The 53,970-nt window shown below is 39.7% G+C and overlaps 3 protein-coding genes across 3 annotated transcripts; 1 reads left to right on the plus strand and 2 right to left on the minus strand.

Annotated features, from left to right (window-relative positions):
- The first annotated feature begins 14,620 nt into the window (after nucleotides 1-14,620).
- Nucleotides 14,621-17,155, plus strand: SMIM35 (small integral membrane protein 35). The gene is made up of 3 exons (XM_053452658.1): nucleotides 14,621-14,730; nucleotides 15,984-16,017; nucleotides 16,964-17,155. The coding sequence occupies exons 1-3, from the start codon at nucleotides 14,622-14,624 to the stop codon at nucleotides 17,079-17,081; spliced, it is 261 nt and encodes an 86-aa protein (XP_053308633.1). The 5' UTR covers nucleotide 14,621; the 3' UTR covers nucleotides 17,082-17,155.
- Nucleotides 17,156-22,021: 4,866 nt separating this feature from the next.
- Nucleotides 22,022-30,608, minus strand: IL10RA (interleukin 10 receptor subunit alpha). Its single transcript, XM_053452659.1, has 7 exons — nucleotides 30,527-30,608; nucleotides 26,431-26,551; nucleotides 25,826-26,001; nucleotides 25,434-25,603; nucleotides 25,134-25,281; nucleotides 24,135-24,259; nucleotides 22,022-23,187 (listed from the first exon to the last, which is right to left on the minus strand). The coding sequence occupies exons 1-7, from the start codon at nucleotides 30,603-30,605 to the stop codon at nucleotides 22,444-22,446; spliced, it is 1,563 nt and encodes a 520-aa protein (XP_053308634.1). The 5' UTR covers nucleotides 30,606-30,608; the 3' UTR covers nucleotides 22,022-22,443.
- A 14,118-nt stretch (nucleotides 30,609-44,726) lies between these two features.
- BEND6 (BEN domain containing 6) lies at nucleotides 44,727-52,741 on the minus strand. Its single transcript, XM_053451492.1, has 6 exons — nucleotides 52,702-52,741; nucleotides 51,398-51,558; nucleotides 50,673-50,853; nucleotides 50,305-50,462; nucleotides 46,360-46,576; nucleotides 44,727-44,867 (listed from the first exon to the last, which is right to left on the minus strand). Exons 1-6 carry the CDS (start codon nucleotides 52,739-52,741, stop codon nucleotides 44,743-44,745), a joined length of 882 nt encoding a protein of 293 aa, XP_053307467.1. The 3' UTR covers nucleotides 44,727-44,742.
- Between the last annotated feature and the right edge of the window lie 1,229 nt (nucleotides 52,742-53,970).

Consider the following 53,970-nt stretch of genomic DNA (forward strand, 5'->3'; position numbering starts at 1 on the left):
GGCAAACATTAATGGTGGTACAGCATAACTGTTGTCATTACATACCGAGGCAGACATTGATGTTGGTACCGCATAACTGCTAACATTATATATTGAGGCAAACATTGACGGTGTTATAGGATAACTGTTATCATTATATACTGAGGCAAACATTGACGGTTGTACAGCATAACTGTTATCATTATATTCCGAGGCACGCACTGACGGCAGTACAGCATAACTATATGCTATATACCAAGGCAAACATTGACGTGGTTACAGCATAACACTTATCACTATATACTGAGGCACGCACTGATGGTGGTACAGCATAACACCTATCACTATATACTGAGGCAAACATTGACGGGGGTACAGCATAACACCTATCACTATATACTGAGGCAAACATTGACGGGGGTACACCATAATCCCTATCACTATACATTGAGCCAGACATTGACAATAATGCAGCATAAGCCCTATCACTATATACTTAGCTAAAATCACACAACTATCATGCCCAGGCAGCCAGTACATGCTGGAACCTGGGCATGATAGGAATGTGATTTATGGTAATTGTTGTGCTATTTCGGGTATCTTTGAGCCCGGCCAATGCAATTTACCCCATCAAACCATATATTTTTGAAGACTAGACACTCCAGGGTATTTCAAATGCTAGTATTTTAACTCTTTCCGTGCACCGATTCTACCAGCAGTCTTTGTCAAACTTTGTGGTAGTCATAGTTACTTAGTTACATAGTTAAATAGAAAAAGACAAGCATCCATCAAGTTCAGCCTTTTCCATATCTGTTTATTTCTTGCTGTTGATCCAAAAGAAGGCAAAAAAAAAACCCCAGTTGTGAGCCAATTTTGCACAAACTAGGGGAAAAAAATAATTTCTTGACACCAGAATTCCAGTTAGATCTCCCCTTTGGATCAAGAAGCTATTTCCCCATAATTTAAAAATTATATCCCTGAATATTATGTTCTTGCAAGTATACATCAAATTGTTGTTTAAATGTCTGTACAGACTCTGATAAAACGACCTCAGCAGGCAGAAAATTCTACACCCTTATTGTCCTAACTGTAAAAAACCCTTTCCTTTGCCTTAGACTAGATCTCCTTTCTTCCAGTCTAAATGCGTGACCCACGTGTCATTTCATAGTCCTGTTTACAAATAGGTTTCCAGACAATGGTTTGTATTGGCCCCCGAATATATTTATATAATACTATCATATCCCCTCTTAAGTGCCTTTTTCTAAACTAAACAGATTTAAATTAATTAACCTTTCTTCAAAGTGTTCCATCCCTTTTATTAATTTTTATAGCACTTTTTCCAGTGCTATAATATCCTTCTTTAGAATAGGCACCCAAAATTGCACAGCATATTCAAGGTGTGGTCTTACTATTGATTTATAAAGGGGCAAAATTATATTTTTATCCCGCGAATTGATGCCCCCTATACATGACAATACACATTGTTTATGTTTTTTTCACATATATTTTACATCATGTATGAATTAACAGGTCCTGGTATATGTCACTGTCACACAACACCCAATATGTGTTCAGTAACATCTCCTGGGTACAGTGATACCACCCATGCATGGGGTTGCCTGACTGTTTTGGGGCTTGCACATTTTTCAACTTTATTTGGTGAGCCACTGCCCATGCCTTCTTTGGTACATCTTTGAGCCCTGCCAATTCAGTGTGCCCAATAAAACCATATATTTTTTGAAAACTAGACACTCTTTCCATGCCCCTGCGTTTGCTTTCACGTGATGTGCTTGGACTGTCAGTTGTCATCAAGTGGTTAAAATCTGCACAGGGGCAGAATCTAATGGTGCTGTACCCTAAAGCTGTACAGGTTGTGGCACATATTGAGTTCTCTTGGACATAAATGTTTTCATAGAGGAAGCAAATTTTGTTTCCAGCCATGACAATAAAAATTCCTGTGAAGGATTAAGATCCTCAGCCATAGGCATTGAAGAAATATGGGTTTAACCTATACACTTATATAGAGAAATTCAGATATGACAACTGCCAATAAAGGCAAAGAAAAGAGGGCCAATCAGTAACAGCAACAAATATTCATTAGCACCAATAAATATACAGGGGCTCATCCTGAATAACAAACAGAAATAATTTAGTGAATATAAAACAATCACAGGCTCACAGTGATAATAACTAGAAGAAAAAAACGGAGAAATCCACAATTAAGTAGAAGAAATGAAAGCTGCGAATTGTAGAAACAAATCACACCATTCCTCACAATAGAATAGTTACAATAGAACTCTCGCAAGGATTCCGCCGTCAAAAACCTAAAACAGTAAACCAGGGCTACAAAGACAGCCGTCTCAAACTAACACAGGACTACAAAGATGTCCAACGCGAACTGACACTAAAGAGCGGAGCCACCAAGATGGCTGCCACAAAGAAGAGAAGCAGAAAGAAGGAGCAGCGCAGCAAGGAAAACAAGGCTCAAAAGCCAGAAGAACAAAGCTCCAAGCCAAGGTAAGACTATAACCAAAGCAGGATATTAAATAAAGAGACTAAACCAACGAAAAAACAGTCATAGGAATAAAACGCAAGTGGGAAGAAATATATATATATATATATATATATATATATATATATATATATAAAATGGAAAATATATATATATATCAAATATATTGCACCAAACAAAGTAAATAAGAAATAAAGACATGTATGAAACCAAATATACAATCTGAAATTGAAATGATGATTGAAATTATGGATAGAAAAAATAGAATAAGAAATGAAAGAAGAAGATGGAGCTACTGTCAGCTATTGTTTTATCTGTATTGTGATTGGTTCACTGTTGTTTCTATTTTTATCCTTTGCTGCTAAGGTAATAAGTAAAGAAAGAGTTAAGGAAATATGAGCCTCCGGTCTTGCCATAAAATTTAAGTTTATATCTCAGACAAAACAAGTTTCTTTCTGATTACACTTTGTTTACCACAAGGACATTTGCGTTCATTCCACTATAGACAGTGTGTAGTATACTTCCTGCTTCTTTTGAAAAAAACTGGTTGGAACAATAATAATCCTTGGATTTGAATTAACAAATGTAGTTACTTAACAAATGTAATTTTAGTTTTCACCTTTTTCCAGATTAAAGTTTCAAACAAATCTTGTCTGGCATAAAACATCATCAGTCCTGACACCTGAGCCCTCATCTTAGTCTTTTATTTATTATGGCACTTGGTTAGTCTGATGGGTTCCTGAAGTCAGTACTAAAGGAAACCTAATTATCTTTTTTCCACTGCTACCTAGTAGTGATTAGTTTTAAATTTGGATCTGTCATTTAGACCTTATAGCATACAATGGGAGGGTAAATGGGTGTAGCTCATGCCCAGTATTACAGCATTATTCATACAGCTCAGCGGGGCATAAGTATGTGATAGTAGTTTAACCAGCCCCTACTGTCAAACAGGTTCTATTGAGACTACGTCAAGTGGTGGCTTTATTGGGCTTATTTTAGGGCCCTGTGAGGTGTCCTTTTTGAACTAAATATGAATCTTCACTGAAGATTCAGATTTGATTCATCCTACAGTATTTTTGCAGATTTTGCTGGCTGACAGAGAACAGCCTGTCACCTTTCCACAATGATGTCCAGGGCACTCACACCCACTTTTGCCCCTTATACCACAAAGCAGCTGCAGTCAGCTAAAAACATTTTTGAATTGCCCATGAAAAGGTTATTGTGTAGGAAGTAACTCTGTGTAATCTCTCAGTGAGTTATGCTTCAGTGGAAATGTCTACCTTCACCAAGACATTGAATTGTGAAAGCTGCCTGCACATGACCTATGGAAAAAAAAATGATCACAATGTCACAGGGCTGTGTTTTCAAAAACCACACCACCATTTCCTATATTTTTGTATAGACTCAAATGTACATGGTGGTGGAAGGTGAGAAAGAAATAGGCAAGGTATGACAATAAATACCGAAAAGTCTCCCTTACATCAATGAATAGATTACAGGATTATTTGATCAGATTAAATTATTTTGGACAAGGTCTAGCTATTGGCTCATATTTTTTAAACAATTTTGAATATATTTTTTTTAACAAAGGTAAAATGTATTTTTTTCTTTTTCTTGTAAAGAGCACAGATATAAACATCACTAAACAGCAGGATGTGATGTAATAATATGCAGGAAAGATATATATATATGCAGTTCTGCACAAATCCAGATATATGATCTAATGCAACTGGGTATAGGTGAGTGTAGTTTATGGAGAGAGGAAAGAGATGGACATAGGGCCATCAAAAATAGATTTTGCCTGTACGAAAAGATCAAACAAAAGAGAGAATGCCACCACAATTACTGGAATTCCTGGTTGATTGGACTCTGGAGATTGATGAATCCTTCTTGGCCCTAGAAAGTATTTGCATTACAGTCATTGCCTGCAAGATACTACTGAGCCTTAATAAGAAAATTCACATTGTTCTAATAAGGCCATACCCACTTTTTGTTTTATGTTGCAGAACAAGAGGTCTAGCAATAACATTTCCTCAAAATGACATATTTTGCTTCATTGTCACCAAAGCCAGTTGTTCTAAACCAACAACTTTTCTAGACAGGAAATGCAGTGACATTCAGAGAATGAGGCTTAGATAGAAGCTAAGGTTCCAAAGAAGTATTATGCACTACCTCAGCAACATCCTTAGGATGTCACCTGTACAGGAAATGTGTTCTTTAGAACTTTCGTAATGAACGATTACTATACAGTGCCACCTAGAGCTCAGGGTTGTGTATGTAAAATATGATGAAACATTGTAGAAGCCTTTATCTGTAGTGATTAATTTTAGTGGCCTAGTATGTTCATAATGAGGATGCCATGTATCCCAAGTTTTCAACACTTTGGTGATTTCCTCTTCATATATAATAGAATGCCTCCCAAGGTTAAAAATTCTCAACGAGAACACTTGTTTTAGGGCTGTGGTTAAAGATATGGCTTTATCAGTCATTTGTATGCGACAATGTTAATAGATATTAATGTGATTCACTAAGGTGTTTGTGTAGTTTGTCTACATATTTTGTAGAATATACTGTGTACAAGTTATTGCAATTTTTCCCTACAAATCGCAATAACTTGTAGGCAGTATATTTTTTCAGGAAGTGTGCTGGGCACCATGATTTACTACATGACCAAAAGTATGTGGACAAATTCACACCTATATGAGCTAGCTGGACATCCTATCGCAAAAGCATGGACATTAATATGGAGTTGTTTGTTCCTTTGAGGGTACAACAGCCTCCACTCTACTGGAAAAGTTTTCCACAGAATATTGGAGTGTTTCTGGCATTCAAATGCATCCCAAAGGTGCTCAATGGGATTGGGGTCGGGGCTGTATGCAGGACAATGGAGTTCCTCCACACAAAACTCATGAAACCATGTCTTTACGGAACTTGGTTTGTGCACAAAATGCCTTCCTCACACTGGTACCACAAAATTTGAAGCATTTAATTGTCTAAAATGCATATATATGCTGTAGCATTAACATTACCCTTTATTGGAACTAAGTCGTTTAAACCCTGAAAACCAGCACCAGGTGGCATCCTATGACAACCCATTTTAATGCCAATATTTGACTATTAAGATGGCTGTTTGATTCATACACCTGTTAGTAATGAGTGCGACTTGAAGACCTAAACTCAATAATTAGGAAACATGTCCACAACATACTTTTTTGTCATATAGTGTATTTAGGGGATGGATACTTTGACATCTGTAAAGGTGGAGTCATATGTATTACCAGCTTTAAATATGCCATTTAAGAGAAAACTAGAGTTATTCTGCAACACAATAGAGAGCACACAGTACTCAAAACTTCCAGTCAACATTTCCCTACTATAACATATAACAATTGTGCCGTACATTCATTCACTTACCTCTTGTAAACAGGTTAATTGTGGAACAGTGTGTCAGACGTGATATGCAAGTCGACTGGTATGTCATATTTCTTCGTTTACTGTACCTCCAAACAAAACACTCCCCCACCACCTCAACCCAACCAAAGGGAAAAAGACCCAAAGAAAGAAGGGCAAGAAAACAAATTGGAGATACATTGACGGGTGTTGCTCTGATGAGCAAGTTACCTCATAGCAGGTCAGCCCTTCCAGAAGTTCGATCTACATATCTGGAGGTCATCTATGGGGTCAACATCTTTCTGTATGTGTCGGTAGTGTTGTGCATGTAGGCCGTGAGTTTCTCCATATGTACAATATGCCAGATCTGTGATTGCGAGGGAACCATTTCTTAGCAATACATAGGCGTGTAGCTGCGCATATTCCGTCTATGAGTTTATTCACTGGGAAGAGAGCAGCAGGGTTAGAATGGTTTCTATTGAGCAAGGCAGTGTAGGGGTCATGGACCTCGAGCCCGCTACACCCGAGGTCAGAACTTACCTGGCACGTCCATGTTGTCACCTTGCGTCGGAGGGTCCGCTTCGGGAGGTCCGCTGCCGCCCGGGGTCCATCAGGTGCCTCGGGTTGGGGGGTCCTCAGTGATGGCCACCGTCGGGTCTTCCCGCACTGCTTCTCGTCGAGGGTCTCGCTCTTCGCCGTCCTCGGTCGTTGTGGCATCGGTAGTTCCCGCTGGGAGTCTGCTGCGGGGGTTCTGGGGGGCTCTTGTCCTGCCCCTTGTGCTGCTGGTCTGCCGGACATACGCGCAGGAGCACGCTGTCATGGTGGCTGGAAGTCCAGGACACACAGAGACTGTGACATCACACTAAGGGGCGGATCCTCATTCAAATACCTGATTAGCAGCTTCAGCTGTTTGGCACCGAATTTAAACCCTCTGTTCACTCTATTCTGAGCCCTTGTGTGGTACATACGTTATCACCGTCTCAGTGTATTATATTCTGATTTACTGGTTTCCTGACTCTTGCTTTGTTCCTGACTACTCTATCTGATCACTGCCTGGATTGACTTCGGATTGCTTTTTGGACTTTGCCTGTTTTGCTGCCTGCATCGACCTCGGACTGTGACCTGTTTATTCTATTGGAACTTTCCTTCTGTGCTTCTACTATACGTCCCACGGCTACCCGTCCTGGAAGCTCACTATTCTGCATAGGGGACCCGTCTCTCGTCGGATTGTTACACATGTCCCACGCAGGAGCCCTCTCTTCAATGCCTCCAGGCCGGATAGTCTCCACACTGAGCCCTGAAGCAGCAGACACATGTGATACGCCATCCAAGATGGCCGACCTGTGCGTTCCACCACACAAAATGACGGACGCATGCGTTCCACAAGCAAAAGCCACCATCCAATATGGCGGACACAAATACACAATTAAGGAAAATAGAAACACCTGAGTAAGATACAATCCCTCTGACAATACAGTGTCCAGGAATCTCTTTCTCCTGGCAACGGAGGCGTGACAGGGAGACGAGGAAGCATAAAAACCCACAACACTATGCCTTCATGCGAAAGATATACCCAGAGTTCATATTCCTGTTTTTGTCCCGGTTCCTGTGCCTGTTCCTGCTCCCTCCATCTTCTACCAGACCTCCCAGTTACCAGACCTCAGCTCTCTTTTGGACCACGTTACCTACTGCCTGCCTCGACCTCAGATCTGTTCCTGGCTACGGCTTGCCTAATTCTTCTGTTCAGACGTACCGGACCTTCTGTACTTTTATCTGGTCCTTGCCATTGGGTTCCATATCTAAACACCACGAGGTACTACCTCCAATCGTGACTAAACAGTAAATTAAGAATTTCACTTAGAAGGTGAAAAACCCATGTCCACACCCTTCTAATAATGGTGCAATTCCACCACATGTGTAGGTAGGCCCCCTATCGCCATACCATCTTGTACATCTATCACTCGCACCAGGGTAGATCTTCCTCAGGCGGGAGGGGTGTAGATACCACCTGCCCAGGACTACTTCAATTAGTGTATTAGCCGTTAATCTAAAAATGTAAATTTCCATCCATTGTTCTAGGAACAATTTGCCACCTAGGTCCCTTTCCTAAGCCTCTCTGTGTGGAGGAATATGAAAGAAGGTGTACTCAATTAGATGAGGGTACATAACTGAAATAGTACCCACCGGTTTGGAACGAGCCAAACACAAGCGCTCCAAGTGTGTCAACTGTGATATGGTGAGAGTATAATGTTGCCGGGACAAAAAGGATTTAAGTTGTAATTAGCGGAAGTTCTCTGAGAGGGGCATCCATAAGTGTGTAAGCGACCCATAGTGTCCAACCTTAGTCATGTTTTGTGATCACTAACACTGAAATGATGTAGGTGTTACTCCAGCTGGGAACTCTGGGTTGCAGAACAGTGTCTTAAGGACGGAGGGCTGGTTATGTAATTTACACCTCAATCTCAGCTGCTCCCAAAGTGTGGGTGAGAAAGATAACGTTGGGCTATTCCTACAAGACAGGTGTGCGTTCCTATCCAACCAACAAATATCTGTTATGTCACATAGCTCTTTCTCTAGAGTCACCCATCTTGGAGCAGTCAGGCCTAGGGGTATCTGTGTCAATTGAGCCAACTGAGCCACATGCAAGTACGTGAGTAAGTGTGGCATACCTAAACCTCCTAAAGATTGTTTGCTAATGTAATTGGTGGTGTTTCCACCAGGGTTTCAGAATAATCTAAAAACACCCTCCTGAAGCTTCCTTAGCTTTTGTGGGATTAAAGGAATATGGAGAGACCTGAAGAGATAGAGTATCTTCGGCAAAAGAGTAATTTTAACACTATAAAGTCTGCCAGCATTGCGATTCTATAGGTCATCCATCCGTCCAGGCCTCCCCTCAGTTTTTGAATCATGGGGCGATAATTAGCCTGGTATAGGTCCAACAACCTGGGGGTGATGTATACCCCCAGGTATTGGATCTTAGAAGCCTCCCATTTCAAATCAAAGTTAAGTGCAATCAATGTTACCATCTGAGGAGGTAGGGAGATATTCAAAGCTTCACATTTAGAACTATTGATTTTAAAGCCTGAAATCGCGGAAAAATATGATAAAAGAGAGTATAAATTTGGTCAGGGGGGCCATAAGGGACAAAAGAATGTCATCCGCGAACAGACTTGCTTTATAATGGGAGCCCTTCACCTCCACTCCTCTTATGTCAGGTTTAAGCCTTATGCTAGCTGCCAACTGTTCAATGGACAGTGCAAATAGCAGTGGTGAAAGGGGACACCACTGTCTCGTGACATTCTAAATGGGGAATGGCCGATATACCGCCCCCTTAGTGTCTACAACTGACTGGGGGTCCGAGTACAGCCATCATATAGCTGTCAATATTGTACCCGGGAAACCAAAAGCCCTGAGCGATGGCCAATTATAGTCCCAATCGACCCCGTCAACCGCCTTCTCAACGTCCAAGGAAAGCAAAAGAGTCGGAGGCCAGGCCGACCGAGGCACATGAACAACGCCTAGAATTCGCCTAATGTGGTCAGGGGCTTCCCTACCGGGCACAAACCCAACCTAATCGGAGTGAATCAACAGCGACAGATGGGGAGCCATTCTCATTGATAAAATTTTGGCCTAGAGCTTAATGTCTGTATTGATGAGGGAGACTGGCCGATAGTTGGATCAATAGGATCTATCCTTGGGTTTGGGGTGCCCTGTAGGAAAGTATTAAATAGTGCAGTCAAATGTGGGATAAAGGTGCTTTTAAATTGCTTATAATAGGGCTTTGGAGCATTTCCGGGACTTAATATCCAAGTCAATCTCTTCTTGGGTAATTGCAGCGGCCAGATTCATGCCTGAATCAGGAGGGAGAGTGGGCAAAGCATAGTCTTGTAAGAATGTGTGTGTGCTTTAGTTTGAGAGGAGTGAAGGGTTTTGTGGCCATCATAACGTTTTTTATAGTAAGATACAAATTATTCACGAATTACGTCTGGATGTGATGATGTATGTCCATGTGAGGTATGAATCTGATGGATGTAATGGCATTTCGTCACTTGTTTAAGGCGTCTCGTCTACATCGTATCTGACTTATTGCCCTTCTCAAAAACTTTTGGTTAGTCAAGAAAACCTCCTCAGATAGCAGATTGAGCTCACCCTTTTTATTAATTAACTCACGTAAAACTGTTTGATCCCCAGTGGCCTGTGTTGTATATATGTGTTCTAGTCTAAAAACCTCACATCTCAATGTCTTCTCTTTACTATGCCCATCCCTCTTTTGGAAAGCTAAACGAATCAGAGTGCCTCATATGACCACTTTATGTGCCTGCCACAGTGTCTCAACCACCACCTCAGGGGTAGAATTAATACGAAAGTATTCCTCCAGGCTGTCACATATAGAGTCTGCGACTAATGGGTCAGCCAGCAGTGACTCATTCAGCTTCCAAGATTTTGTAGGAAGCCTGGAAGATAAATCTGAAAACACCCACTCCACCACACCGTGGTCCAACCAGGTTATCTCACAAATGAAGGATGTAAGTAGGTTGGGGATTAGGTTTTGTGAAATAAACAATAAGTATCTGCCTGAGTACCTGTCATGTGGGTGTGAGTAAAATGAGTAATCGCTAGAGGTGGGATGGAGCACACCCCAAACGTCAAAGAGATTGTTATGTCTTATAAACTGTTGCAAGGGTCTGTATGAATTACAGGCTGGTCTATAGGCTGCAAAATCTGATCTGTCCAAATAGGGATCAGGTGTACCGTTAAAGTCCCCTCCAACAATTAGGGAAGCAGCTGCTGGAACCTCCATTTGGGGGTAGGTGTGTAAATGTCGAGGAGGCAAATTTCCATCCCTGACAGTATCCTCAGCTAACTTTTGTGTGATCTGAAAGTCTAGTCTTTGATGTATCAGGATGGAGACCCCGTTACGTTTGTGTTGGTGTGTGTGGCATGATGTTTAAAGGGAGTCTCCTATAATAGAACAATATCTGCATGTAGTGCCACATAATTTTCGTATGGCTTTGAGATTTTTTTGTTTTGAGTTAAGACCATGTGTATTTTGTATGATTACCTTCAGCGCAGACCCCCCCGGGAGACATCTCCAACTTCTGCTGACTCCTGCATAAGTCGCGACAGTGACGTAGCTAGACATGCTAAAGCAAGTATGCTCTCTATACAAAAAGGGGAAAAAAGGAAGGGTCAGTATCAAATAGTAGACTAACGTTATTGCGCAGAAGGATGCACAGGGTCAATGGGAAAATACCACTGTTGTATAACCAAAAGGGCTGGATCGCTGTCACTCAGGGATTTGCTCTCTAACAAGAACAAAGTAACAAAGTAAAATTGTCGTCTAAACAGCAAGAACCATATATGTCTTGGGATAAGTTCAGAATTTAGCGAAGAACCAGAAAAACATTTGAGCAGTAACTCAAATTAGCGCCAACTGGTTCTAAGGAGGGACCTGAGTAACTAGATGGGACCACCCGCCGATATTAACAATCCTGTACATTGTGAAGAAAAGAAAAAATAAGCTATACAAACAGTATTCAGAATACTAAAGACAGGGCAAAAAGGTGAAATATACCCCCTGATGGAGCCTAGGGGGGTGGAAAAGTTGTAGCTCGGTGACATTGTCCCCAGACATTCAGGTGAGACTTCTGTGCAGGATCACCTTCTTATGAGAGAAGTCGGGACGATACAGACAAGAGCCTACTCCTGCTGAATCATGGATTGTCTCTGGGGTCAGCACTCTCAAGTTAGGGGAAACAGTGGGCAAAATCCAGCACCCGGGATGACTAAAGGAGAGTTCGGGAATAAAAACCCTGTGAAAGCAAAAAAAAAAGGAGGGTTTAGGAGCCGCTATCTTTTCACGATGGACATTCACTCTGAAGGCCACAGACGTGTTGGATTAGGCTTTCCATCTTTCAACTCCTAGGAGAAGCGAGTGGGGAGGCAGAGTCATGAGGTGAGTGTAGGACACAAGACTCTTTATCTATTGGGGAGCTCAGATGTTCACCAGACTCTGCAGGTTCTCAATCTTGCAGGTCACAGGGATCCCCAGCTTCTGTAAAAACTTTGGACCATTGGGTGGATCTCGGAGAGCAATTTTAGTGTTGTGTTGAGCGTTGAGACAGAACAGGAACCCCCATCAGTACCTTACTCCTTTAGTGTGTAGGAGCTCCATGATAGGCCTAAGTACTCTGCATTTCTGTAGCATGGAGGGGGCGATATCATTATAAAGTTGAGGGGACATAGTCAGTGTCCCTTTCCGGATTACCCTAAAGATCGCCTCCTTGGTGGTGTAATGATGGCACTTTAGGATGACATCACGGGGACTTTCTGTGGGGGCTGAGAGAGCGGTGCAGCCTGTCCAGATGGAGCAAGCGTAAAAATTCAGTACTGATTCAGGTACGTTTTGTATCCTGATGTTACATCGTCTGGGTCTCCGCCGCCTGGGCCCACCGGAGCTCTCAAGTGAGAATACATTGTCAATATGTAGCAGAGAATAGATAAAGCAAGTGTCAACTAAACTACACACTTGACAACTGTAATATTGAGATGCTAATTGAGTGCATTTTTGAAATTGTATTTATATGATGAATATGATGTATAAGTGAATTGTGTTGTATTATGTCACTTCAGCTGACATTTTACTAGACCTTTGGAGTTACCACAGAATTAACACAGAATCGAGTGTTAACCCAGAGAAGCGGCGCTTCTCCCAGAGTTCTCCAGGCCAAATCTGGAGAGTTCTCAGGTATGACAATATGAAAAACACTTATGCATAAATCATTATATCGCGTGAGGTAGCATCACAATATTTACCCCTTGGATATATATATCAATATATATAATGCGCTTCATTTTGGGACATCTTTTTGTAAAAGGTCTGGGTTCACAAAATCTTAAAAGAAATATTAATGTATTTTTTTTTTAATATTGGAAAAAGTCCCATTGAGTACAAGAAAAAAATCTTTAATCATGTCTTACCTGGAAGAAGTGGATGTACAGAAGAGGCAACAGGTAAAGGAGGGATGGATTCATCAACAATCTCATAAATCATAATTTTTTCCATTTGGGAAAATTGGGTTTAAACAAAACATCCATTTAGCTTCCTTCCTTAATAAAATGGTGTCTCTTCTTAGTGTCTTGTTTTCAGAGGGGACATACTCTATATCCATAAGTCTCAAAGAAAAGTATTGTGTTTTCTTCTATACAATGTTTTACAATGGTAGTAGTGTCTATTCGAACGACACTCATATGCTTAATGCGTCTTTTCGTTTTTGTGTGCTCTTGCCCTTATACAGAAGTCCACAAGGGCATTTCATTAAATCACATGTACGGTCTGATATTTCCTAGATTATATGCATGATAAAAACATCTCCCCTGATAAGGCTCTTGTGTACAGAGCAATCTATATCAGACATCTAAAGCAGTTCTTCCGGCTGCAAATAAAAATGGATGGATGTGGGATTATAAGGTTCTCTCTTATAACAAATACTAATCAGTTAGAAGTATTTTTGACTCTCTTGACTGTTTCTTCACCCAGTTAATCCCAGACTTTACAAATTGCATATAGAATTTCATTTTGCTCTGACGAAGGCTTTGTAAGGCCAAAACGTTGGCAAGATAAATGTAATGAAATGCATACAACATTGGGCTCTCATCACAATAAATATTACAAGTATGATAAAAAATAAACAATAAGTGATGTGCACAATAAATAAAATAAAATAATGAATATAAACAAATGCTGCTGGTTCAAAAGAAACCCCACTGTTGTTTCACTCAAACTCCAAAAAAATCACCAATGACACAAATAGATGCGATATACAAAAAATATAATACCAATAGCAATATATTAGTTTGAGTCCTTCAAAAAGTAGATAAACCAGAGGAGTAGCTGAGTCCAAACATAAAAAATAAAAACAACAAACACAAATAATATAGTGTAGTATGTAGTTTAATGTATGGCTATAAGGAATCAAAATCTAGACTATTACATTGCTATTGTTATATTTTTTGTATGGCGTTTCTACTTACTTTATCTGTATGACTAAACTGGAACGCTGGGCTGTTTCCCCATACCATCTGCAGCTCACTGAACCTTTCATTTTTCCTGATGTGCACTGCCAACTTTAGGTAGAGATGAAACAATATCGTCACCAACGTAAGTTTCTTTCCTGATGTGTCTAAAGCGTGTCACATGTTATTAATGACTCATTGGGTGCATTACAAATTAATTTCCTTGCCTAATGTCCACCCGCCTCTTGTTCCTGTGACCGCATTAAACTAACCTGCTGAGAGGGACTAAGGCAGGATAAATATCACACAAATTACGATAAAAGTCCATCTAGTCTCTCTGTGTTTCTTGCTGTAAAGACCCAAACCTTAATCAGTCCTTGGTCATGTGTTAGATTCTGGATGGCTATAAGCCTATGCCATGTATGTTTAAATCCCCTAACAGTATTAGCCTATATTATCTCTGCTGAGAGGCTGTTTCACGTATCTACCACACTCTCAGTACAGTAAAACTTCCTTACATTAATTCACTTTCTATTTTCTTTCCTACACATTATACTTATTGAGATCTCTTAGTCTTTTGATATTTGTTATCATGAAAATATTCTTCTAGAACTGATTCTATTGTGAGCCCATTGAAAAAAAATGAAATTATTTTTCCTATCAAATACCTTATCATGTTTAGATTGGTTCTTAGTCATATTTAAAGCTTTTCTCCTCCACAGCCATGGTGGATGCTCTGGGAGTTGTTCTTGGCAGCAGTCTGACGGTGATGATTGGAGCCACTGCGCTTTACATCCTAATACGCTGGTACCAGAGCGGACGCTGCTGTCAAGGTAATATATAAAACTTTTTGGCATTAAGACCTTAGGGTAGTATTGACTGTCCTGGGCTGGAGAATAAACACATTATCAGAAGACAATAAGCAGTATGATTTTGTGTGGGATTCATTGTCCCAATATGTGTATTCAACTGTAAAGTTGCCGGTTTATTCTCCCAAGTACCGGTATATATCAAGAGTTATTGGAACTGTGGGTGGCAGCTTAAAGGCTTCACACCGTAAATATTACAGGTGGAAGCAGAGAGTTATTTATGAGAGATTAGATGTTTAGTCAATGCTACCCCTAGTCTGAAACATAGACTGGGATTCCAGATGCAGGTAACTGTTAAATATTTACCCTAGAGCAAAGTGGAGTTTGGTGTTGCTTGCTTGATCATAGCAGTGATCGTTATGAATGGTATATCTATGTTATGTGTGTGAATTTAGGGTAGGGTAGACCCATTGAACTAGGTGTGTGAGTAAGCAGAAATTTTTATTATTACATCACATACATCAGTATCAGGAGAGATGTGTGGGCTTAAGAGACTTTAAATGCATGCCTCTTGTTAAGATATTCAAGCTTCTCTGGCCCCATTGATAGTAAATATCTTAAAGGACCAATAATGTCACCAGATACATTCATTTTATGTGAAACAGCACAATAAAAAATGGTTAAATATCTTGAGCCTTCAGCAGCATTTTTCTACCTCTTGTTGGGGTCTGTAGCCTTGGGTTTGTTGCTGCACAGTCGTCACCAGTTTTGGTTTCTTTTTCATAGATGTCACTACGGGCAGCTGAAGCTATTGGGGTTTCTGTGTATTGGTTGGGATGTAAGCATATGTTTATGATGAAAAACATAACAGATGGGCAAGACCCGAATCCTCTGGGTCGCGGAAGCAGGGTCTTGACACGCCCCACCCATTTTTCCTTTAAATGGGGGTGTTTCTCGCTGCCATAAGTGGGAACACCCCCAACATCAGCGGAAACACTCCCGACATCAGCGGGAACTCCCATTGACTTCAGCGGGACCTCCCACTGACTTCAGCGGGACCTTCCACTGACATCAGCGGGACCTCCCACTGACATCACGGGACCGCCCGCTGACATCAGTGGGCAGTCCTGGCCGCGTCCCGTAGCCGGAGCCCAGAAGTTCCCACTTCCCAGGTATGCAGATGGATTTTAATAAAAGGTTTAGTTGTTGATGTTTCTTTAAACTATTGCCATTCCTGTTTTTTTTCTCTTATTTAATTCTGTTTTTTTTAATTTTAGAGACAAGCTTTGTTTTTAACCTATATAACATCAGGTGAGTAATGAGTAGTTATTGGTGGAAGCTTATCTGGTGTATTATCTTTTAATGGTTCTTGTACATTAGAAAAATCACTGAATTTGGCATCCATATGTATCATAGAAATGGTTCCAGTTCAAGATATAAATAATAATTTTGGTAATTTTGTACTTTCACTTATTAATCCCAAAGCATCTGCTTGAACATTGAACTAAAAATAGTCCTAGGGGTAGATTTATCGGAAAGAGGGGCAGCATGACCGAGGTGAGGGCAGGCACCCCTTCCTGGTTGGCTATGTTGCTGGCATGGTGCAAGCGTTAACTACATCTAGGTGGTTTGACTCATGGTGCACAAGTCCCAGGCTTAAGTGTACAACACCCTTGCGATTCCGTTTAGTGTATTGGGCTGACATAGGGCATAGGGACCCTGGTAGTTGCAGCAGAGCATACAGTTGATATGCATGTGCCAGCAGTAGTCATCAATGTTATTGATGAATGTGTTGGTTAATCTGGTTAATGTACCTTAAGTGAGTTAAGTTTATGGTCGGTAAAGTTGTTTACAGTGTTCATTGTTATTTGTTTGTTTGACACAAAACGGTGTGTGTCTCATTTACAAGGGCAAGGGGGCCAACATGGGCACTACTTAAGTCATGTAATTTCTACAGAAGGAATAGGGAGTACCATGCGGGTTCAAATCCATTTGCCAAAGTAGAGAAATTTATGCTGAAAGACGTGTGTAATATCCTCTTCCTATGTGAGATTTACATGAAACCATGAAAACCAGTATAATTATTTAACTATTAAAACAATCAAGCAAACATAATGAGTGTAAGAGTTATCCAAGCTAGTAATACGCAATCCAGGACACTGTGGTATATTACATTCATTTCTGTAGCTATTTACTCTTGTCTGTGTTTATATTTGCTAATTCTTTTCTCTGTTGTTTTTTTATTTGATTCACCCAGGCATCTGAAATCATCAGATTTGGAGCTAGCCCCTCCATTCACAGTCAGTGGCTCTATTCAAACCCCATGTCCAATGTCTAGATACCATTACTCCCATTTCCAGGACAGCGAGGCATGACGTAGCAAGTGAAAGAAGACAAGGGTGACCATGAAGATAAAGATCCAAACCAAAACCTGAAGACAGACATTTTTCCTTTACTCTTTTCTCACCAAATGATTTGGTATAACCATTTGGTTTAACAAATCTGAATAGTCTTTCATCATAGAAGCAGATAACGCCCTCCATATTACTGTGTTATATAAGCCCACATTGTCAGATGTTTTTACATTTAACTCAGCTTTGCTTTATCTCATAATGTGTACTTGGTAACTCATTTTGCAGATGTGAAAGAAGTCTGAAGACGCAAGAGCACCCTGGTTTGGACAAAAAAAACTACTTTGTGAATGTTTGGCCACTGCTGTGGCATGAACCTGTGTCCCTCCAGTTATATGTTGCATTTGTTTATCAAGACAGATAAGGAGATGCTTTTTAGGTCAAGCAACCCATAAAGATTGATTGCCTTTGACTTTGAAGGTTTGCCTTTAAAATCTATCATGGCTAAGTTGATTTTATAGTGTGAAGTTGAAGTTTTCAGCTTCCAATCATTGTAAACCACAAAAAGGTACTACTTAAGTAGAAATTATCTATCTGCTACTTGTGTTGTAAATTCAACTGTTTTAAAGAAATAAAACTCTACTAAATTTTTATTTCATGGTAAATGTTGTTTTCTGCGTAACTGCTAAGATTAAGATTTTTAAAGAAAAATACACTATATGGCCAAAGGTATGTGGACACCACTCCTGATTATTGAGTTCAGTTATTTCAGCTACACTCATTGCTAAGTGTTGTATAAAATCAGCCATATAGGCAGCCATATCCATCGACAAAAATTGGCTGTAGAATGGGTCAAGAAATACAAGATATATATATACAAAATGTACATAGCAGAATAGAAGTGGCAAAAAACTGCACTTAGCTCCATTAACCAGGCCACGGAGCGATTCTTCCAATCTCCCCTGATTGGAGGAACCAGGAAGAGGCTGTCCCCGCGAGGCACATATAGCTAATGTTACCATATATGCAGCTATCTAATATAATAAACCTGCCCTCTGGATCTATATCCACTGAATAACAGAATCTTATTTTTTTATAATACGTCTTTATTTATTTTTTTTCATTATAAAAGACAAAAATATACCCTTCATACATACAAAAATATTGATACAATACAATATAATGGAAGTATGAAGACTGATGATCCCCTCATGTTCCTAGTCCAGCTATCACTTCATTTTAGTTGAAATGAACACGGCAGTCAGCACACTCAGGCCCTATCATATGCTTGCCTCTAATCTAGTTAGCCATAATCCCCATATCTTAGATTTTTTTTCAGAAATAAAGTATGATTTATAAAGCTGTCTTTCCATTTTTATTTGGAATTTCAGCTGAGAGATTACCATATTCCATGGAATTGGGAGATTTTGTTTCCATAAACGAGCGATCGTAATTTTCACAGCTATAAGACAATGAATTATAAGTTGTTTTTCCTTGATGTTACACTTTGGCCATTCTAGATGTAGTAGGGCCGTTACAGGAGATCGATTAAGATTTTTTGTAGTTAGTGCAAATATTAAATCATACATCTTAAGCCATATCTTTTTCACGCTTGCACAATTCCACCAAATATGGACAAAATTTCCCTTATCTGCTTTACATCTCCAACATAAATCTAAACAATTTGGATACATTTTATGTAATCTCGTAGGGACCAAATACCATCTATTCATTATTTTGAAATGAGTTTCAGCTAATGACAATGAGTGTATGGAAACCTTAACATCATATAGGGATCTTGCCCAATTATCCTGATTAATCTCTATATTTAATTCTTGTTCCCATACGTTAATGACTGGAGGAGTATACTCAAGCATAACATGATTTATTAAGTCAAAGCACTTCGATAGTACTTTATCTACTTCATACCCAGTAAAAATTTTCTTAATTCGAGTTAATAGCTCCCGACTAGGTTTCCAGAGTTCTTTCATCAAAAAATTTTTTGTTCTTAGATATTTAAATATGTCAGCACTAGATAACTCATATTCTTTTATCAATTGAGAGAAGGGTTTAGGTCCTGTTGATGTCAAAAGTTGATCTAAAGTTAATATACCTTTAGTTTTCCAATCGTCAAAATTTATATCCGGAATACACATTTCTATAGATTTAATTTTAGAGAAGGTCGGGATCCCTTTAATGTTCAAATTTTTCTTAATATACTCCCAAATTGGAAGAATCTGTCCCAGTATAAAATTAAGACTTTTTATTTTTAGAAAATGTTTTGAGGTAAGGGGACACCATATAATATCATCCAGGTTTTCCAATCCACCTGTCTCCAGCTCAATCGCATGCCACCCTTCATTTAGATAATTCTCTGATTGCATTCTATATATATGAACTATTATATTTGCCAAATAGATATTTTTCAGAATAGGAAAACCCAAGCCTCCATCAATCGGTTTACGTGCCATTACGGCAGTTTTTAATCTAGGTTTTTTTGCCTTCCATACAAAACATTCAAAGCTCGTCTGTACCATCCTTATCCAAGGGTCAGGCAAACTTAATGGCAACATTGAGAACAAATATGACCATTTAGGTACTATGTAAGAGTTTAATATATTAATCCTTCCCCACCAGGAGAATTCTTTACTTCTCCATTCTTTTAGCCAGATATATTTGAATAACAGAATCTAAGCACTTTTGAAAGAGGATGACTCTTCCTTTCTAAGATGTTCCTATTACTCTTTGCACCCAAACCCTTGGGTGTTTCTCAGTTGATAAATAAGTTTCTTGGAGTAACACAATGTGTGCTTTCAGAAATTTTAGATCATTAAGACTCTTGGTTATTTTTAATGGATTATGTTAATATCCTGTGAAGTGTAACATAGGGTGACTACTTTTATTGATAACTTACTTATCAGGTAACATGGATTGTAATGCATAATCAAATTCCTTTTGGCAGAAAGACACTGCTGGTGGAGTACAAAAGGGCTTGCTTGTTAAAAAGATTAAATCTAGAAAATTAGAACTTTCATCTGCATTCACATTATTTCTGAGGATGGTGTGTTGGGTTATACAGATGATGCAATAGATGATGCAATAATATCATCTATTTTTTTCCGAGTTCTATGATTCTTACAGTCTTTCTATCACAATACCCTATGTTGTTTTGCACTTTGATCTCATCTTCTTTTAATTTCCTTTCTGGTGTTAATGTAAAACTCTCAAACGCTGCTGGATTTTATCAGTTTGTCCGTTGCTGCGAATAAAAACCTTTCCTGTTTCACCTGACTACATGCGCTTCAGGGATCTGTAACTGGAAATCAGCAACTTGATTATAATTAACCATTCCTTGATAATTAAAGACATGTGATAACATATAGTACAACTGTTATTTGATTGTGAAGGAATGTAAAAGGTTATCTCAACTTCTTCAGCTCTCAATCAATATCTTCATGTTGTATTGTATTATGGTTTTTTTTTTAAAATCACTAAAAACCCTAAACAATGTTTGGTTGGGCTTTTTCCATGTTTTTCATGGTCTTAAAAAATATCTGAGTGGCAATGCAACCACAACAAAAACATATGTCCCATGTCTTTATTAAGTTACACTGCTTATTTAAATATATACAGCTCTGATGCAAGAAATACAACAGTTAAGCTTTTACAGAACATACTGTTCTCTAAATGTAGAGATGATTCTGAAAAGTGCACTTTTTTCAGGAAAAGGGAAGTCTTACTTTAATCTCTCACACCACATGTGTGAGTGCGTTATTTGTGGACAAGCAAGAAGGAAAATGAATACGATATATCATCAAGATGGAGTTTTTAGTCGAAGGTGATTCATTACACGATACAGGAAAATATGTAGTCAAGTAGGTTTTGTTGATATATAATCAATAAACTTTGGCTTGTTAGAGAGAAAAAACGTACAAATCAACCAAATAATGTATATTTTTTGTTTAAGAAAAACTGAAATAAAGATAGTAGTTACAAAGAAAGGAGATTGATAGGATATGAGATTTGATTGGATAAATTAGAGAGAGACTAAATAAATCATAATCACACAACTTCGCTGCTGCCGGCGCTTCCACCATAGAAGCCCCAGCGGAAGAACCAGCCAGAAGCAGCGGAGGTTGTCTGAGCGCATCCCGCAGACGTTCACCAGCTGCCAGAGAGGAGTATCCTCCTCTCTGGCACCCGGTGAACATCTGTGCGATGCACGCAGACGGAGAGGGGGTGGGGTAGAGTGGCATATCAGGGGGCTTAAAGCATATCAGGGGAGCAGAGTGACATATAAGGGGGACAGAGTGGCATATCAAGGGAGAGTGACATATCAGGGGGAACAGTGTGGCATATCTGGGGATCAGAGCGGCACATCTGGGGGGGTCAGAGTGGCATATCTGGGGGCCAGAGTGGCATATCAGGGGAGCAGAGTGGCATAATCCCTATGTGTCAATTTGCCTTGTTGCTCTTGAAATGTATTGGATATTAAAAGTGTTTGAAATTCCAGTAATGAGCAGGCAGATCAAAGAGTTTTTACACCAACTGATAGTATTCTGGAGGGTTCATGGCCAGTCACTCGTCTTTACTTACATTGTATCAATTTTGTGAATAGAATATGTGCCATATTATTTTTCTGTTCTTCTGTTGTTGATTAAGGGAAGAGTAGGAGTAGAACCCAAATTATACTACTAGTGGGTGAGGCTAGAGCGGTGCAGACATGTTAGGCTCTTCATGACTTTCCTATTCTCGATCATCTACATACCACTTCCTTCAAGACAAGACAGGCATATGGACAAAAGTACTTTTGCATCTATTCTGAATGTTCAAACACATCACCTCTTGTTTATTATCCATTTCCTTCATGTTCTATTTTTACTCTTTCATTCTCAAATCTAGTTCCTAGGTATACTGTTACTAATCAGGATTTAAAAAAAAAAAAAAAACTAAAGAAAAACAAACAGGGGACAAATAGAACACTTTATAAAAGTACAAAACCACCTAACAAAATATATACAATAAATAAATCTAATATACAAAATGTGCAAATTAAAACAAATGAATTATCTACAGGTTGAATGAGTTAGGAAACACTCTTGAGCAGCTCCTTGTAACTTCATAAGTCAACATTACAGACATGGTGGTGAAGAACACTGCTATTATTTTCCAGGTACTGTAGGTTATGAAGACTAAGTAGTTGCTCTCATGGGCTGAGGTGGGTGGCGTAATACTTTGTGCTTTTGTTAATGAGAAAACCCTTTCACACTACACCCGATCTTTATTCAATTAGTAGTGAGCCCCATTCTGGCCAAATAGGGGATTAATATGTACATTCAGATCCCATATGAAAGAGACTTGTGTACTTTACCCTCTATTGATCATGTCATGATCTAGTATCCATGAGTTCTATATCGCCTAAGGTCAGAGGGCTGACACTCAAACCCCACAACACCTGGCTGAATGGGCTGAAGGCTGCACCAAGTGAGATCACTTCTGGTATCTGTATCCATGGCCCTTGGAAATCTAAACATTTTTCCTGGTCAGAACGTTCAGAATGCAGCTTTTGTGGCTCTTGTGAAAGGTAATCTTTGGATTGTATTAGGCACTGCCTCAGCATATCCTTCTCTTCTAAGCTTCTCTGTTTGTTGTCAATCAAAGGCTGCCTTAGGTATTCACACTTCTCATCCTCTTTAATTCCCATAAAAGCATCCTTAGATCCCTGAGTATCTGCACCATATGTAGGGTTTCCACTGCTGCAGCTCCGCTTTAGGCATGGGGAACCCGTGGATAGGCTGATACCACTGTCACCATCCAGGATTTCAGAGTTCATAATACTCACAGAAACATCCTCAGGTTGGGTTATCACACAAATCTCTGAATCCGTACCTTGGATATCTAACATACTGTCATGTCTAGAACACTTTATGACCACAGGGCAGGGCTGTGAAAATCTCTCTGGAAAAATTTGGCTTCCAAATCCACTGTCTGTGCTGCCGCATATCAAAGAATTTCTGGATTCTGTCATGCGATGATCAATCAGGTCACTTTCCCAGTGTAGTGAAATCTTACCCTCTGTGGGGGTAGCTGGTTTATCCATCCAAGACCAACTTCTCTTCATAAGAGATTTCTGGGGGTGAAAAATATTCAAATCAGTGATAGTTAAGCTTCAGCAAACTATTACTGCCATTATGGTCAGACAGCAAGAGAAATGTAGTATACAGAACATGAAGCGCCCAAGGGTACACCTCAGCTCTGACTTGTCTTAATATTTACAAATATTACTTAAAGTGGCACAGGGCTAATTCTACACACAAATAGCACCCCAGACAATAATACTCTCTTGTACTGCCCAATCCTACATGCTTTGTGAAAAAAATATTTTTGCTAGATTTCAAATGCTCACTATTCCCGCTTCCTGATAGTGTAGATACAGTTACGCCTCAACGACTCTCTACTCTCTAGTTCCAGTTCTATATGTATTACGAGGGCAGAACAAACATAAAAAATCCTGTTTTTTTCAGTACTTCCTGAGCTGCCTGTGTTCACTGCCCTGCTTCCTCCTCTACCCTGGCACCACTTCCGAGCTCAGGAGGCAGTCGAGGGAGGGAAGTGGCGCAGATCACATATGTGTTCAAAGTGACAACAGCCGTGCAGCATAAGTCATGTGACACCCGTTGCTATGTTTGAATGAAAGGTATAGTGAGTGATGAGTTTGCGGCTTATATAGGATCGTTGTGGTGCCTCAGCACCCCCTTGATTCAAAAATCCCAGGCAGTTCTCTGTAGTGCCTGATACTAATACAAGCCACTTTTGCAAATATGGTATGCATATAAATGTGGGGCTTTCTTTAGGATTTCACATAGGATAAAATGTAAAAAGAAGCAAAGCATCCAGTTTATATTACAATTTCATAAATGGATGATGTGGCCGCATGCTGTTTGTGCTATACATACGTTGCTTATATACTGTATATGTTGCCACAAAAAGGGAAGGCAGGTATTTTCTTATCTTATTTTTTAATCATATTGTACCATTTTTTCTTAGATCGACTCTTAATCCCTTATAGTTACTCACCAAAGTTGTGGGGGTCTTCACTGTTTTCCGAATGTAGAGACAAATGAAGACATTTATGAAGATCATAAAAGCCATCACAGCCAGAATACTGCAAGCCACTACCATAAGTATATTGCTACCATGCTCTGCAGAGACAAAAAAGACCATCACATCCATTTATCTATTATACTTTAGTGTAAAACAAAGTCTGATAAAATTGCCTCCATTCTTTAAAACCAAAGAAATCACTGCTATTATTATGCGTCTATTTTTAAAAAGAGCTAAACATTTTTGGACATTGTGCTGTCTGAGGATGAAATGCTGCCCACCATCACAACCATGTCCATCAAAACCAAGCCTGCATCCATTATGTTATATCATGATTAATAAATCCACTCTCTCATGCTCTCTCATGCTTTCTCACACTCATTTACACTATCACACTTTCATTCACGCTCTCTCACAATGTCATCTTACTTTTGCCGGCTGCTTCCATGTCCCTATCAAGCTCCTCTTTTTCGCTTTCCTCTTCTTTTGTCTTCTTTGTTCTGTCTTCTCTCTTCATCCACTTCTCCCCGCATTCATACACATCCACGCTCACACAGATCCATCCATGCATGCATCCGTCTGACATAACCTCACCACGTTCCATGTGAGAGAGGCTGTGCCCCTGGCTCCTCCTTTTTGCGAAAGTGCACGAGAGGCCAGAACAATTCAAGTAGATTTGTGGGAAAAAAGAGGTGCAGAAACGCTTCTCTTACTCCATAAATCTATCCAGAGAGAACATGTCTTTCCCAGTGCCACCGGTGTACCATGAACCCACTGGGACCCATGTAAGGGCCAGCTGTGTTTCTAGCTAATGTAGGATAGGTTCATGACTCTAGATTATTAAGTTTGTATCTAGCAGAATTTCTGGCTGTCCACTGTGAATGACACTTCTTGTTTTGCATCTAAGAAGTGGCTCATTTGGCAATAACAGGGGGCAGTACTGATATTTGTCAAAGGTTCTGTTGTACCCACCTTCCATTGAGATCCATAGACAGCTTTCATTCGACAGGGTTCCAATGTTTCGACGGGATCTGATAAAGGTCTGTACAGACACACAGTACTCATTTCCAGCAACCAAACCAGTAACATGGAACCTAAGTATATCTTCTACCTGTACAAACTGAGACAAATCAGATAATTATTGGCATGGGAACACAATACAATATGTAAACCGAAACACCATCTAATACTACTGATATGGACCCATATCTGTGACCCATTACGCACAATTACAAACATAAACACTGATTCTTACATTTTATATATACTCACTGAATGATTATCTGTGGTTCGACGAACATGTACAGCGTACGCAAGATTAAACGGGAAAAGGTCATCGTAGCGCAAGGTAAGGTTCTTGTAATGGATCTCTGGAAGACTGAGTTGAACAACGAGAGAACTGCCATCCACGTAAAGCGAGACATACGGTGGGGCCAGTTTAACTACAATTAAATCACAAATTCAGAGTATGTCTGAAAACATCTTCAACAAATCAATCACATAAATCAAGGAAATGGTGCCTATGGACCAGCAGAACCTGTCTCCAAATTTTAGACGATATTAGTTAGTACCCAACATTAAAACGACATCTTATCAAACAAAAATGTTTATTACCCCGTTTATTACCCAGTATTACCCACAGCCCACTTCCCCTTTGCTGGTACCTTCTCTGACCGAGTATCGTTCTGTCCGGACCCAGGCGGAGGTTTGGTTCCCAGAGACGCTCCTGACTCTTGCATAATACCCTACAGCTACTGGAAGAGTCTCCACTGTTAGGTCACATGTGAGATTGTAGGTTAGGAAGCAATGAGGAACTGGATTCCAGGTTGCATTCCCATATCTGCTTAGAAAATGAATAAATAAAATAGTAATAAACATTTCATAAAATGTAGTATTCTCGCTGCAAACCAACTGTTTCTGGGCAGCAGTGTCCACAAGTACTGCTATTTACAGACTAAAACATGTGCAGTATGTTGTAAGCATAATTTAAGACTTTGTGAAGAATCATTTACAATAACTATATCAGACAGCTGTATAGATTTACAAGTTAGATTTCTAGATCTGCACGCACGAAAGGAGAGACAGGTGACAATGAGACTTTGTAAAAGTAGTGTTTTTGCATTGGATTGTGTCCATGAAGGCGGATAAAAGGTTTTGATGTATGTGGTAAGTGTATATAGAGACCTTGCCCAGTATTCATACCCAAACACAATTTAAGACTAGTGTGATGCTTGCTACTTTACTGAGTATTGGGGTACGGTATACTAACCTTAGAAACTCCACTTCGTATGAGATAACCAGGGAGCTGGAATTTCCAGGGGACCATGATAAAATGTGTTGGAAAAACTCCATTTCAAAATGCACATCGGTTGGCGCAGACAGAATGTCACCTAAATGGCAGGAAAAGTATGACATAGAACGGGTTCAGGTATGTTGTATGAGAAAACTGAATCAATAGGTAAGCGGCCAGTAATATTAGCTGTGATTTCAACAGAAAAGAACACATTGCCAGTTGAACACTACTATACAATATTTAGAAAATACATTCTCAATGTTGTAACATACACCTCCTATGATCCATGGGGCATCGCCATTCTGAAAACCTTCATATCTCCTCCAAAATATTTTTAAAAAGTAATGGGAGCTCTTTTTCAAAGGATAAAATGTAAGTTTTATTTATTTATTTATTTATTTTATTTGAGTTTTAATTTATATATTACAAGAAAAACATGGTCATGAGACTTAGTACATACAGGTTGGGAAATTGCTAATCCTTTTTCAAATCGTTTTTGTAATTGAAAAACATCTATATCATAGATATTGTTCATAAACTTTCTTGCATAGTTCCCAGCAAGGTAGACTAAAGAGAAGTAGCATACATACAAAATATATGGTATATGATTGGCAAACAAAAGATGCTAGTATAAATTGAGGCATCCGAAGTGGGCTATTCCCTCCCTTATTTTTATGTAAATGTAGATTTTTACAAGGTAAGTCTTCCCCAGATATCCCAATATTTGTACATAAGACTTTTAACCCCTTAATGACAAAGCCTGTACATGTACGGGCTCAAAATGCATTGTTTTCAATGGGTTTAAGGACCGCCCATTGTCCTTAAGGGGTTAATTCTATAGAAACCATGTTCCATATTCCTCTGATTAACAATCTGATTTTTAACATGTTCCCAAGAGATTATTTTATTCTGCCTCCAATTTCTTGCTATAACTAATAACATTGCTAATACCATATTATCTATTATAAACTTCTGTTTTATTGTCGTCTGCCCCCAAACTTTAAGTAATAACCCCCTCTGGGCGACATATCTATCTGTTTCTCTACTGGAAAAGAGATAATCTCAAATATTTTTTTCCAACAATCTACTATTTTATTACAAGACCACCATATGTGTAGCTAAGTACCTTCGGCTTCTTCACATCTCCAACATAGGTTTTGTTTTGAACGGTTTATCTTGCGGAGCCTTTGCGGTACCATATACCACCTGTTAACTATTTTGAAATAGATCTCCTGTAAATTTAGGAAGTGTATATTCTTCATGACCTGATTCCAAGGTCTTATCCACCGTTCTTCTGGGGATGAAGATGAGGTATGTATATTTCGATCTCTTTCCCATTTACTCCAGGCAGATGGAGATTTAAGATCATCTAATTCTAGAGTTTTCTGTCTAGCCTGATTATTGAGTATTTTCATAAACTGAATCTCTTTTTCTTCCTTATTTCCCTCCAAGAGAGAATGGTGTAGATAATTCTTTACTCTTATATAGTTGAATATTTCTTTATTAGAAAGACCAAATTTAGAGCATAGTGAGGAGAAATCTATGAGTTTATTACCTCTCATAACATCCTCTAGCCTATTAATCCCGTTATGTATCCAATCATATATCCTGGATATTTTTATTTAGGAGCTCTATCAGGGCCTTTTTAGTTATTGAATCATTAAAGCCCATTTTTTTCTTAAATTGTTGCCAAAAACGTAAAATTGAATTTATTGCTGTCTCTTTTAGATCTTTCAGATATTTCTTTAAATAATTTTTCTGCAACCAAGGGACTAATTCTAGATTCTTTAGACCCATAATGGATTGTTCTATTATACACCAGTCAGATTCTTTAGACTGTGTTAATTGCATTTTATATATATGATATAACAGATGACTGCCAATAATTAAATAATTTTGGTAGACCCAGACCGCCTCGATTCTTAGGCAAAGCTTTATTTTTTCAAGCATAGAATAGTAAGGAGTAATACTCAAATGCACATGAGTTATGCTGGCTCAGATATGCCAACTACCTCACACACTTCGCGCTGAGAGGCGCTTAATCCTAGGCACTCCACTGAACACCAGTGGCCTCGGGTGTCAAGTTAATTGAATGCTTTCATTTTCCAGTATTGACTCTAAGCCATGGAGAGAGATAACTACATTTTTTTATCTAAACTTCTAATTGCTTGTAAGTGATATTAAGTCAATAAGTGATATTATTTTGGAGATGTTTGGTTTAAAGTTAGAGGATTATTTTACCTCTCGAAATCCAAGATCATCTCCAAACGAGCATATTGGGTAATGTCCTTAAATCCTTTACTAATCACTTATAAAGGCTGCAATGAACACATTAAAATGTGACCCTTGGAAGAATAATGCAAATTCTGTATTAAAAAGGCTGCTCCCATGAATTATACATAAAGTACATTTCTAATTTGTTTTTGTTATTATACCTTAGCATTTAAACATAGATTCAGTAACTTATACTAAAAAAGAAATAGATAACACGTATGTGAACACCAAACCTACAGCTGTAATGGTGCAGAATTATCTGTATTTATTTACAGCTTCCTAGGTAAAACCACTGCTGTAAGTCTTACATGATAAGTTCAATAAATGGAGACCTATGTCATATGCAAGTGAGACAGATCTTACACTTCCAGTAAACCACCAGTTTGTCTCCTAAACAGAAACATGAGTCAAAAACCACATCTCCCCCTCCCTCCTCATATCGGAGGAAAGTTTCCTTCTCCGCTACCCAGCACTCTCCTGTTAGAGATATTTATATATTTATATATATTTATATATAAAATATGAGAGTATAGTGAGCCCCCAAATGTTTACTGGCTGCCAATCTGCCTCCAGTTTGATTCACGGGATCACATTCTGCTGTCAGTAGGGCGTCAGTACGATAGATACCGGTAGTAGTTAGATTACCTGGCTTGCTACTGTCTGATAAACCTATTCAGACTATGCAGCACCTCTCCATGTTTTAAATACTGGACCCAGTAATATACATGATTTTGGTGAACATTAACACACAAATTACAAGTAACTCAGAAGTTCACTCGCGTCATCTAAGTGTGAAATAAAAGTGGGAACATTTTCATTTGAATTTAGGATGATACACACATTTACTTAATTAAATGGAGGGGGGTAAATTCCTTCATAAATTGCAGTTTAATTATTTTACTACAATCATTATGTGATATTCAGGCAAATTAACCTTGTTTGTTTAAGAAAGTCCAGGTTTGACCCTTTGTGGTAACTCAATTCACTCAATTCACAGTTTACTGAATAAACCCCATAACTGCAATGTTGTTCAAGAAATGAACACATTTTGTAATAAATCTAAGTAACTTAAAATAAAATGCCAGAGCCATTCACTGTTTCTTTTGTTGTTGGCATTCTGTACCATTTGCTGGTGAAAATGTTAAATGTAGAGGGAGGCATTGAGTTCAACTTTGTGAATTCATAATTCTGTAAGCAAGTGAAAGGAACACTGCGTCACTAATACTTCATGGGGCATTCCAATCCTGTACCGCCAACGAAAATGTATATACATACTGCATACCCCCCAAATGTTTCTCTTGAGAGGGGAGATTTCTTGTTTGGGACTCAAATTCCTCAGTCCCTTTTTCCTCAGAATGTTTGCTGGGTATGAGCCAATCACATTGTTCTACGGCCCTAAAAGCCACAACAATGGCTATAAAAACATAAGAAAACTGCTTTCTAAAATAAGCAATTTAGATGCCTTGCACAGTTACAGAAATGGCGATCAACAGCTAACAGTGTTACATAAAAAGTCTTAGTAATGCCATACCTCTTGGCCACATCAATAACCATACCCAAACATGTCATTCGGTTGGGATGAAATGGAATGGAGATTAGCATTTTATCTAATGAAGTAATCTATTTTGGTAGAGAGCCTCAACCAGATAGCACAAAGTCACAATGTGATATGAAACATTTGATATTGAATTTTAAAAAAAAATGTCTTTTAAACGGATAAACAATCTGACAGGGGATTACAGTTAGCCGCCCTTTTCTTAACATTCTTAACATGAGAAATATATAAACACCTAGTTACCTCTGCCTGGAGCTATCAGAAAGAAACCAGCACTTGCGATCAGTAGTAAGCCCAACTCGCAGGCACCGAGTACTGCCATAGAGCTCAGATGTCATAACACTGAAACAAGCTTTTTTACTAGTGAAACTATCTCGGTCTAACGTATTTAGTCTTTAGACTTCCTTATTGATGGACACGCCTTACGATGAAGAAAAAAAAGAACGGCGGGGGGGATTTTCACCCACATAAGGAAATGCCAGGGAAATATTACAAATTTTCACTGTTGCAAACTAAAAATGCATCACTACATTTACCAAATCATTGTTGGTTTGAGGACACGGTGGAAAGGTGCTACAAATTTTTTTAAAGTGGCATTAATATCCAGTATACCTTTTGTTATTAATGAATTTCTGTTTAATCTTAATGATAACTGGGGTTTGTTGAAAAGATGGTCATCCATTCATCCATCCTCTTTCACAAACTGGCCCTTTCAGTGCTAACTTGCCACTTTCCAGTACAAAGAATATGTACATGACTGCAGGCAGGAGCGGATTCAGAGCCTAATCTCGGCACTAGCACATCCAGACACTCATACTAACATACCCAGACATACACACACACTAACATTTCCATACACACACACATTCAACACACTAACATACTGAGGCACAAATATAATCAGACACAGACTAACATACCAAGTCACACACATTAGCAAACACACAAACTAACATAGCCAGACACACACACATAGTCACACACAACTCACTTACATTTTGAATGCTCATCCTGTGCTTAATGCACCCCCCAGTGCAACTTGACCTGCTCAATGCACCTTCTCCTTAAAATTAGGGGAATAAACAGCTAAGGCTGCATTTACTACAAAATCACCCCTCTAAGCCTACGATAGGAGCATGCTGCCATATTTCTTCACAATTTGTATACTTTTGGCTCCGTATGCCACAACAATGAACTTGACATAAAGCAATCAAGTGATTGGATTGAAGTGACTCCCACACATCCAAAATTGGATCAAATTGGATCAATGGTTTAAGAATTAGAACAATTTTCATACATAGTCCCCTCATTTTCAGGTGCGGTGAGTAATTGGACAATTGACTGAGCCCACTTGAGCATTGCGTACCTGGTTAGTCACAAGACGTGAAAGGGTTATTTACCATAGGAATAAATATATGAATTAATGATTGCTAAATATCAAGTAAAATTAAAGTCTAATGTATATCAATTAATTATATATGAATATGTGTAATATACAGTCTGTACAGTATAAATATTAAATTGTCACAAGGTAATCAGGGGGCCGCATCCTTCTCTCTGGTAGCCTCTGCTGCTGCCGGCAGTTCCTCTGGGTGCTTCTATGACAGAGCGCCGGCATCACATGACCTTCCTGTGCTTCACCATAGAAGCCAGCAGCAGTGGAGGTTGTCTTTGCGCATGCCGCAGCCGGTGAATATTTGCAGGATGCACACAGACAACCTCCGCTGCTGCCGGCACTTCCGCCGGGGCATCTAAGGTTGAGCACCAGAAGGCCATGTGATGCCAGCTCGCAGTCAAAGAAGCCCCGGGTGAAGAACTGGCATCGCACAGACCTCCACCGGCTGCCCCACTAGACACCAGGGAGTCTGAACATGGGTCACAAGAAAAGGCATGTACTGGTAAATCAGGGGGGTTAAGCTTGACATAGGGGGTTAAGAGTGGCATATAGGGGATTAAAAGGCATATTGGGAGGCAGAGTGGCTTATTATGAGGCACAGTGGCATATAAGGGGTATGAGGCATTTCTGGGGGGCAGATGTGCATAACTGGGGCAGAGTGGCATATAAAAGGAATTAAAAACAAAAAAAACTAGTAAAACTTTTTTTTCATATTACAATTAATAAAATATTTTATAGTAAACTTGTGAAAAAACTTCGTTTGAAATACATAACTGCAGCAAATATGCCTACTGGATCCACATACCAACCATATTAAGCCAATTATTAGTTATGACATCACTGAAGGAAGGCAACTAGGTGTCAATTTTTTTTTTTACAAAGAACATGTTTTTTTAGAGACAAACTTGACGCGACAGCTTTATCCAAAATATGTCTTAGCTTCTTATTTGTTTTCCATATAGATACATTATTGTGAATAGTACTCTGCACTAAATTCTGTAACAAAATAAAGACAATGATCTTTGGTATTAGAAGACTTCTGAGATAATTTTTTAGATTTTTTGATAGATTTTTCATCTAGCAATTCTATTATATTTTGATAGAATTTTCCTCTAGTAATTCTATTCTATCCATATGCCTGGCTTTAATATAGGGTTTATTAATAATATTGTACAGCACTACGGAATTTGATGGCGCTATATAAAACAATAAATAATAATAATAATAATAATAATATTGTAATCTACCAAACAGTTTCTTATCCTGCTTATCAAACTCTAATAATTCTCCATAGGGAATATTTCGAACAACGTGATCAGTGTGGCAGCTGGAATAGTATAAAATAGTATTCCTAGCTGTGGGTTTTCTATATCCAGCTGTAACCACTTTTCCACAGTTACTGGTTTTTTTTTCTCTGGAGAATTTTAAACTAAATTGTGAGTTTAAATAATTACCGTTTAGATCATCAACATATTGTAAAAGAGCATTTTCATCCCCAGACCAAATAAACACAAGGTTGTCAATATATCTGGCATACCAGACAAAATGCTTAATACAATAATTCTACAGGTTAGTAACTTCAATCTCGGGGCACTCACTTGCCCACCCATTGCCCAGCTCCCATATACTCTTCTTGTGTGCAGCTAACCCTGTCCACTGATTTTGTTCAAAGCCCCAGGAGTGAAGGGCTCCAGCCAGCCAACCCTCGGAAAATCACAGTCTTGGGTGTAATGCCCGCACCAAAAACAAAAAAAACACCCAAGATTTTTTTGAGGTAAGTGTCCCAAAGGCTCATGCCAGTGTGACAAATATGTATTCATGGCTTTTGTTAAGATGTATTCAACAAATGCTTGTTATTTTGTAGTATGTAACAATAAACACTATACATTAATACTCAACTATAAATTTGAGACATATAGACCATATTTCATGAGAGCCTACATGTCTCACTGTGTTTTCTATATGTTGATTAACAGGAACTTGCCCTACAGTGTAATGAATGAGTCAAGAGAAAGAGGAAGTACACATGAAACAGAAAGACTGAGAAATTTTGAGAAACTGTAAAATATGAAAGGGGAAGAGAGAAACCAAGACAGAGAAATGAACAGCAGACAAATCTCAAACAAATACAACCAGGGTTTGACAAATTTGTTGTGAATCTAGGCGCCAGCTAAAAAAGTTAGGCGCCAGGATTTTTTTTAAACGAACAGTTGGTCAGGAGTGATCTGATCATCATCAGCCCACTTACTAAACTCACAGCGTTTGACCTGGAAGCACCCTGGACTTTCAGGTCAGTGCTGGTTTTTGTTGGGTTTTTTAAATTATTATTTTGATAAATTATTATTTTTTAACCCTTTCAATGCTGATGTTCCATTGGAGCACAGCATTGATTGATATTTAGTCCCCACAAGCTTGTGGGGAAAAATGTTAACCCCTGCAATGCCACAAATGTGTCATACACAATTGTGGCATTGAAGGGGTTAATGCTGCACTGTCGCTCTCATGGAGCGATCAAGCCGCAGGGGAGGGTTGGGGCTGGTCTCCACACTCATGTGGAGACCAAAGAACCCTCTCCCCCTGTCCCTGAAGCTGCCTCTGGCAGCTGGGACGCAATTGCTGGTCTATTGACCAGCCATTGCAGGGAGGAGTCTCTTTGATGATTCCTGTAGGCTTCCATGTCTATAGGAGTCATCAAAGGGCTTGTGGGGGCTCGTTTTTGCTGTTGCTGGTCTGCCTGGGCTTTCAAAACGGGAATTAACCCCTAAAATGCCGTGATCGCGGCATTGAAGGGGTTAACGCTGCACTTTTGCTCTCATGGAGCGATCAGGCAGCAGGGGAGTGTTGTGTCAGGTCCCCACACACCCCAATCAACACACAACCGCCTTCCCTGAAGCTGCCTGTGGCAGCTGAAAACGCAATTGCTGGTTTGCCGGCAACCGTATTTTCAGCCTACAGAATCACTCTGTGGGAGTGATCACGGGCTCGGGGTGGCCCGATCACCACAATTGTGGCTACGTGGGGGCATTTTGGGGGGATTTAACAGGCTGACAAACACCTAGGCAAACACCTATTTGTCGAGCCCTGATTACAACAATTAAAATAACAATTGACAGAAATATATGTACATATTCAGTTCCATAACGGTTGCGTTTATGTCGGTGCCAAACCAAACATGAAAACCAGTGTTCAAGGGTATAAAGGGCTAAATGTTATGCTAAGAGACTTAAATAGACTTTAAAAAACATTTTTATAAAACTGCTATGTATACTGTGACAGGACCGACCTGTACCCCAAATGGGTACACCTGCCAGACGCTGCTCTGTTCTGCCCATCGTGACCAAGTATACAAGACTTCAATCATCAGGTGGAGCTAGCATCGAAGATAGCAGAAAACACAGCTCCTTAGGAATACAATATACTATCCTGACAAGGACAGCTCCAAAACTTAGCCCATTAACAAGACAGAACTCGTTTTGAGGTAAAACGGGAACTGACTTTATTGGGAACAGTACGGATATTTATACACACAATGTAATTGGATCAGGAGTATAATACCATCAACTACCATAAAAAACAGCGCCTCCATACAGTTCTATGGCCAGGAATGCCCACCCGACAAAAAGTCACTATTTCGGGGTAATCCAGAGGGAGCAGCATCAATCCTGGGTGCCCAATGGAGGGCTCAGGGTCCGAAGGATGCTATGTTCCAAACAGCGACTTGATCTGACCTCAGGACCCTGGGTGTCAGCGTCAGAAAGATTTAACTTGAATTCCAATCTGTATTTCTTTAGAAAAAGACAATCCATATTCAAAATATGGCAAAATAAGCAAACAAAAAAAACACAAACTGTGCAAAGTTAGAGCGCTTCATTTGTCACTGGGTGCTTGCATAAGCAGATATAGTGATTTGAACAAGTACCAATTTCACCATTCATATATATATATATATAATCACTTTATAAGCAACAATGTTTGTAAATGATTGTTTTGTGGTGACGTCAGCCAACCAAAAGTGAAAATGATCAACGTTAACTATTCAATAACACTTGTGAATGATTATGTGATAATTATATGTATATGCATTGGTATCTGAAATTTAACCAAGCCTGCTCAATGAATCCGGTAAGTACGTTATAATACTTAAACTAATAATGAATTAATGAAAGAAGAACTGCAACATCTAATCATTTATCTTCATAATTATATAAATACAAATCATTCATATAAGGACATGTGTACACATTATTACTAATCAAATAATGAATTGTATTTGTTGATGGAAAAATGGAGCACATCAAGAAATAACATTTCTTTCAATGTGTCGTGCTATGAAGCCATCTGTTATCAAGACTTTTCATTACAACATGAAAGACTAATATGAATATATAATAGATACATAATTTTTATCTCACTATATTATTTTACATAATTCTCAGTAAATATATTTCTACATTTTATAGGTTAACTAATTTTGATGCATTAGATGATATACATAATACTGTTATACATAATTATCAATCTATTTTTTCAATATATTAGTAATAATAACTATTTGATATAATGCTATCAAATTTATAAATTAATTATAATTTAAAAAAATCAATTAGAATACAAAAACAATAATTAGTTAATAAAAATAATAAATCAACTTAAGAATTAATTCCATGTGGCCTGTGGGTATCTAACGCCCAGGTGGAAGGTCCAGTATGCCTCCTCCTGTCTGATTTTGTGAAATACACCCCCCTCTAGGACCTGATGTAATACACTCAATAACCTTTACATAAAAATGTTACATGTTTCCTGAACTGGAACAATGAAAATGATTGCTTTTAGGAATATTCTTTTTATAGATGGTGTCATTGAAGTGTTCTCTAATTCTACATTTCAAAGCTCTATTGGTTTACCATAGGGGCGTACCTAGAGTATTTGGCACCGGTGGCGGATCCTGTATATGGCACCCTCCCACACTTTAAAACTGCATAGCTTCTATCGTTAGGCAAACATTGACAGGGGTACAGCATAACTGTTATCATTATATACTGAGGCACACATTGACGGTGGTACAGCATAACTGTTATCATTATATACTGCGGAAACTGGTCCTTTGCACCAGTTTGTTATTGTATGTGTTTCTAAATTGTTCTACTGACTGTAACAGCGATGCGGAATCTGTCGGCGCTTTATAAATAAATGTAATGTAATGTAACTGTTATCATTATACACTGAGGCCGACATTGACGGGGGTACAACATAACTGTTATCATTATATACCAAGGCAGACATTGACGGGGGTACCGCATGACTGTTATCATTATATACTGAAGCACACATTGACGGTGGTACAGCATAACTGTTATCGTTATATACTGAGGCAGACATTGACAGTGGTACAGCATAACTGTTATCATTATATACTGAGGCAAATGTTGCCGGTGGTATAGGATAACTGTTATCATTATATACTGAGGCAGACATTGACAGTGGTACAGCATAACTGTTATCATTATATACTGAGGCACGCACTGATGGTGGTACAGCATAACACATATCACTATATACTGAGGCAAACATTGACGGGGGTACAGCATAACACCTATCGCTACATACCAGGGGTGTCCAAGTTTTTTCTGCAGTGGGCCACTTCATCAGAAATGTATGTGTGTGTGGGCCGCATTCATTTTTCACTGAGAGAAAATATGGCCTTTTAGCTTTATAATGCATATTAATACATTTCATTTCATTTGGCGATAATGAAAAAAGTATTGGAAACGTTTTTTTTTTATCAACTTTTATATGTCATTCTATGATTACTAAATTACTTAAACAGTTAAACAAAGTCAGCCCACAAACCATTTAAAACAAGTTTAGCCAAATAAAACTGCGCAAGGCTGGAGTACACTGTGGGTAGAAGCTGGATTTAAGATGGCTGATGCACACTCGAGGCAATGCCGGATTGAGAGCATCACGGGCCAGGTGCTGAGGATTTTGGTGGCCATTTTACGGAAATAAATAAAATAGACAGAATCTTAACTCCTTGGCATCGATGTATACTGGATAAAGATGACATCAGTGCTCGGCAGATAATATAGGATAGACTCTTATGTAATGGGATTGGGAGTAATCAGTACACGAAAAAAGTCATCATACACGGGACACCTGAAGCCACAATTTACTGCCACTAATCCTATATATTAAAATATTCAGATTGAAACAGAGTAAATGACACAAAACCTTTACTCTTTCTCTCACTGATTTCTGGGCCAAGAATGTTTTGTCCTCTGAAGTGACTACAAATTCAGGAGGGCGTTTTATCTCTGGGTAAATAAAAATGAAATAGTTCTATGTGTTCCTGCAGTAAAGTAAAGTGTCAGGAAACAGACAACTAAATACACGCCAGGACAGGCTCTGCCAAACCAACACCCAAACACACACACATCAGGACAGGCTCTGCCATACCCCCTATATGCCACTCTGCCTTATACCCTGTCCCATGCTGGAGTGGCATATAGGGGGTATAAGGCATAAGGTATTTCTAGAGGCAGAGTGGCATATAGGGCAAATAAAAGGAAATAAAAACAAAAAATATATATTTTTCTCAATCATAGCTTTTATTAAATATGAAAAAATAGTTTACATGAATTAATATTTACTAGTAAAACTTTTTCCCTATAAGGTCATCTTATCTTTTTCTTTTTTTCCTAAATTTATATTCAGATTTTGGGAGGTCATCTTGAAATCAGGGTCGTCTTATAATTGAGCAAATATGGTATTTGCTGAGGAGGCCCCTGCCGGCGACCAATAGAGCCGCTCTTATGGACCTTTAACTCCTGACGGTGAAACTCTGCCTGGGCCCGCTCCAGGAGTTTACGATCGACTCTATTGTCGCTTGTACGGACCTTCATCTCCTGGAGCAGGGAGACCAATGGTATCCCCAGGCGGCGTTTCGCTGGTTGATGGCAGAGGAGCTCCCTGCCGGTCACAAATAGAGTCGCTCGTACAGACCTTTAACTCTTGGAGCCAAGTTCCGCGTCAGGCGTTACAGGTCTGTACGAGCGACTCTATTGGTCACTTGTATGGACCTTTAACTCCTGGAGCAGGTTGGTCTACCCAGGCGGAGTTTCACCATTAGGAGTTAAAGGTCTGTACGAGCGACTCTATTGGTCGCTCGTACGGACCTTTAACTCTTGGAGCGGGGAGACAAATGGTCTCCCCAGGCCAAGTTCCACATCAGGAGTTTAAGGTCTGTGCGACTCTATTGGTTGAACACAAAGAGTTGGTCGGCGCCCAAGTCAATTTAGAACCACTTTTCCTAGGTATCGCCATTGTTTAAAAATTGAAAACTAAAATTGAAATGATATGATTGAAAGTCATATGTATGGAAGCATATAAAAACACATATTTAACCAATAGTCTTAATTGGTTTTAGGTTTTCTTATTAAGTATAAAGAGCGAAAGTGAGAGTAATAGTATGGATAAAACACGCGAATCAATGGGTGAAGCGAGAAAGAGGAAATGCACGCTTACACATCCACACTAACCCACAGCTGCAGTCCATATTTGTCAGTCAGTATGCAGATTTAGTTAGTAACTTTAAAATAATGTGCTCGCCTTCCAATTTGACCAGTCATAAAGAAGACAGTAACAGCAGCTTGTTCAAAACCACATTACAAAATGTACTATCAAGCAGTTTTCATCAGAAATTCCCCACAATAAAAGGGAAGTATCAATAAAAAATTCTCTAGTAAATTAAACAAGGGTATTAACTCTGTCTCCAAAGGTTATATAATGTCAGATTCACATCTCTGATATATTGTAGGTGTTGTTCTCATTACCCATTTAAAGGCACTAACACCGGGTAGCGTGGGATGTACTGGGAAGTCTGAGGCAGAAGGCCCAAGAATATAAGGTTTGGGAACCTTTTATGGACCTGTTGAACCAGGCTGTGATGGAGGGATCTAACTGTTGTCGCCAATGGATGGCAATTGAAGATTTGGTTGCATTAACCAACTATATAAGCAATTTTTATGTCAAACCAGAGGGCTGGTACGAATAGCACGTAGAACACTAGGGAGAAAGAACGCATGCATTCTGTTAGCAACTTGATAGTATTGTGTGTCCAAAAAAGGTCAACGATTAGGGCCATCAGCTATGTGTTAAGGTGCCACTATGATCAACGCACCTCCAATAGGTAGAGACTGGGTTGGAAAACTTCCATTGGAAATATTTGGGGTCCTGAACTGAACTGTCAACAGCTTGCATGTGGTTTCTTGGGTGTTTATTGATCATTTGTGACATGTTCCTAGAATATCAACCAGGTTTGGATCTGTCTTTAAAATCTCCCAGTGTCAATTTATAATTTTTCTCATTTTTTTGCCCGTACTATAATAATTTATAATTATAATAAATATAATTATCACCTCCCTGATACTCTCCTCAAGTCTGATCGGATCATACTGTGTTTCAATAAAGGTCTTTTTAATATATTCAGCTTGTGTATGGTATTCTTTAAGGTCCGAACAGTTCCTTCTAATTCTAACAAGTTGGCTCTTAGTTGGCTCTATCAGAAAAAAATATAATTTTTGAAATCAACCGATTAAAAAAATGTTTTTATTTTAAGGATGGAATGTTTCATATAGATGTGTGAATCAAAGAAAATCTATACATGTGTAGCTAGAGGTGGCAGTTAGCGTAATGCCTCATTGGTTGTTAAGTGTGGAGGTAAATTGGTTTAATTTGTCTAAGGTGCCGCTTCAAATAAAAAACATGTCATCTATATACCGTATTGGCTCGGACATAGGCCGCCCCCATATATAGGCCGCACCCTAAAAGTTTGGTGCTTTTTTAAAGAAAAAGTTTTTTTCTTTAAAAAATCACCAAAAAACATGCTGCCACTCTGTCCTCTCCCCCCCCGAGATATGCTGCCACTCTGTCCTCTCCCCCCCGAGATATGCTGCCACTCTGTCCTCTCCCCCCCGTGATATGCTGCCACTCTGTCCTCCCCCCCCGAGATATGCTGCCACTCTGCCCCCCCCGACTTACCAGAGCAGACTCCCAGGTGTCTTGCGGGGCCGGAGGGGGACATCTATGCACATCGTGTATACAACTCCCGGTGCCGGCACTAAGCGGAAGTGCCGGCACCGGAAGTTGTATACGCTTATTGCGTAGATGTCTTCCGCCGGCCCCGCAAGACACCCGGGAGTCTGCTCTGATAAGTCGGGGGGGGGGGTGTAAAATGCATCGTGCGGACGTTCGGACGATGCGCTTAGACAACCTCCCGTGCCGGCACTCCCCCCGTGGGAAGTGCTGGTACGGGAGGCTGTCTGAGCGTATCAGACAGTAGGATACAGGTCCCCTGCACCGCTGCGGGGGATCTGTATCCTAACCCCGCTGCCTGCCCGGCGCCCGGGAACTGCATTTAAAGACTTAAAGTGGGGGGAAAAAATGCGGCCTATATTCGGGCCAATACGGTACATGTGGTAAGTCACAAGATTAAATAAAAAGTATCTTATAAGTATAAAAAAGTATATTATAGATAAAAAATTGTTCCCAGGCCGCCATGAAAAGATTTGCAAAGCTAAGGTCAAATTTTGTACCCATGAATGTGCCTTAATTGGAGATAAAAACCCAAAATAATTATGTGTAAGGACTAATCAATGCCTTCCATGATAAAATCAACCTGTTCCTGTTTAAACCTCACATCCTTTTCTAAAAAACTCTGAACAGCCTTTTTCATGTTCGATAATGGTATATAGACTCTTGACATCACAGAATTTTTAAAAAATTCTTAAAATATCTCCTGTGTCTTTAAGATAAGACTTTTGTCGTACCACCAAAGGTTGAAGTTGTATATCTATATATTTCGATAACCTGGAAGTAATTAAATCAATACCAAACACTATAGGTGTGCCTGGAGGGTTAGTTGGATATTTATGAATTTTAAGCATATTTGTTTTTATGGTCATAACCTCTAACAGGCTGCTACACTTATGTCATTTGGTGGCCACTGGAATTGTGCACCCCTTTTCTAGTGGTACAGTGACCACATCTTCCAAAGTGAGTCCTTAGACTAAATCTGATACAGCGAGCTCCTAGGAAAGGGATGAAACATGAGATTTCGGGCAAAGGATTTCGATCGTGAAAGGGACTGTCCCTCCTAAACAGCAACACTTGGCAAGTACAGTATGTGGTAACACTTCCTCTGTTTGAAATACCTTCATCAATTTTGTACTTTGGTGATTAGAGGAAGAATAACTTAAGCATAGCAACAGCACCACCCAGTGGTACCCCTACCACTTACACAGTGATAGAAAAAAGCAAATACCGTATTTGCTCGATTATAAGACGAGGTTTTTTTCAGAGCAAATGCTCTGAAAAATACCCCTCGTCTTATAATCGGGGTCGTCTTCTAATCAGACCTCAAATAGAGGTCTGATTAGGAGACTAAGATCCAGATCCCCCGCACCGCTGCAGGGGACCTGGATCCTCCTGTCGTCGCCCCCCACACACACACACACACACTTACCGGTGCTTCCGGAGGTGAAGTTGGCAGCGGGGGTTTGTATGCGTCCGTCGCAAATACCTTCCCCGACTGTCAGAGATCATTGTTCCAGAGTTCCTGATCTCTGACAGCCGGGGAAGGTATTTGCGACGGACGCATACAAACCCCCGCTGCCAACTCCACCTCCTTCCGGCTGCCGCGGAATGAGACGTCAACCCGCTGCCCCGGCAATACACCAGGAAATTGGAAGCACCGGTAAGTAAGTGTGTGTGTGTGTGTGTGTGTGTGTGTGTGTGTGTGTGTAGGGCATTTCTGGAATGCCTTACACCCCTATATGCCACTCTGGCACTTAGGGGGTTAAAAGGCATATTATGGGGCAGAGTGGCATATAGGGAGGTATAAGGCATTTCAGGAGGCAGAGTGGCGTTAAGGGGGCATTTAATAGTGCACTCTGCCTCCTGAAATGCCTTATACCTCCCTATATGCCACTCTGCCCCATAATATGCCTTTTAACCCCCTAAATGCCAGAGTGGCATATAGGGGTATAAGGCATTTCTGGAGGCAGAGTGCTCTATATAATGCCTTTTAACTCCCTTAATGCCACTCTGCCTCCTGGAATGCCTTATACCTCCCTATATGCCACTCTGCCCCATAATATGCATTTTAACCCCCTAAATGCCAGAATGGGATATAGGGGTATAAGGCATTTCTGGAGGCAGAGTGGCACATAGGGGGTCAAAAGGCATACCATGGGGCACAGTGGCATATAGAGGGTTAAAAGGCATATCATGGGCCACAGTGCCATATTGGTGTGGCAAGCCTGGGGGCAGATGTGCGTAACTGGGGGACAGGTTGGAAAATACAATAGAAAATATAAAAGAAATAAAAACAAAAAAAAAATATTTTTCTCAATCATAGCTTTTATTAAAAAAAATAGTTTACATGAATTAACATTTACTGGTAAAACTTTTTTCCTTTAGGGTCGTCTTATATTCAGGCTTTTTCTTTTTTTCCTAAGTTAATATTCAGATTTTGGGGGGTCGTCTTATAATCAGGGTCGTCTTATAATCGAGCAAATACGGTACTACCATTACCAAACAATTACATTGCCAGCACAATTGTATTAATTCAGTAAAAAGATTTCCAAGGTATTTATTATTGTTATACTTTATTTACAAAGTTCCAGCATAATGTTTAACATTAATCTAATGAGAGACTGAGAGAGAATATACTGAAAGCATGATACCATAAATATATTTAAATTCATTAGAAAAATTGATAGGAGTAGAATAATATCATTGGAAGGGTGAATCCAGAGCCTGGCCTAGGGAGGTCACACATCCAGACACTCTCACTAATGCACGCACACAGACACTCACACCAACAAAACTAGACAGTAAGCACTAACACTCATGCACACACACACTAACATATACTTTCACTAACATACCCAGACAAGTGCACTCTATTGTTCCTGTGTTCCCATGTATTATCTGGTTTTGTATGACTACTCTCCTAGCCCCTGGTTTCTGTCGCATGACTTTGTTAATCTCCGTATTCCTGACCCGGCTCGTCTGATTACCCGCTCTGGTAATTGACTCTGGCTTGTTATTTGAACGTTGTTTTTGTGTCACGATTCTGGTATTCTGCCTGGCACCTTAATAAAGTTATTTTGCATTTTACCTTGTGTCTGTCTGGTTCGTGGTCCCTAACACACACTAACATTGCATTACTGCACATTTACTGAACTTTTACTGCATTGTACTGCAGTATTACTGCAATACAACTAAAGTACTAGTAAAGTACAACTCCAGTACAGCTGAACTTTTACTAAATAACAACTGCAGCATTAATGCAATACAGCTGAAGTAGTATTAAATGAATACTATATGACAGCTGTACTGCAATACATAATACCACTAAAGTACAATTACAATAATACTGAAGTGCAATACTAATACAATGCAGTACAATACCATCAAAATACAACCAGAATGTTAAAAAACTATTTTATTTGAAAGTGTATTGACAGTACAAAAACAGATTTGACTGTAGCATTGTAATACAATTTAAGTTTTTTGTATTGAACAAAATATAGAAACAAACTTTTTTAAGACCTTAAGATGTGTTCGTGTGGTGAGCTGTAAAAGTATGTCTGTGAAATGGTATAAATTACAGTATGTGATCCATGAAGGGTGTTTCCTCAAAAATGTTCCCAAGAGATGGGCACCTGCTGGAAGGTCTGCAACTTCCAATGAATCAACGTGTTTACACGCGAATATCTGAAGTCTAATAAACTTGTGGGTTTTTTAACCAATGGGAACAGCACCACTAAAGTCTGAAACATGTGACATTCTGACTCAGTCCTCATGCAAAGTATAACAGATATCGAAGACATAGAAAGAGGATATTCAGAACGCAAGCTGAATTGTAGTTGTCTATTAGTCCTTTATCAAGATATCGGAACAATACATGTGATTTAACTTTTCTTGAATTTTAAATACTGCAAATACACTTAGTCTAACTCCCAGCCTGTTATTTAGTTACAAATAATACAATGATTCTTTATTTCTTCCCACATTGTTCATGGAGGTTTCGCCTTCTGAAGAGCTTGTCCTCATTGTTCAGTTTTGCTCTTATGACTGCCTTTACGTCACATTTGGAAACATTGAACTTCTTTTGGATGTATTCTGAAAAAAAAAAAAATCAGAGAAAGTTTTCCCCCCAGTTACCACTGCTTTACCACAGGCATTCAGTAGGTTTAAATCAAGAGAGATTAATCAAATGCTGCCTGATATGATGTATTTATTTGGTATTTACCGTATTTATCGGCGTATAACACGCACTTATTTCCCTAAAATTTGGGGCTGAAATCGTAGCTGCGTGCTATACACCGATTTGTGCAGTCCGACGCTTTGATGTCACCAGGGCCGGCCGAAGACTTAACGCCGCCTGGGGCGAAGTTTAAAATGCGGCATTTTAAACTTCGACGACGCCATTATTTACCCCCGCCCCCCCCGGTGCTTACCTTTAAAGAGTCCTGCGGGGAGTCTCCCTGCTCTGCCACGGTGCCGGCTTGTAATGCTGAGCGTCGGAAATTGACGCCACTTCCGGCGCCCAGCATTACAAGCCGGCACCGAGACCGAGCAGGGAGACTCGCCGCAGAGGAGAGAGAGAGAGGGGCGCCGAGCGGGTAAGCGAAAACCACTCGGCGCCCCTCTCTCTCTCCTCCGCTTCAAAACGAACAACAAAAAAAACCGCTTGGGGCGGCAAAGTGCCGCCCCTTCTAAAGTGCCGCCTGGGGCAATCGCCCCAGTCGGCTCCATTGTAGGGCCGGCCCTGGATGTCACTGAAGTACTCCAAGCTTTCCGGGGTGTAGTAATGAGTCAGAGCATACGCCAGCACTTTGCTCTGACACACTGAGTTCCCGGACCATAGAGGTGGCAAAATGAAGGTGTGTGTTATACGCTAACGAGTGTAATATGCCAATGAATACTGTAAGTGTAACCTGCTCAGCATCTGAAAATGGTTTAAATTATACTAAAGCTGTTTTTCATATTTATACAGTTTGATCAACTATAAACTGGCGCGGGGCGCTCACCGCAGCTGGGGTGATCCACGGGAAGGGCCCGGCGCGCGTCCAGAGTCGCTGTGCTCCTTCCGAAGGCCTGCCCCCTGGCATGTTAGAAGAATGTAGGTAAGGGAAGTCGGCAAGTTACGGATCTGACTTGCCGACGTCCTTTACCTACATTGTTCTAACATGCCAGAGGCATGGTTTTTTTTTCAAAATGTAAGTGTTTAATTGAAATGTGAAGCATTTTAAAAAAGCAAAGTGGGCTTAAGAACATTTTAGTTAGTCCACTCCAGAGTTTTCTTATTTGCATGAGTCATTTAATTATCTAATTTGATGACAAAACATCACATGTTATTTAGATGAGAGTTAAATTTTGTTTGAATAACTACCTTATTCTTAAAGCAATTAATATATTAATAAGAAAATGTTTTAAACTTAGATATTGGTTGGGGCTAATTGAGTCAATTCTCCTAATCACGCACACTAAACAAGTGGTTATACACGGATTGAAACAAACTTATTAAAAAAATAAATAAATAAAGCAACGCATGAAAATCCAAATACTTTTTCACAGCACAGCTAGTCTGTAGAAATACATCAGAAGTTACCCATTAGGACGGACACTTTGTGAGCTGGAAGTGCCTCCTTGCTGGTCTCTGCATTGGGTGCCTTTCTTCCATTTAGAGAGTGTGTTGCAAGAGTTTCTCGTCCAAATGTGATGAGGAAAAGCTCATTTGTAAACTTTTTAAAATCTCGAGTGTTGATCTTTTCAAACTGACTCTTCTTTATTCTCACGCCCTCTCCCAAACTGATGTAATCGATTACCTAACAGGGATTAGAAAACAGTAATTTTTATTAAAGTTTGACCACCACAGTGACAGATTATAGGCTGTTACAATATGTATAACAACATGGCTCAGAAGTGCTTTTTAGTAGGAATGCACCGATACTAGTGTCAGTACCAATACTGAGATTCTGTACAAATGCTCCGATACTTATGACCAATTCCTCCACCACCTACTCCTCCACGGTGGAGGAAGCATCCTGAACCGCGCTCTCACAGTTGGTGCACACTGGGATCAGTGAGTTCCCAGACTGTACCGGCCTCTTGTTGAATGCTGCTACATTCAGGAGGCTCCCTGCAATCAATACTCCACTGGACTGTCATCAAGTGCTACCTACTGCTTATTGTGTTTGCTAGACCACCATTCCATTCTCATCACCATCTTTCTCCAGTTACCATGCTCACAATCATCTTGTTCCTCCTTTCACTTTCATGTATTATCAGTAGAACAGTTATCTCTCTCCAACCACCAGCACCTCCACATTATCTCTGTATTGCATCATCATTACTTTCTTCTCCCCTTCTCTCATCCCAAGCACTTTTCAACTTCACCTCTTCCCTTTCCCCCACTTCCCCTCACTCTCAGCAATCTCTCCGCTCACACAAGTCCTCTCACTCTCTCTTCTACTTCTTTTAGCAGCTGGGGATATTTCCCCAAATCCTGGCCCTCCTTTGGGTCTCTCTTCCTCATCCTTTCCCAGTCAACATTCCCGAAACTTCAATAATCTTGTCCACATACCCTGCTGCTCCTCCTACCCCCTTTTACATTTGCACTCTGGAATGCACATTCTGTCTGTAACAAACTAATAGCCTTACACAACCACTTTACCTCTAGTTCCCTGCACCTTCTCGCTCTAACTGAAACCTGGCTAACCTCTTGTAACACTGCTTATACCGCTGCTCTCTCTTATGGTGGCCTCCACCTCACTCACACTTCCAGATATGATGACAGGAAGGGTGATGGGGTAGGCTTCCTACTCTCCCTAACTTTTCAACCTATTCCCTCTGCTCCATCACTCTCTTTCTCCTCATTTGAAGTCCATGCTATCCAACTATTTAATCCCATCTGCTTACGCATTGCTGTTATATAGTGTCCCCCTGGCCCGGCTAACATCTTTCTTGACCACTTCTATCATGGCTGCCTCACTTTCTCTCCTCTAATGTTCCTTCTGTTATCCTTGGGGACTTCAACATCCTAGTTGACACCCCATTAATTCCCATGGCTTCAAAATGTCTTATTAACTTATTAACTCCCCTACTCATGATGATGGTCACACCCTGGACCTTATTTTTTTCTAGCATGTGCTTTCTCACTAATTTCCCTTTCCCCCTCTCTGACCACCACTTCCTTTCCAGCTCTCTAAACGTGCCTCCTACTCACTCCCCTGCACCCCATCCTAGCCTTACCAGAGACCTCAGCTTTATTAACCTTCAGAAGTTTTCAACCAATTTACTCCCTCTCCTCTCTCTTATCTCTAACATGTCATGTCCTAACAACGCTACCTCCACTCTTACATCTGCTATTGATGATGTAGCCCCAGTTACTACTCGCTCTTCACGACGTTCACGTTACCAACCCTGGCACACGATTGTAACCGAACACCTACGATGTTGTTCCCGCACTGCTGAGCGTAGTTGGCGAAAGTCTCATTCCATGTGTGACTTTCTGCACTACAAATTTATGCTATGTTCCTACTAATCTGCTCTCAACCTTTCTAAAGAAACCCACTTCTCCTCCCTGTCTCATAACCTCATCGACCTATCCCTACTACCCCTTTCACTAACCTTAATGCCTCTGATTTTGCCACTTATTTCAATAATAAAATCAAAACTATCAGATACAACATATATGCTGTCACTGAAGAGGAGGTACGTGCTATTCTTCTTTCCTCTTGTCCAACCACATGCCCCCTTAACCCGATCCCTTCTCATCTCACCCAGTCTCTTTCATCGACTCCTATTCCTACTCTAGCTCACATTTTCAACCTCTCCCTCACTTCTGGATCTGTCCCATCCTCCTTCAAGCATGCCCACCCTTGACCCGACTGATCTGTCCAATTACCGTCCCATCTCTCTACTTCCTCTCACCTCTAAGCTTCTTGAAATAATTGTTTATACCCAATTAACTACGTTTCTTTATTCCACCTCCCTACTTGACCCTCTTCAATCTGGTTTTCACCCTCGACACACTACTGAGTCCGCCCTTACTAAAGTTACAAATTACCTACTTACTGATAAATCCAAGGGTCACTACTCCATGCTAATCATACTGGACCTTTCTGCTGCTTTTGACACTGTGGATCACCCTCTTCTCCTTCAAACTCTTCATGCTCTTGGTCTCCGTGACACTGTTCTCTCCTGGTTTGCTTCTTACCTCTCTGATTGTACCTTCAGCATCTCTGTCTCCAATAACTCTTCCCCATCCCTCCCCCTCTCAGTCGGGGTACCCCAAGGCTCAGTTCTAGGACCCCTTCTGTTCTCTCTTTACACTTCCTCACTTGGCAAACTAATCTCTTCCTTTGACTTTCAATACCACCTCTATGCTGATGACACCCAGATCTATCTATTGTCTCCTGATCTCTCTCCCTGTCATGTTCTATACATTATAGGTACTGTTCCTTTAATTAATTACTCCCTATTAACTCCCTATTAAAATCTCATTAGGGAGTGATTCTGGGCACTTCAATTTGTCTTAACAAAAGTGCTGCACGCATACCTTGTCTCTACAGGTGATCCAAGGAAGGGCCCCAGCCCCACTGCTCCGACCGGAGCTGTATTACTTGAAGACTTTTCTGCTTAACCGTCTCCTTGCCCTGAATGAAGCTCCCTGCATCATCCTCTCCGATACTGACCTGGACTGTTGTAAGGATTTCCCTATTGCCTACCACTTATTGTACTGCGCTGACTGATTCCCCATTTATAGACCTCAGGACTTCATCCATGTTTACTCTCCTGTTCTGCTGATTATGTACCACGCTGAAGGATTCTCCTTTATCAGACCGCTTAGCTTTTACTCAAGTGTATCAGATTTGGTCCTTCGTTATGCCGTTCACCTCTTCTCATTAAAGAGACTTGTTACTTACCTGCTCCATTGGATCTCCATCCGTCTGCCCTGTTTGTTCAGCCAATTTCCCTCAATGTTAATAGTGCTATCATCTTCCCATCCCCTCATGCTCGCTGTCTTGGTGTCACCCTTGACTCCGACCTTTTGTTAAGCCCACACATTCAGTCTGTCTCTAAAAACTGCCGTCTCCATCTTAAAAACATTGCCCGCATCCGTCCATTCCTAACACAGGATGCCACTAAGGCTCTTGTCCATGCCCTTATTATCTCCCGCCTTGATTATTGTAACTCTATCTTAGCTGGTCTCCCTCTTAACTGTCTCACCCCTCTACAATCCATCATGAATGCTGCTGCCAGACTTATCTTCCTCTCCTATCGCTTTACTAACAACTCTCCCCTCTGTGAGCCCCTTCACCGACTGCCTGTGCGCTTTAGGATTAATTTCAATATCCTGACTGCTACTTTCAAAACCCTTTACAGCGGTTCCCCTACCTACATCTCCTCACTCATCTCTAAATACACTCCTAACCGCTCTCTCCACTCATCCAATGATCTACTTCTATCCTCTCCTCTGATTTCTAGTATTTCTGTCTGAATCAAGTATTCAGACAGAAATACAATAACTGTATAATTGGGACCCACTTGCCTGCCCACTTCCTTGAGCAGTGCATGGTTCTTGACTTTGTGAAGCAATGTCCTCAGAATATGAAGAGTTCTCCAGTGAGTCAGGCTTCTGCTTTGAACTGCACATTTTCCTTATTTCTCCTACTGTACATTTTAGCTCCTGTACAACAGCATGCATTTCTGGAAAAACAAAGCAGAGAGACACATAATCACGTCTAACTACTGTACAGGGCCCTCCACATATATTGGCATGCTTTATACTTTTGATCTTTTATTCAAAAGATTTTCAAAAATCTAACCTTTAATTAAAATTGGAAAAAAAAATTCCAATGAAATTATATGTATTTCATAATTATTGTCACCCCTTCTAATGAAACTAGATTTCATTACCTTTCCACTCCCTCAGCTCTCTCTCTGCTTTTATCCTGATGCGCTGCTCATATTTTAAATCTTCCTTTAGCGCTTTGATTTCATTTTTCAACTCCTCGATCTCTTCAGCCATGTCTGAACTCCTAGATGGCTGAGGACTTGGTACACTTAATTCCTCCAGCACTCCCACAGGTCTTGGTTCCTGAGGTATAACATCAGTTAATATGTATTCTAAACTATTATAATAAAAGATAAGATAAATAAAGTAGATTACTGCTCACCATAATTTGAGAGCAGCTTTGTTGCACTGCTGCCATTATCTTTTGTTGAATAATATTATTAGTCTTCTTTTTTTTTGTTTTAACAGGTGCATTTTCCTGAAAACAGCATCACACAATTAAAAATAAAAAGTATTCCTGAAAAATGTCCTTTTTTGCACATTACGGTCAAACTATTAAACATAAATGCTTTACTGTGCAGTGAAAAAAGAAAATCCTGATTTCTTCTATCTTTAAATATTAAATATTGTCAGATATGCAAAAAAAATTACACAAAACAAAGAAAAGTACAATTATCATTAATAAACCATATTTTGTGTTTATTCGGATTGCCTTTGTTTTATTGTATTTTGTTTAAAGATCTGAACCAAGTATTTAAATATACAGGACTGTAGGCCTCAAAGTAACTGGAATTGTTGATCTTTATTAAATACTATCTAAAATCAGTACTTACAATGGAGTACTTACCATGTCCATTAAAGGAGTCTCGCCAACATCTGCTGAGTACCTTTTCACTTTCTCTCTTCTCCCCTTTCCTAATGCTTCCTCTGTTGCAAAGAGGGGTATACTGTCCAAGGGACCCCCCTTTTCAATTTTTTTCCTCAGATCAATTAGGGGTTGACGCTCTCCTAGAAAAACAAACACATACACAGTAAATTCAGTGCCATTTTGTTCATTCCATTATTATAAATGATGAGTTTTCACTTATATTTTAATTGTTGAGCTTCAATGACAGCATACATTTGTCTACACACAGAGTTGCTAACTGGCTGGAGTGAGATGTTGATGATGTATTGTGAATCAGTCACACTTTTCCACATTTAAAATTACTACTATCTTTTCATTGCAAATAATAATCAGACTAAATTTTAATACTTCAGGCAAGTAGAAGTAGATAACAGTAAATGTATCACCTCTGATAAAATTAAATCAGTTATTTTGTCTGTCAGCCCTCGTGCGTCACGCAGCATCAGCACCGCAAGCACTGACCTGTGTGTGCTACAAATCAGTAGGAAAGCGGCGTTACCTCTAACTTGCTAAACTGGTTTTGAATAAGCTATCCATAGTCTTTTTACATTAGACGTTAAACTAACCGCTAAACTGGATGACTCGACAAGGCCAATGCTCCGGCTCGCCTGAGGAACTTTTCTCCAAAAAAACACATATAATTCTTCTCTTTTGTCCCACTTGTGAATGGCCTTGGGGTGTAGTTTTTTCATGTCTTTGTGTTTTAATTGTGATACTTCACATATATAGACAGTGTTGTCAGAGAAGAAATCAACCAACACTTATTTTTTATCCATCCTGTTTTGGACCAAACTATAGGGGTTAAAATAACAAAATACCCTGTTATAAAGTAGATTGCTGTGAGTTTTTATATATAACCAGGCTGCACTGGCTAACAGCGAACAAAATAAGTTTAAAGATCGAAAGTTCACTGAAACAGCTGCAAATAAAGAAATGATAAATTAAAACTCAAGCTCAATAGTTCTTATTCTACTGTAGAGATGTTGTTATCTTTTAGTAGGAAGATGTAACATTTGGTTTATTATTTTCAGCTGATATCAGTGTGGAGAATTGCAATAAATTCAGGATATCTAAAAGATATAGATCTTGATTTTAAATAAATAAAATGTGTATAGAACTTACTGAGAGATCCCTATAAAATATAATTACCTGGGCCTCTTTGGTATTAACCTTTACAGAACATGCCGTTTATGAGGGTTTTGAAAAACCTACAGCACACGGTATGTAAAATGTAAATCATTTACCCTTGTTTATGTGATAACCAGATATTCTAACACACTTCATCGTGCCAATAAGAAGGTCTCTGTCTTGAAAATACCATATTTGCTCGATTAAAAGAGGATTAAAAGACAAGGCATTTGCTCCAAAAAATATCCTCAAATAGAGATCCTCCTGTCTGGCAGCTGGTCAGTATCTTCATGCACTCGGGGGGTGGGTATAATGTTTTTTTGGAGTGGCATATAGGGGGGTTAAAATCGCGGCGTGTCCTTTCAAAAAATAAGTTTGAAAATAAGAGTTGAAAAAGTTTCGATGAGGGTCTCTTCATATCCTCCTGAGAATTGTGGCCTCCCCACACTAAGCATTTTTAAGGTAAAGATGAGAATGCATTGATTGGAGACGAGCCTTGATAATTCCTCCAAATTCTTTCAATTGTGGACCCAGTTTATAGGCCTTCTTCCCGTTGCAACCCAGATTTAAATCCGAGTCTGCCAAAGAGTTATAGCTGGTGGCCTCCCAATCAGACTCCCCACATAGAGCAAATGCACACTTTTACTTAATCATAACATGACCTTTTGACGGAGGGCGATGAGTTAGGTGGCAAGACTTTGATTTTCAAAATTTTCTTTGTTCATTCTACTTATGTTTTTGTTTCCTATTTGTTGTTTTTTTCTGTATATTAGAAAAATAAGATTATGTTATACATTTATTTCAGCATGTCCTCGAGCTTTGTGGCTCCTGTCTGCCCTACCGCTTGAGGGCTTGATCCATGATGCAGAACTGGCCTCTGTAAATAACCCAGTCAATGGTGTTAAAGGGCCAAGTCTTTTGAACACATAACAGTGTTTCGACATGGCAGAAAGTTTTGTCCCAGACTATCTACATAGTGTTCTTCTTGGAGTAGTGCGACAAATAACAGGCTTGTGGTTTGACAACAAAGTGTCAGAAGTAAATGTCAAAAACTCAAGTGTCATGAAGGATACCGATAAACGTTTGAAATCGGTGCGGCCACCTAGTGAGATAACCCGACTTCCACAATCTGTAAGAGAGCGGCTAAAATGGAAAGGAAGTGAGTGGAAAACATTTCTTCTAATCTCTCTGTTTGTACTGATGGGTTTAATCCCCTCCCAGTATTCCACCACTGGATGCTACTAGTCTTTACCATTTATTTGTTAACTAGTTCACGTATTTCACATGTGGACATCGACAATGCTAATATGGCTCTTTGTGAATTTGTACTTCTACGTGAGTCTCTGTATGGAAAAAAGAAGTCTCTTACAACATTCATTTCATCT

This window comes from Spea bombifrons, chromosome 12 (assembly GCF_027358695.1).
Source record: "Spea bombifrons isolate aSpeBom1 chromosome 12, aSpeBom1.2.pri, whole genome shotgun sequence".
Lineage (NCBI taxonomy): Eukaryota > Metazoa > Chordata > Amphibia > Anura > Pelobatidae > Spea > Spea bombifrons.

Excerpts from the sequence above, each read along its gene's own strand:
- BEND6 (XM_053451492.1), bottom strand. The coding sequence starts at position 52,741 with ATGAAGTGTGTTAGAATATCTGGTTATCACATAAACAAGG. Across the intron at positions 50,854-51,397 it reads AGACTCCTTTAATGGACATG|GAACCAAGACCTGTGGGAGT; the intron begins GTAAGTACTCCA and ends GTTATACCTCAG. Across the intron at positions 50,463-50,672 it reads AGAGCTGAGGGAGTGGAAAG|AAATGCATGCTGTTGTACAG; the intron begins GTAATGAAATCT and ends TTGTTTTTCCAG.
- SMIM35 (XM_053452658.1), top strand. The coding sequence starts at position 14,622 with ATGGTGGATGCTCTGGGAGTTGTTCTTGGCAGCAGTCTGACGGTGATG. Across the intron at positions 14,731-15,983 it reads GAGCGGACGCTGCTGTCAAG|AGACAAGCTTTGTTTTTAAC; the intron begins GTAATATATAAA and ends TTTTAATTTTAG. Across the intron at positions 16,018-16,963 it reads TTTAACCTATATAACATCAG|GCATCTGAAATCATCAGATT; the intron begins GTGAGTAATGAG and ends TGATTCACCCAG.
- IL10RA (XM_053452659.1), bottom strand. The coding sequence starts at position 30,605 with ATGGCAGTACTCGGTGCCTGCGAGTTGGGCTTACTACTGATCGCAAGT. Across the intron at positions 26,552-30,526 it reads TCTGATAGCTCCAGGCAGAG|GTGACATTCTGTCTGCGCCA; the intron begins GTAACTAGGTGT and ends CCTGCCATTTAG. Across the intron at positions 23,188-24,134 it reads TGAAGACCCCCACAACTTTG|AAATCTCTTATGAAGAGAAG; the intron begins GTGAGTAACTAT and ends TTTCACCCCCAG.